We start from the raw sequence: 71,785 nt of genomic DNA, 5'->3' as shown, positions 1-71,785 counted from the left end.
CAAAGGAAAATATTTCCTACGGTCGCACAAAGGAAAAGTGTGATCCGCACTTTCTGCTTTGATGACACAACCTTGTCTACCATTCTTTCATCTAACACTCATCCCTATAGCACACTTCAAATCAAGTTAAAACCAACAAATAACATCTAACTTCAAAAAGAGAAAGGAAAAGAACTTGGGTTTCCTCCTAAGAAGCGCCTTATTTAACGTCGCGGCACAATGCAATGTCATATCATCCTCAGGTGAAGTAAATAACCGCCGCCATGTGGCTCTCTCCAACTTCCCATGAAGTGCTTCACCCGTTGACCATTGACTCGGAATATTTCATCGTTCTTGTTCTTCAATTCCAATGCACCGAAGGGTGTCACACCGACAATTTCAAACGGACCACTCTACTTGGACTTAAGCTTCCTGGGAAACATCCTCAACCTTGAGTTAAACAATAATACTAGATCACCGGCCTTGAACTCTTTGTTCCAAATGTACTTTTCATGAAGATATTTCATCTTTTCTTTGTACAAGGATGAACTCTCATAAGCATGGTCCAGGAACTCATCCAATTCATTCAAGTGTGCAACCCGCAAATTAGCGGCTACATCCCAATCAAGATTCAATTTCTTCAAGGCCCACATTGCCTTATGCTCTAGTTCAACCGGAAGATGACAAGCTTTCCCAAAACCTAATCGGTATGAGGTCATTCTGATAGGTGTTTTGTAAGCAGTCCTATGTGCCCATAATGCATCATCAAGCTTCTTGGACCAATCCGTCCGATTTGTATTCACCATTTTAGACAAGATACACTTTATCCCTCAGTTGGAGACTTCCACTTGACCACTAGCTTGTGGATGATAGGGATTCTTGACCTTGTGAGTAATACCATACATGCTAAGTAAAGTGTCAAAAGCCTTGTTGCAAAAATATGACCCCTCATCGCTTATCATTGCACGTGGAGTACCAAATCTTGTAAAAATATTCGTCTTCAAGAAAGCCACTACACTTCTAGCCTCGTTGTTGGGTAAGGCCTCAACCATTTGGACACATAATCCACCGCGGCCAAAGTGTAAGCTTTTCCACAAGAACACACAAAAGGGCCCATAAAGTCAATGCCCCCAAATATCAAAAATATCAATCTCCAAGATGGTTGTGAGACGCATCTCATCTTTCTTTGAAATTCCACTGGCCTGTTGACATTTATCACATCTTTTCACTAAGTCATTTGCATCTTTGTAAAGAGTAGGCCAATAGAAACCACAACTTAGAACTTTGGTCGTCGTTCTTGCTCAACCATAATAACCATCATATGGCAAAGAATGACAAGCTCCGAGAATGTCACCTTCTCTTCTTCCGATACACACCTTCTAATCACCCCATCCGTACAAATCCGGAAAAGGTATGGCTCATCCAATAGTAGTCTTGATTATATATTTTGAGCTTCTTACTTTGGTTTGAATAGAACTCATCCGAAATGATACCACTCATAAGAAAATTTGCCAAGTCCGTAAACCACGGTACCTCTTTCATTGATAGTGCCAAAAGTTGCTCGTCGGGGAAAGAGTCATTTGTTTCAAGGCCATCATGTGGCCTCCCCTCCTCCTCCAAACAAGACAAGTGGTCCGCTACTTGGTTTTCACTGCCCTTCTTGTCTTGAATGCCAATATAAAATTCTTGCAATAAGAGTACCCATCTCATCAACCGAGATTTAAATTCTTTTTTGCTCATAAGTTAGCGAAGCGCCGCATGATCTGTGTGAAAAATAACTTTGGCACCCATTAAGTACGAGCGGAACTTCTCAATTGCAAACACAATAGCAAGGAGTTATTTCTCTGTAAAGGAATAATTGACTTGGGCACTATTCATGGTCTTACTAGCATAGTAAAACGGATGTAAAACCTTGTTGATACGTTGCCCCAAAACAGCCCCAACCACTAAATCACTTGCATCACTCATGAGCTCAAATGTCAAACTACAATTTGGAGAGGTAATTATATGAGTAGTTGTCAACCTAAGCTTCAATTGTTCAAAAGCCCTCACACAATCATTATTAAAATAAAACTTGGCATCCTTCTCAAGGAGCTTACACAATGGGTTCACCACTTTAGAAAAATCTTTAATAAAGCACTGGTAGAAACCCACATGGCCTAAGAAACTCCGCACACTCTTCACTGTGGTTAAGGGTGGAAGCTTAGAAATAACTTCAATCTTCGCCTTGTCAACTTCAATACCATTCTTTGAGATCTTTTAGCCAAGGACAATGCCCTCCTCAACCATGAAATGACATTTCTCCCAATTGAGTACTAAATTAGTTTCTTCGCATCTAGCCAACAACCGAGAAGTCATCCATGAATACTTCAAGGTAGTCATCTACCATGTCCATGAAAATAGCCATCATACACCGTTGAAAAGTCACCGATGCATTGCACAAGCCAAATGGCATCCTCTTGAGAGAAAAAGTACCATAAGGACATGTAAAGATTGTTTTCTCTTGATCTTCTGGAGCAATAAGAATTTGGTTGTAGCCCAAGTACCCATCAAGAAAACAATAGAAAGCACATCCGGTCAATCTATCGAGCATTTGGTACATAAAAGGAAGTGGAAAGTGATCATTCCTTGTGACTTTGTTGAGCTTACGATAATCCATACAAACTCTCCAACCGGTCACTGTTCTTGTGGGAATCAACTCATTCTTCTCATTGGTAACAACCGTCATGTCCCCCCTTCTTTAGGACACATTGAACCGAAGAGACCCATGAACTATCGGGAAGTTTAGCACCATGCAAAATGCGGGGCTTATACCCTGAATATTAGCCAAAGTCCACCCAATAGCCTTCTTCCTCTTTTGCAACACCGCCAATGTGGAATCAACCTGCACGTTAGTCAAACAAGAGGAGAGAATAACCGGTAAAGTAGAACAAGGGCCAAGAATTCATACCGAAGATGTGGTAGCAATGGCTTCAACTCCAAAGTAGGTGGATCTTCAATAGAAGGCTTTGTAGGAGGAGTCTTCCTATTCTCAAGATCCAAAGACAATTTTTGGGGTGCGTAATTGTACGACCCCATTCCTTGCAAAGAGTTCACATATTCCATGAAACCATTTATCGCATCATAATCAAATTTGGGCAAAATGGCTTCCAACATATCACCCACATTGATTGTAGCACTTGTATCATCAACAATAACATCGGTCACCAAGTTCACAAAAGAACACACCACATTGCTATTTGGTTGCCGCATAGACTTGAACATATGGAATACCACTTTTTCATTACCAACCCAGAAAGTGAGTTCTCCGGCTTCCACATCACAAAGAGCCTTACCCGTAGCAAGGAAAGGTCTCCCAAGAATTATAGGCACTTTATAATCAACTTTATAATCTAGAATAATAAAGTCCGCCGGAAGAATGAACTTATCAACCCAGACCAAAACATCCTCAATCACTCCCAATTGCCTCTTCATGGTACGATTGGCCATTTGTAACCTCATAGATGTGGGTCTTGGTTTCCAAATTCCCAAAGTTTTAAATGCCGAATAGGGCATCAAATTGATACTCGCCCCAAGATCACAAAGAGCTTTAGCAAAATTGGCACTCCCAATAGTACAAGGAATCGTGAAAGCACTGGGATCCTCCAACTTAGGAACCATGGAATGAACAATTGCACTCACTTGATGAGTGACTTTGATAGTTTCAAAATTCATCAACCGCTTCTTGGTCACAAGATCTTTCATAAACATGGCAGAACTGGGCATTATTCCAAAGCTTCTACCAATGGAACATTAATAGAGAGACATTTCATCATTTGAGTGAACTTCTTGAATTGATTCTCACCATTTTGCTTGGCAAGTCTTTGAGGATATGGAGGTGGAGGCTTAGGCAAAGGTGCCTTAGTCTTTTGACTATCGGCTCCGGTATGTCAAAAATGTGATCCCTAGATGGGTTCACCTCCTCTTGGGTCTCCTCCACACTATCATCAATGTCAATCCGTACCTCCTCATTTGCTTGAACATCATTGTTTGGGATTTCCTCTTCTTGTATCATTTGGTCATCATCCACAAGTCACCTTTAATCTGAGGTGGGTGCATTCTCGCCTCTTTCACTCCTTGTAATAACCACCATCGCATGCCCCTATTGTTACCACCCTTTGGATTTACCATTGTATCACTTGGTAGCACATCCTTAGGACGAGTATTAAGAGTTTAAGAGATTTTCCCCATTTGAACTTCAAGATTATAAATTGATGTGCTATGTGCGGCAAGTTGGGCATCTGAATTGGCATTCTTCTCCATCATTTGCTTGAACATGTTCTCAATACGACCCATCTCATTGTTTAAAGAACTTGAACCATGAGAAGGATAAGGAGGCGGGTTGCTATGTTGTTGGTACATTGGGGGCCTTTGAAAACCCGATCCTCGATTTCCTTGATTGTTATTATTTTCGCAACTAGCTTGATTGTTGCCTCCTCAATTTTCTTGATTATTGTTGTTGTGCCAATTCCATTGATTGTTAGAACCCCAATTGCCTTGGTTATTTTTTGGTCGCCATTATTGTTGATCGGAGCCTTGGAAATTGTTCCTTTGCCCTTGGTAATTGTTCATAAATTGTACCACTTCCTCTTGCTCATGATAAGAATCATCTTGATCAAAAGTACCATCATCTTGTGCATAACTCTCCACTCAGGATTGAAATTGTGGACCCTTGGTCCTCTTCTTGTTAACCAAAACATTTATCCCTTCCATAGCATGAACTTTATTAGGAGCTTGAACTTGATTAAGTTGGGCCTTGGCGAGTTGGGTCATAGTTGTTGTCAATTTGGCAATGGCTTGTCCATTGTCTTGCAACTCTTTATAGAGATGAATCATGTTGGGATCACCTGGTGGAACATTATCTCGGGATCACCAAACCGAAGATATTTCTGCCATCTCATCAAGAATCACACATGCCTCCGCATAAGGCATTGTCATAAAGTTGCCTCCTGCCAATTGATTGGCCACACATTGGTTCATAGTATTAATACTACAGTAGAAAGTTTGTTGGATCCTGTTGTCGGTCATATCATTGTTCGGGCACTCCTTTACCATTGTCCAATACCGCTCCCAAATTTTATGCAACGACACATTGGGCTTTTGCTTGAAAGCCAATATTTTATACCTAAGAGTAGCCATGTGCCCCGAAGAGAAAAACTTAGCAATTGCCGTCAATTTATCCCAAGTATGGATCGAATGATTAGGCAAACATTCCAACCAATCTAAAGCTTTACCCCGTAGAGAGAAGGGAAAAAGCCTTAGCTTCAAAGCATCCTCCAAAACATTTGTTTGTTTGCTCCCCCAACACGTATCCACAAAACCCTTCAAATGTTTATAAGCATTTTGACTCGGCTCCCCGGTGAAAAAGCCTCATTTCTCAAGCAAAGTGAGCATCACATTGGTAATTTGAAAGTTTTCCGCCCTAATACGAGGGGGGACTATTGCACTTGCGTAACATTCATTGGGCAAAATCAGGTGTTTCACCGCTTGTGATTGTGGTGGTGGAGGAGAGGGAGGTGGGGGCACGTTGTCTTGTTGACCACTGATAACAAACTAGCCCTAAAAACTCTTTCCCGTCTATTTATAGTGCCCAAAAATTCACTAACAAAAATGCCCTTCAGGAGGTTCTGCAGTCGCAGAATTCCATGTGCGGACCGCTCTTTTCTTCTTCTCTTAAGTTAGGAGGAATTTTGCAGTCGCATAATTCCATCTGCGACTGCACTTGAGCTTCTGCGGCTGCACATTTTGACTGCGGACCACACTTTCATGAGGCTTCATACTTGGTCTTTTTGCACCTTCTCTGAACTTTTCAAATCTTGTCAATGCGACCAGCTTTTGCGGCCACATAATTTGGTGTGCGGACCGCGCTTCTTCAAACTCCTCTGAGGCTTCAGGGCTTCTTCTGCGGCCGCATATTTATTTCTGCGGACCGCACAATCTTCTGCGGGCCGCACTTTTGCCTACAGCTCTCCTTCTTGCCTTTTTGAGCTGGAATACTCCTTTTTGAGTTAGATTTCTTTGTTAAGCTCCAATCCTCCAACCTGCCTGCGATTCACACGATTTCATTAGTTTTGGGAACAAAAATTAATATTTTCGGACTAAAACTAAAGTATAAAGGTACTAATAAGTGGTTAAAATCTACACTTATAAATAAGCAACTTTAACCAATTTTCAATCACTTTTCCCTAAATTTTAACACATCAAATCCATGAATTTCAAGGTAAAAATTAGGGGTTTTGGATAGAATTTAGAAATTTTGTAAAATCGAGATTTAGATCTCAAATTAAGGTCGGGTTTTGAAATAAATCACATAATTGGGCTAGGGAATGAATGTGTACTCGGAATTTGATCTGAATCTCGAATTTCGACCAAGCGGACCCAGGGTTGACTTTTGTTGACTTTTTCAAATATGATCAAAATTGAACCTTTTTCATTTGTGTGCAGTTTCTAAAGAATGTTTGGAATTGTTTGACAATTAGCTTGATTTGGTTAGTTTGGAGGCTTGTTCGAAAGGAAAAAGTCATGGTTGACTGTTGATTTGTTTACGAAAAGAGGTAAGTGTCGTGGTTAACTTTGATTTAAGGGAATTAAGATACAATCGAGTCTTTTTGCTATGTGAACTATATGTTGGGGGCGGCGTATATGCAAGGTCATGAGTGCATATATTGGCCTTGGGATAAGCATACGGGTGGAAATTGTCTTAATTGTACCATGTTATTTACTATGCCTTACATGCCTTAAATAGATCGCTTATTCTTTGACTAGTCGCTTTCAAGTTATTTCTTATATTTAATTATTTTGATGTTGGGTGTTTAGATTGAACTTGTAATTTGTTGTTGGCTTTAATTGAGGAAAGATTCTCGTATGACAAGTGGAACTCAATACTATAGTTTAAATGTATATGTGAGGTGATGAGTGCATATATGTTGGCCATGGAATAAGCATGCGGGTGGAAATTGTCTTAATTGTACCATGTTATTTCATTTACTATGCCGTATATGCCTTAAATAGATCGCTTATTCTTTGACTAGTCACTTTGAAGTTATTTCTTATATTTAATTGTTGTGATGTTGGTGTTGAGAACGTGGAACTTGTAATTTGTTGTTGGATTTAATTGAGGAAAGATTCTCGTATGACAAGTATTACTCAATACTATAGTTGAAATGTATTTTCTTCCCACCTTGCTTGATATTTCTGTTGTTTTTGTTACTTGGCGAGGAAGAGTGAAGATCATGAAGGGTGTTGTCGTACCTCATTTTCACATTGACATCATTGATTGAGTGAATGTGAAGTTAAAGGCATGAAAGGTGATGCCATGCATATGCATTTTATTATGATTATGTGAGGATGAGAGTAAAAGAAGGGTGATGTCGTGCAATTTGTTGATTTTATTGCTTGACTTAATAATTGAAATGTGAACTTGACTCGATGGTTTCGGTGACTATTTTGGAAGAGGTTACTTGGTGATTCTTACATATTGTTTCCGCTTATTGTCCCTTTCCACATGCTCCTACCATGTTGTTACTTTTGATGCTTTAATTGTTATTTCGTTGATTTATGTATATTACTGTATAGGTCCTTAGTAGGTATCTTGTCTTAACCTCATCACTACCTCGTCGAGGATAGGCTCGACACTTAATGAGTATATTGGGTGGGTTGTAACCATACTACACTTTCGCACTTCCTGTGTAGATTTTGACATTGGTACCAGCGGAGTCCCTAGAGGTAATTACCAGATACCAGACAGTGATTCGAGGTAGAACTGCATCCCGCATGCAAGCCTTAGATGCACTTTCCTATTCTCATTCTATTGTTTCAATTTTATTTCAGACAGTGTTGTACTTCTTTCGGAACCTTGTATTTAGTTGCATTTAAAAGCTCATTTACTTGTGAGACCAAATCTTCGGGTGGTTCATGTTAGTTATTGGTTTTAGAACTTATTATGTTATCACATAGTTGCTTTACATTATGTTATTTGTTCAGCTGTCAGATATTTATTGCATTTCTTTTCGTATTATTTTGTTATGTTGGCTTTCCTATCGAGCGATATTAGGCGCCATCACGACCCCAATTGGTCGGGATTTTGGATCGTGACAAGTTGGTATTAGAGTATTAGGATACCTAGGTCTCACAAGTCATTAGCAAGCTTAGTAAAGTTTTGAGGATCGGTACTGAGACGTCTATACTTATCTTCTAGAGGCTATAAGGCTTTTGGAAATTTCACCTTCTTTTTTTCTCTATCATGGGACTTTATACTATCAATGAGTTTAAATCATTCTATTCTTGTTCTCTCATAGCTGGTAAGGACACGTATTACATCAGTAGTTGATCTGGAGTTGGAGCCCCAGGGTGCAACCACTACCAGGGTAGAGGCAGAGCTCAGCCTAGAGCAAGCACAACAGCACCTATTGCAGAGCCTCAAATCGAGAAGTATGAGGAGATCCTTATTCATGCCGCCCCAGTTAGACCAGCTCAGGTCCCAGAAGGGTTCATTGCTACCCTAATATTTCAGGACACCCTTGTCCGCCCATTTGGCCTTATGGAGAATATGGCCCAGGTCGGTGCATTTCCTATGGAACTAATCGTCTCTCAGGCTAGGGAAGGAGCCCAGACTCCCACTAATCACACTCTAGAGCTAATGGCTCATGGATATCAGACTCCGACAGCTTCATCAGTTGGAGCAGTTCAGCATGTTATTGCTACACAGTCTAGGGAGGGACCCGCGATATCGTCTGAGGGGCTAAAGAGGTTGGAAACGTTCACAAAGTTATTTCCCATTCGCTTTGGTGGTACACCTCTTAAGGACCCCCAGTATTTCTTGGATCGTTACCATGAGGTATTGCGCAATATAGGTATAGTGCAGTCTTATGGAGTTGACTTCGTAGTGTTTCAGATGCATGGCTCTGCCAAGAGGTGGCGGCAGGAGTATGTTCGGGGCAGACTAGCACGTTCACTACCTCTCACTTGGTCTTAGTTCTCACAGCTATTCTTGGAGAAGTTCATCCCCTTTACCTAGAGATAGGATTTCCGCAGTCAGTTTGAGATCCTCCAGCAGGGTAACATGACTGTTACCTAGTATGAGACCAGATTTATGGACTTATCACGCCATGCAGTTATCTTGATCCCTATAGAGAGGGAGATGGTACAGAGGTTTATAGATTGCCTTACTTACGGCATCAGGTTACAAATGGCCGGGGAGACCGAGGATGATGTTTCTTTTACTCGGGTTGTGGAGATTTCTCGGTGGATCGAGCGGATTCGTGCCAGGATAGATAGGCGACATCTGAGAAGAGGCCTCATCAGTTTGGTGGTTTTAGTGGTGCCTCATATGGAAGTAGGGGTTCGTTTGGTAGAGGCCATCCCATCAGGCTGGTTTAATCAGCGCTTCAGGTATCACATAGTTCATCAGGTGGCCACAGTGCTTAGGGATCTCATTCCGAGCAGCTAGCATCCAATGCACTTTCAGCTCCGATTAGCACACCTCTGATTCAGAGTTATCAGGGAGGTTATTCGGGTCGACAAGGCCAGTTCCAGGGTCAGCAGTCACATCAACCGAGGGTTTGTTATATGTGTAGGGACACAAGGCACATCGCAACATTTTGCCCAGGTCACAAAGCAGCATGCCACAATAGGGTACTCGTGCCATGGTTTCAGCACTAGCTGCTCCGCCACTTGACCAGCCAGCTAGGGGTAGCGATCAGGTAGCTAGAGGTGGAGGCCAGCCAGTGAGAGGTTGTTCGACAGGCAGAGGTCAAATTGTTGGGGATTAGCCATGTTTCTATGCATTTCCATCCAGACGTGAGGCGGAACCATCAGATGCGGTCATCACAGGTATTGTTCCAGTTTGTCATAGAGATGCATCAGTTTTATTTGATCCGAGCTCTAGATTTATTCGTATGTGTCATCCTATTTTGCTTCATATTTGGATATGTTTCATGATTCTTTGAGTACTCCTATTTGTGTCTACACTCGTTGGGGATTCTATTATGGTGGACGAGGTCTATCGTTATTCTTTGGTCACTACCGGGAGCTATGAGACTAGGTTTGACTTTCTGGTACTAAATATGATGGATTTTGATGTGATTTTGGGTATGGATTGGTTGTCGCCTTATCACGCTATCTTGGATTCCCATGCCAAAACTATGATATTAGTTATGTCGGGGTTGCCTCGATTGTAGTGGAGAGGTACTCCTGGTCACTCTACTAGCAAGGTCATTTCATATGTGAAGGCTCAGCGTATGGTCGAGAAGGGGTGACTGGTGTATTTGGCTTATATCCGTGATTCTAATGCCGAGGTGCCTTCCATGGATTCCATTCTGGCGGTGAGAGAGTTCCTAGAGGTGTTTCCCACAGACTTGTTGGGTATTCCACCCGATAGAGATATCGACTTTTGTATTGATTTGGTTTCGGGCACTCAGCCTATTTCCATTCTCCCGTACCGCATGGCCCAATTGAGTTGAAAATATTAAAGGAGTAGTTGCAGGATTTGCTTGACAATGGATTCCTTATACCTAGTGTCTCGCCTTGGGGTGCACCACTGTTGTTTGTAAAGAAGAAGGGCGGATCGATGAGGATGTGCATAGACTATCGGCAATTGAACAAGACCACTATCAAGAACAAATATCTGTTGCCGAGGATTGATGACTTATTTGACCGGTTTCATGGTTCCAAGATGTTTTTCAAGATTGATTTAAGGTCGGGCTACCATCAGGTGAATATTAGGTCATCGGATGTCCCTAAGTGTTGGGTCCAAATTCACACGTAAGAATATGCGGCCGACAAGTAATAAAGTAATAAGAAAGTATCGTTCCCACAAGAATTTATAATCAACTATTGTCCAATATAATCTATTTATAAATTTAATGCTCAAGTGAGTGTGAAGAATATGATTGTGGCTTTCATAACTAAATTACTACGAACTAATAAGCAAGCAAGAAAATAAGATCGCAAGTAGAGCAAACAAACACTTAGAGAGAATTCAATGAGATGGAGATATTCCAGGGTTATGGGATTGACGTCTCTCCTATTGCATTTTTCAGGTTGATGAAATCACTTTACTTATCTAATATGTTGATTAGAAGGGTTTATTATGCTCGCGAAGTTCTTTCGACGATGCGCTCGCCTATTCAAGCCAAACTAAGACTATATGTCTATGGAATCAAACTTAACAAGAATGCATGTATATTTGCTGGAAAAATAACCAAGTAAGGCAACTAGAATATGTCTATCCTAATCACGAATTTATTCTCTGATGCCTAGATTCAAGAACTTACTCTATTCAATCCTATATGCAATTTATAGTTCCCACTTTTGAGTTCAACTACAAATTCGTAGATAGTACTCTATTGTTAGCTACGCAATAGAATAATTAAGTGCAAGATTGAATAAACAAATTAATATGATAAAATCAAGAAAAACCATCAACCGTCAAATTACAATAGTCAAGAAGGACCCATAACCTAGGAATAATGAGGTTCTTAGCCACTCATGTTCATCGCAATAATCAAAATATCATTTTTAAACATAAAAGCTATGAATACTAAATGAACAATGGAAGAATCGATGAATTTCGTGATTCCGAGTGTTTCGTGCTTGTGTTTTCCTCTCAAAGTGGTTTCTCCCCCTCCAAAGTAGGTTTAGGTTTGCTTCTATATGAGTTGGGGCGTCTTGGGGTCGAAATAACCAAGTCCCGGGCGAAATAGGACAAGTTTCCACCACCAGCACCCAGGGTAGTGTGGGATGCTAGCCCTGCGCTGGAAATTTTGAGGGTCTGGAAATTGTGCCACATGTAGTGCCCCGCGCTACCTGTGGCGCTACTTTGTGACTTTTTCTCGTTTCTTCCCCTTTTCGCTTCAATTCACGCACCTTAGTCCCAAATTGCCTCTGAATGATTCATACACATAAAAATACCACAAATTAGCACAAATCATTACATTACACATCCGAAATCTACATAACATGAGTAAAATGCGAAGCAATATGCATATAAATATACATACTTTAAGCCGAATATCAATACCCCACACTTAAACTCTTGCTCGTTCTCGAGCAATGGAACTATAACTATACCCTATACATCAACATGGAAGGAGAAATTCAATTTTGCAATCATATACTCTACCTTTGATTATAATCGATACCGTCAATCAAGCATGAACATACGAAATTCATATTCTTCCCATTTTAAACATGCCCAAGTATACACAATACAATTCAACCAATTCAGACAACCTATCCACAACCACCCTACCTCAAGACCGACTCGTTACCACTAAGCACCCTCAACTCGCGCACTCACCCAACAAGAGAAGTTCACAACATTACCAATCTGTCATGAGATCATGTGTCCTCACTGTAAGGCCTCGTAAAATTTTGCAAAAGAAAATAATGTTTCATGGTGACGAATTGGTTTTACGTGTTGAGTATTATAGCAAATTCTTCGCGGCGATCTTGCGAGCCGCGGCTCGGACTTTTTGGGTTGAACAATGCATTGGAAAGTAAAGAAAACTATTTAACGGAAAAGTGTATTTCTGTGGTCCATTATGCGACAGCAGAATCACTCTACGGATCACATAATGGCCGCAGAGTGAGGCAGCTAATTGGACCAATTGGAAGCAATTATGCGGTCGACTATGCGACTGCATAACTGTTATGCGGTGCATTATGCGACCGTATAACGGTTATGCGGACCGCATAGTGACCGCATACACAGACAGTTCTTTTGGCTATTTTGTAACCAACTATGCGACCGATATGCGGTCTGCATATCGGTTATGTGATCGCATACCTTGTTCCGGAGCTCTATTTTTGGGTTTTTAAAACCTGACCCTATTTTGTTAAATACACTCCTTGGGTCATTTTGAGCTATTATCTAACATTTTAGAGTGAGAGAGGGTGCCCTAGAGTGAGAAGGTGTTCTCCAATATTTGCTCTTCAATTCTTGCACAAGTTTTGGAAGATTAAGAAGGCAAGCTCACTAGGTCTTCATCCTAGAGGTAAGATTCTACACCCTAAACCCTAATTTCGAAATCATCTGAACATGGGTAATTAGCAAGATAATGTTTGGGCATGAGAGTTGATTATTTTACATGCATGTGATATCAAGGGGTGTAGGAAGATGGTTGAACTAAGCATGGTAAAGATTGGGTTGTGGAATGATGGAATCCTCCATAAAAGGGACCTTAAAACCTTATGCACACCTTGTGTTTGATAAAATGCTCAAATGAGCTAGAAACATGATCATCTTCCTAATTGTGGTTCAATTTGTTAAATTTCTAAAATATATTGAAGTTGCTAAGAATTCTGGAATGTTTTAGAGTTTAAGGAAGCTCAATTGAGGTATGTTGGCTAAACTCTTCTTTAAGAGTTGGAATTCTCATTATCCTTGTAAGTTTCGAGATGTTGATTATAAATCGAGTATTCCGATAAGTTTTGTGATGAAGAGATATGTTCAATTCGTATTTCAAATGCTCTTATCATATTGCATTATAAATTGAGGATGTGTCCCAAACTATGGATTACGTATCCACATGTTATAATTTCTAGTCGTGATTTATGTGAAAGGTATTATACCAAGTTGTGTAGAGATTGTGATTGTGATACACCTCCACCCGCATACATTGGGGTGAGGCGGCATGACCTCTTTGTGTGGGGATTATGGCATAGAGATTGTGATTGTGATACACCTCCACCCGCATATATATTGGGGTGAGGCGGCATGACCGCTTTGTGTAGGGATTATGATATTGTGGGACTGCACCTCCACCCACTTACATTGGGGTGAGGCGGTACGACCGCTTTGTGTATGGTTTTGGTATTGTTGTGGCACCACCACCCGCATACATTGGGGTGAGGCGGCATAGCCGCTTTGTGTTGGTATTGGTATCGTTGATACATTTCCACTCGCATACATTGGGGTGAGGCGGCATAGCAGCTTTGTGTAGGTTCTTGGTACTGTGGTTATACATCCACCCGCATACATTGAGGTAAGGCGGCAGGGCCGCTTGATTAGAGTTGTAGTATTGTACGTACACCTCCACCTGCATACATCGGGTGAGCCGGCGGGGCCGCTTTGTGTGAAGATGGTTATATAGGATCTCATCTTAAATCCTATAAATGTAGTTGATATCTTTTAATAAGCTTGTTATGGTTGAGACGGTTATCTATATTATTCTATTGCCGCACTAGTTTATCATAATTATCTTGGATTTCTAAATTCTTAAATTGGTGTTTAGTTTTCATACTAGTACTATTCAACGGTACTAACGTCCCTTTTACCGGGGGAGCTGCATCTTTAAATGGATGTAGGTGGTTTCACAGCATGAGACATTAATTAGTGATAGCAGTACACCTTCTTTCAAGCTGACTTGGTGAGCTCCACTTCATCCCGGGGTCATGTATATTTTGATCTTTATGTATTATGGTTGAGGTATAGCTGGGGCCTTGTTGCCGGCATTATCATTGTACTCTTCTTTATCTATAGAGGCTCTGTAGACATAGTGTGGGTTGTGTATTGGTACTAGGAAAGACAAACTATGCTATGTTGTAGTTGTACTACTTGTCCATTTGAGACTTTAAAAATGGTGAAACTTATGGTAAGAAATTGGTAACTGCAGACACGACCACTTTATTTTTTAATTAAGGAAAACATATATTCTCTTTATTCATGAATGAGTTTGGGTAGAAGAAATCTAACAGGCTTGCTCAGTCGGGTTCACTCGGTTGAGCGCCGGTCGCGCTCCACGATTTTGGGGCGTGACACTCACCAAAAAACAAGAGAGTGAATATAGAAATAGTCTGCACATTCAAATATGACTTTGAACATAAATTAAGGACATCACACAATTGAACAAAAGTCGCTCACTCTCACAAAGAACTTCATGTGCATCCTGTGGTCGTACCATAAGCTTGTTCGTAGTGTACATATCTACTAATCTAAGCTAGCCAAGTCTAGGATCAACTAAGACTTTATGGGTTGTAAAATAGGCTATAGGACGGGTATGATACATTTAGGAATAGTGACTAACCCTCTTAAACACTTTTAATACACTACACTCAAGAATCGAGCATGATTTATTTCAACCAATTCACTCACCACAAACCATACAAAACATAGCCCTTTCTTCAATTAAGCACTTCTACATTCCCCACTAGCACGGATTAGTAAGACTAGGAGGTATGTGTTTTTCTTCTTTTTGACTATCAACATTAGTTGTCTATAGCGACTTCCCAAATCTATCACCTTACTTCTTTTAGCGACTAAGTGCCTTCGGAGGTAAAGGTTCAACAAGCTCAAAATAAGAACAAAATAAGGATACGGCTTGTAGTGTGGGTGCTAAAGAAAAGGTCTACAGGATCAAAAGGGCTAGCAACAGCAAAATTTTATTTGTAAGTGACAAGCACATCTATGATCAACTAGGAAACCCCTACTTCATCTCCTATACTAGCACAACTTAATGATTTCGCTTCGATTAATACACGGGACAAGTTCTAGACTACACAGGATAGCACAGAATAACACAAATCCTCACACACACGTTGCACATGACACAATCAAAACGGTTTTGTTCAACTCTTAAGTCAAACAAGCACATATAGTTGAGAATTTTTAAGCAATATTGCACTAGGTGACATACAAGTCAAGCAACTGAGAACATGCGTCACAGAGTAGGCTATTTATTTCACTTAGGCATCACATTTCAAATCAAATATAACAGGAATACAGAGCACATGTGATAGGCTAATGTGCCAGCACCAAACATGTCATAGATATCTAGAGCAACTCAGTTCTCTTCCTATCCTACTCCTAAAAAGATAAAAGTAAAATACCCGGTTCAGGATACACTCTTGGAAAAGAACCCGACGCCCAAAGAAAAACCAAGGGAATTACTACCTAAATTATCCTATGTAAGGCCCCGTAAAGGTTTTCCTAAAAACCCGGATTCTGTGATGCCAAAGTAGGCGTAGAGGTTAATAATAGTAGAAATTCTTCGTGATGAGCTTGCGAGCCACGGTTCGGACCTTTTGGATTGAATAATGCACTAGGAGTTGAAGGAAAATGTTGGGCAAAAGTACACATTTTTTCGGCCCATTCTGCGGCCGCAGAACCACTCTACGGACCGCAGACTGGTCGCAGAGTGGGGCAGTTTTCTGGGGCATTTTTAATGCCAATTTCACGGCCATTATGCGACTGCATAACCATTTCACGGGCCACATTCTTGTCGCATATCCCGCCTTGGGATGTTTCGGAGGGAGGCTATGTGGTGCACTATGCGACCGCAGAACAGGTCTGCGGGCCGCATAGTGACCGCACACCAGGTCAGTTTCTTTCCAGTTCTGGCACCCATTTTCGTGGTCATTTTGTGGACCACATAACCACTATGCGGTCGCATATGCGACCGCAGAACCCGTTCCGGAGCTTCAATTTTGTGGTTTATAAACCCGACCTTATTCCGTTAAAACACATCCCATGGACCATTTTGATCATATTTTCTGATATTTTTAGAGTGAGAGAGAGGGTCCTAGAGGGAGGAAGTGATCTTCATCAAGTTGTTCTTCAATTCTCACTTAAAACATTGAATATTATCAAGAGAGGCACCTAGGTCTTCCTCCTAAGAGGTAAGATTCTATCACCCAAACTCTTAATTTTAAAATGTAATTAGAATGGGCCATTAGTAAGGTAATTCATGGGGATGGGAGTTCTTACCTTGCATGCATGTGTTCCTATGGTATGTGGGAAGGTTGTGAGTTAATGATAGAAAATAATGGGGTATGGGTTGGTGGAGTCTTTCACAAAAAAGGCCTTAAAACATTGATGCATGCCTAATGTTTGATAATATGCTCAAATGAGCTAAAACCATGTTCATCTTCCTAATTTTTGGTTCAATTTTGTTATATTGCTTAAATAGATTAAAGTTGCTAATATGACGGAATATCTTAGAGTTTTAAGAAGCTCAATTGAGGTATGTTGGCTAAACCCCCTTCTTCTTAGAATAATTGGAGTAAGCTCTTGATCATTATAGAATTGGCGATTTCTAATGTGTTTGTATTAAAGGATGTAAGTTCAATATTTATTCTAAAGGCTTCATCATGTTATCTTGTTATTTGAGGATGTGTTCAAAAATGTGGAATATGTGTTAGAAATATTAAGACTTCATGTCAAGATTGAAATAAAGGTTGTTATGCCAAATTATATGAAAAGCCTCTATATGCCTAAGATTCTCAAATTGCTCATATGTGAATTTAATGTCTTGAATGGGAAGCCTTATTGTTGTTGATAATGATAATGATAATGATATTGAATGTGGAAAAGGGGTTTGGAACTATGAAATATGGCCAAGTGCCCAGAATGACTTGGTAATCGTAATCACTAGTGCCAATGAATCGAAAATATATGAAAGAAGTACGATGTGAGATGATTGACTGAAAAGGGTAATGTCTCAAATGAGATGGCCTAGCCGATCGGGCAGAGATCGGACTCTGTGTAAGAACACGGTGGTATTGTAGATGAAATTGTGAAAAGGGTTGATATCTCAAATGAGATGGCCTAGCCGATCGGGTCGTGATCGGACGCCATGCCGCACACATAGTGGTACTGTGTTGGAAAGTTATAATGAAATTGTGGTAATGTCTCAAATGAGATGGCCTAGCCGATCGGGCCGAGATCGGACTCCGTGTAAGAATACGGAGGTATTGTGAATTGTGGAATATCGGTACTAAAGATCACCCAACTTAATAATATGGAAATTGTCTTGAAAGCGTATATGATCCTTAACTTGTCATTTTACTATTATTTGAAGCCCTTATTGAATTCTTGACGGTTCCTTTTGTATTATTATTCATTCTATTGAGTTGGTGTTTAGGTTTACATACTAGTGCTATTCGACCGTACTAACGTCCCTTTTGCCGGGGGCGCTGCATCTTTAAATGGATGCAGGTGATTACATAGCAGACAATGTGGATCACAGATAGTGCTGCATCCTCTTCTCAGCAGACTCAGTGAGCCCCATTTCATTCCGGGATCAAGTATTGTACCTTTTTTTTATATTGTTGTCACATTATGAGGTATAGCCGGGGCCTTGTTGCCGGCACCATCTTTACTCTCTTTTTTTATCTTTAGAGGCTTCGTTGACACTATGTAGGTTGTATATGGGTGTTGGGAATGCTAAACAAGTTATGTTGTGTTTGATCACTTGTTCCACTTGAACTATAAGAAATGTGTATTTTGAGACTTAAAGGCGCAATGTCTAAAGAAACGATTTAGGATTGTATGAATGAGCTTCCTACTGTTTAATTAATGAAATCACGTCTTGTCTTGATCATGGGTGAATTGGGTAGAAAGTATCTAACAGGCTTGCTCGGTCAGGTTCACTCGATTGAGCACCGGTCGCGCTTTTCAAGGTTGGGGCGTGACATCCCAATAAAAGCAAACAAATTTTTTTTGGTATTTTTAATCGAACTTTAATCCCTCAAGAAAACTGTCTAAAAGATCCATCACGGGAAAAGTTCGAGCTTTTTCTGATTTGTTTTTTCTATTTTCGTTTTTTTTAAGAGTCTACTACTCTTAACTAGACTACTTCTAACTATGGGTTCTAAAATAAAACTAATAAAATAAAAAAAAATAGTTTTATACAATTACAGGTCAGAAAGTAGTTCCCTCACCCCACACTTATGATATGTGTAATCCTCGATGCATAATCACATAGAAAAATATTAAAATAAGGATGAGAAATACTCCCTAAGACCCTCTAGGGCCTAGCTAGCACATGATCCTCAATATTAAAGGTCACTACGACCCCACACTTAAGCTCAACATGCTCCTCAGCTTCAACTTCGAGTACTCAGACTTCCCCGAGTAAATAAAATACATGCTGGGTTGCCTCCCAAGAAGAGCCTTATCTATAGTCGTGGCATGACTCTGCGACTCTGCTCAGGCTGGGCACTTTCATTTCCTCCTCTTTCCATGTAGTTTTGACTTTTTGCGCACTCTAGGAGGATCTCCTCTTTCCTCTATGACCCTTTTCTCTTTTATCTTTACACCTTCAGCTCGCAACACCACTTCTTCTAACTCAATTTTCTTTTCCATGCCAATAGGCTCCATGTAAGTACCTTGCTCTATCAACTTTGATTCTACCATAGAGATCATGCACAAATCCTAATAATGCTTAGGAAGGTTAAGCGCCTTGTCCATATTAAATGTGATTTCTTCATCATGCACTCTCATCTTTAGTTTACCCTCCCTCGCATCAATAAGTGCTCTACTAGTATCCAGGAATGGTCTCCCCAAAATAAGTGGAACCTTCTCATCGGCCATGTAGTCAAGAATAATGAAATCGGCGGGAAAGATGAACTTCCCCACTCGCACCAGCACATCTTTAATAATTCATTCAGGCACCGCTAATGATTGATCCGTTAGTTGTAGAGTTATAGTAGTAGGCTTGGGGGCTCCAAGATCGAGATGTTTGAACATTGATAGTGGCATCAAACTAATGCGTATTCCCAGATCGTAAAAGGCTCTACCAACCTCGTGTTTTCCAATCGCCAAGGAAATTATAAAACAACCTGGATCCTTCAACTTAGGCGGGAGCTTGCTCTGTTCTCTAGCAATGCACTCCTCAGTAAGTGCAATCGTTTCAGACTCTGTCAACCTTCTTTTGTTGGCCACAATGTCTCTCACGTACTTGGCATATTTAGGTACTTCTTGCAGTACTTCTATCAAAGGTAGATTCACATGCACCTGGCTCAAGATATCTAAGAATTTTTTGTACTTGGACTCATCTTTTGACTTTTGCAACCTTTGAGGAAAAGGTGGTGGTGGATTTTCCTCTATCTCTTGCATGTGTTCATCATCCTTCTTTTCGGCTTTTTTTACTAGCTTAGGCACCAACTCTCTTTCGGATACATGCTTTTGGGAGGGAGGCTCCTCCAATTCTCTCCCACTTCTTAGATTAATTGCTTACACGTGTTTTATGGGATTTTTCTCGATATCACTTGGGAGTGATCCAGTAGGTCGGGTATTTTGTTGTGCAGCTAACTGCCCAATATGCCTTTCTAAATTTCAAAAATCAGTCCTTAACTACTGGTTGTCTTTTCGAAGCTGCTAGTTGTCAATTAGCAGCTTTTTAACATATCATTGGTGCTTTCTTCTATCTGTTGTGGTGGCCTTTGGGGTTGATTGTAGTTCCCTTGAGGTGTGCACTAATTTTGAGTGGCCTGGTTTCCACTCCATGAGAAATTTAGTCGATTCCTCCAGATGGGATTATAGGTGTTCTCGTATTGTGTATTTTGGTTTATTAGACCTCTACTCTAATGGCCCACATAATAAATAGATTCTAGATTCACAGGGCATTGATCACTCGTGTAACCTTCTCCACAAATTTCACAACATATGGCCATCCTCTGAACCTGCTGCATTTGATGCCCTTGACCCATTGCCATCTTTTCCATTTGGTTGGTAAGTTTAGATATTTCTGCCCGCATGGCAGACATCTCATCTAGCTCAAGTGTACCTACTACATTCTGTTTTATCATCCTTCTTGGTTAACCCTCACCTTGCCAGTTATGATCATTTGTAGTGAAATTGTTGAGCAGAGTTTGAATCTCACTATATGGCTTTTGCATGTAACTCCTTCCACAAGCTGAGTCTAGATTCAATTTGGAGGTCTCGTCCAACCCATCCACAAACGTATGTCCTATTACCTCACCTGTCTGACAATGATGTGGGCATTCTCTGAGGAGTTTCTTGTATCTTTCCCAAGCTTGACGAAGAGTCTCACCATCTTGTTGTTGAAACCCAAGAATCTGACTCCTCAGTGCCTTTGTCTTCTTAGTGGGAAAAAACTTGATTAAGAATTTTCGTACTAGATCATCCCAAGTGTAGATTGAGTTTGCGGGCTCTTTGTTTAACCATTCCTTTGCTTCCCTCATTAGAGAAAGGGAAACAAAGTTAGTCTGACATAGTCCTTAGAGACATTCGGATAGTTGTATATATCCGTAATCTCCAAGAAATTTTGGATATGCCTTTGGGGATATTCACTTGACAACCCCAAAAATAATCATGTGGATTGAATCAGTTGCACCATGTATTGTTTCAGCTCAAAGTGCCCAGTTATATCAGGCTTCACGATAGCCTGAGTCATGTTCGCGAGACTAGGCCTTGCGACCTCAATTACCGGTCTTTCTTCATTTTTTGCCATCTTGATTGGCTGTGATTGGATTACAATACCCAACTCTGTAATTCTTGCTCTTTCTTCTGCCTCCCTCTTTAACATGTGGAAGAGTCTTTCGGGTTCAGGATCAAGAGAAGGAAGGTTGTTCAAACTGTTGCTTCTTTTTAGAGTTCAAGGTGAACATCTATAGAGTCAGAAACAGTAAAACAGATTAACACTTGAACAAAAATAAAAGAGCTTATTTCAGACAAATAACTAATTTCCAAATCCCCAGCAACGGCGCCAAAAAATTGCTCGGTCCAAATGCACACGCAAGTATACGCGGTCGACAAGTAATAAAGTGATAAAAAGTATTGTTCCCACGAGAATTTATAATCAACTATTGTCCAATCTAAACTATTTATAAATTTAATTTTCAAGTGAGTGTGAAGAAGATGATTGTGATTTTTATAACTAAATTACTACGAACTAATAAGCAAGCAAAAAAAATAAGACTGCACGTAGTGCAAACAAATACTTAGAAAGAATTCAATGAGATAGAGATATTCCAGGGTTATGGGATTGACGTCTCTCCTAATGCACTTTTCAGGTTGATGAACTCACTTGCCTTATCTAATTTGTTGATTAGCAGGGTTTATTATGCTCGTGAAGTTCTTTCGACGTTTCGTTCACCTATTCAAGCCAATCGGAGACTATATGTCTATAGAATCAAACTTGATAAGAATGCATATATACTTACTGCAAAAATAACCAAGTAAGGTAACTAGAATATGTCTATCCTAATCACGAATCTATTCTTTGATGCCCGGATTAAAGAACTTACTCTATTCAAACCTATATGCAATTTATAGTTCCCACTTTTGAGTTCAACTATAAATTCGTCGATAGTACTCTATTGTTAGGTACGCAATAGAATAATGAAGTGCAAGATTGAATAAACAAATTAATATGATAAAATCAAGCAAAACCATCAACCGTCAAATTACAATAGCCAAGAATGACCCATAACCTCAGAATAATGAGGTTCTTAGCCACTCATGTTCATCACCATAATCAAAATATAATTTTAAACATAAAAGGTATGAATACTAGATGAAGAATGGAAGAATCGATGAATTCCATGCTCCCGAGTGTTCCGTGCTTGTGTTTTCCTCTCAAAGTGGTGTCACCCCCTCCAAAATAGGTTTAGTTTTGGTTGTATATGAGTTGGGGGCGTCTTGGGGTTGAAATATCCAAGTCCCTGGCGAAATAGGACAAGTTCCTGTCACTAGTGCCCAGTGTAGCGTGGGGCGCTAGCCTTGGTGCTGGAAATTTTAAGGGTCTGGAAACTGCGCCACAGGTAGCGCCCCACGCTACCTGTGGCGCTACTTTGTGATTTTTTCTCGTTTCTTCCCCTTTTCACTTCCATTCATGCACCTTCGTCCCAAATTTCCTCCAGATGATTCCTACACATAAAAATACCACAAATTAGCACAAATCATTATATTACACATCCTAAATCTATGAAACATGAGTAAAATGTGAGGCAATATGCATATAGATATACATATTTTAAGCCGAATATCACTACGACAACTTTTTAGACTCGGTATGGTCATTGGTGATGTCATTTGGCTTGACTAATGCCCCATCAGTCTTTATGGATTTGATGAACCGGGTATTTAAGCCTTACTTGGATTCCTTCATGATCGTCTTTATTGTTGATATTTTGGTTTACTCTCATAGAGAAGAGGAGCATCAGCAACACCTATAAATTGTACTTCAGACTCCGAAGGATCATCAGTTATATGCCAAGTTTTCAAAATGTGAGTTCTGGTTGGACTCGATTGCCTTTTTGGACATGTTGTATATTTTGAAGGCATCAAGGTGGATCCAAAGAAGATTGAGGAAGTTCAGAACTGGCCTAGACCTACTTCAGCTATAGAGATTCGAAGTTTCTTAGATTTGGCGGGTTATTATCGCATGTTCGTGCAGGGGTTTTCATCTATCTCAGCCCAATTAACCAAGTTGACCCAGAAGTGTGCTCTTTTTAGATGGTCCGGCAAGTGTGAGGTAAGATTTCATAATCTCAAGAATGCATTGACTACAGTCCCAATGTTAGTGTTGCCTGCAGATTCGGGATCTTACATTATGTATTATGATGCATTGCGTATTGGGCTTGGCGCGGTGTTGATGCATGATGCTAGGGTAATTGCCTATGCTTATCGTTAGTTGAAGGTTCACGAGAAGAATTACCTTGTGCATGATTTGGAGTTGGCAGCCATTGTTCACGCATTGAAGATTTGGAGGCACTATCTATACTATGTTCTATGTGAGGTCTATACCGACCATCAGAGTCTCCAATACCTGTTCAAGTAGAAGGACTTTAATTTACGGTAGCGGAGATGGTTATAGCTGTTAAAAGACTATGAAATCAACATACTATATCATCCGGGGAAGGCCAATGTAGTGGTCGATGCATTGAGTAGAAAGAAAGAGAGCATGGGCAGTTTGGCATATTTACCGGCAGTGGAGAGGCCACTAGCGATGGATGTTCAGGCCTTGGCCAATTGATTCGTGAGGTTGGATATTTCAGAGCCTAGCCGGGTTTTGCTTGTGTTGTGGCACAATCATCGTTGTTGGAGCATATCAAGGCTAGCCAATTGGATGATCCTCATTTGTTGGTGTTGAAGGACACGGTGCAACGGGGTGATGCTAAGGAGGTTGTGATTGGAGATGATGGTGTTATGCGGTTTCAAGGCCGTATTTGTGTTCCAAATGTCGGCGGGTTAAGAGAGTTGATCCTTGAGGAATCTCACAGTTCGCGCTATTCCATTCACCCATGTATAACGAAGATGTAACGTGACTTGAAACAACACTATTGGTGGCGAAAGATGAAGAAAGATATTGTCATTCATGTCTCTAGGTGTTTGAATTTTCAACAAGTGAAGTATGAACATCAGAAGCCGGGTGGGTTGACTCAAATATTAGAGATACCGAAGTGGAAGTGGGAGCGCATCACTATGGATTTTATGATAGACGTACTACAAACTTTGAGGAAATACGATGCAATCTGGGTTATTGTGGACTGGTTGACTAAGTCTGCACACTTCATTCCGGTTATAACTTCCTATTCTTCAAAGCGGTTGGCTTAGATTTACATACGGGAGATTATCCGCCTGCACGACGTGCCCATTTCCATCATTTCTGACCGGAGCATGAAGTTCAAATTGCATTTTTGAGAGCCATGCAGCTTGAGTTGGGCACATGGGTCGAGTTGAGTACTGTGTTTCATCCTCAGACGGACAACAAATCCGAGCACACTATTCAGATATTGGAGGACATGTTGCAGGCATGCCCTATAGATTTTGGGGGTCAATGGGGCCAATTTTTACATTTAGAGGAGTTTTCCTATAATAATAGCTATTAGTCGAGCATCTAAATGGCTTCGTATAAGGCCTTGTATCGGAGGTGATGTCATTCGCCGATTGGTTAGTTTGAGCCCGGTGAAGCTATATTGTTGGGCACTGATTTCGTCCGCAATGCTTTGAAAAAGGTTATGGTGATTCAGGAGCGACTTCGTACAACTCAGTCCAGGCAAAAGAGTTATACGAACCAGAAGGTTAGAGATGTGGCCTACATGGCGGGTAAGAAGGTTTTTCTCCGAGTGTCGCCTATGAAGGGCGTGATGAGGTTTGGGAAAAGGGCAAGTTGAGCCCGAGGTTTATTGGCCAGTTTAAAATCTTAGAGAGACTTGGGGAGGTTGCTTATAGGCTTGCACTGCCTCCTATCCTAGCAGGGGTACATCCGATATTTCATGTCTCCATGCTTCAGAAATACCATGAGGATAGATCAAATGTTTTGGACTTCAGCACGCTGCAGCTTGATGAGAATTTGACCTATGAGGAAGATCCGATGGCTATTCTAGACCGGCAGGTTAAAAAGTTAAGGTCTAAGAGTTTTCCTTCTGTGAAGGTGCAGCGGAGAGGTCAGTCGATTGAGGAGGCTACTGGGAGTCCCAGTATGATATTCGGAGTAGATACCCACACCTTTTTTCCAGTCCAGGTATATTTCTATGTCCGTTTGAGGACGAATATTTCTTTTAGAGGTGGAGAATGTAACGACCCGATAGGTCATTTTGAGTACTAGCCTTATTTTTTGTGTTCTGATACCTCTTATAGCTCCATTTGGTATTATATGACTTGCGTGCATGGTCCGTATCTTTTTTCGGAAAGCTTTTATGTGAAAATTTGAAGAAAATGTAATTTTTAACTTAAAATGAGGCTAGAGTTGACCACGGTCATTGTTATTGGTAAACGACCTCGAACCGGTGTTTTGACGATTCCGGTAGGTTCGTATGATATTTTTGGACTTTTACGCATGTTCGGTTGGAGTCCCGAGTGACCTGAGCGCATTTTGGCGCATTATGTGAAATGTTGGAAAAATGAGTTTCAAAGTTAAATTTTTGAGTTTTGATGATCGATTCTTGATAATTGAGGTTATTTTGATGATTTGAGTTAGCGAGCGAGTTCGTAAGATGTTATTATACTTGTGTGCATGTTCGGATTGAAGCCCGAGGGGCTCGGGTGAGTTTAGAAAGTGTTATGGTTGAGTTTGGAGATGTTGATACACAACAACTGGTGTATTCAGGTTGCAAGTCTCGCATTTGCGAAGACCTGATCGCAATTGCGAGCCTCGCATTGGTGGTGTCAGGCTGGCAAATGCGAATTTGGGACTGGGACTGAAGACATCGCAAATGCGAAGAAATGGTTATATTTGCAGACATGCAAGTGGTCGCATTTGCGACCTTGGAGTCACATTTGCGACTTGGAGCAGGGGGCAACCAGCTTCACAAATGCGAAGCTTAACTTGCATTTGCGATGGAGGACTCTTCGCGCTGGTCACTTTTGAATTGAGTTTTTATTAATTGCGACATCTGCAACTAGGTAAAAGTTGCAAAAAATGGGCCCGGGGTTCGGGGTGAATGGTTAATCGAGATTTGGTCTAAATCTTGGATTTCAACCAAGCGGGCCCGGGGTTGACTTTTTCAGATATGATCAAATTGAACCTTTTTTGTTTATGGGTAGTTTGTAAAGCTTGTTTTGAATTATTTGAACGATAATTGGCTAGATTCGGTTGGTTTGGAGGCTTGTTCGAAAGGAAAAAACTGTGGTTGACTATTGATTTGGTTGCGGAAAGAGGTAAGTGTCGTGGTTAACTTTGATTTAAGGGACTTTAGATAGAATCAAGTATATTTGTTATGTGAACTATGTCTTGGGGCGGCGTATATGCGAGGTGATGAATGCATATATGTTGGCCATGAGATAAGCATGCGGGTGGAAATTGTCTTAATTGTACCATGTTATTTCATTTATTATGCCTTCCATGCCTTAAATAGATCGCTTATTCTTTGACTAGTCGCTTTCAAGTTATTTCTTATATTGAATTGTTGCGATGTTGGGTATTGAGAACGTGAAACTTGTAATTGGTTGTTAGCTTTAATTGTGGAAAGATTATTGTATGATGAGTTGAACTTAATACTACAGTTGAAGTATATTTGCTTCCCACCTTGCTTGATATTTTTGTTGTTATTGTTGTTGTTTGGTAAGAAAGAGTGAAGAGCACGAAGGGTGTTGATATGCCTCATTTGCATATTGATATCATTGATTGAGTGAATGTGAGGTTAAAATCACGATGGATGATGCCATGCATAAACATTTTATAAGATTATTTGAGGATGAGAGTAAAAGCACGAAGGGTGATGTCGTGCACTTGCATTTATGATATATGGTGAGGATGAGAGTAAAAGCACGAAGGGTGATACCGTGCAATTTGTTGATTTTATTGCTTGACTTAATAATTGAAATGTGAACTTGACTCGATGATTTCCGTGCTTATTTTGGAAGAGGTTACTTGGTGATTGTTACTTATTATTTTTGTTTATTGTCCCTTTCCACATGCCCCTACCATGCTGTTACTTTTAATGCTTTAATTGTTATTCTGTTGCTTTATGTATATAATTGTACAGGTTTTTAGTAGGTGTCTTGTCTTAGCCTTGTCACTATTTCATCGGGGTTAGGCTCGACACTTATTGAGTACATTGAGTCAGTTGTACTCATACTACACTTCTGCACTTCATGTGCAAATTTTGACATTGGTACCAGCCAAGTCCCTAGAGGTACATAGTGGATACCAGACAATGATTCGAGGTAGAGCTGCATTCCGTTTGCAGATCTTAGAGTTACTTTCCTATTCTCGTTCTATTATTTCCATTTTGTGTCGGACAATGTTGTATTTCGTTCAGAACCTTGTATTTAGTTAGATTTAGAAGCTCATGTACTGGTGACACAAAATCTTGGGGTGGTTCACGTTAGTTATGGGTTTTAGAACTTATTTTGTTATCACATAGTTGCTTTACGTTATGTTATTTGTTCAGCTGTCAGATATTTATTGCCTTTCTTTTCGTATTATTTTATTTTGTTGGTTTGCCTAGCGAGCGGTGTTAGGCGTCATCACGATCCCGATTAGTTGGGTCGTGACAAAAGGTTATAAACCTAACTTGATTAATTTAAAAATATGGGGTGCCTTGCTAAAGTTCTTTTGCCTGAACCTAAAAAGAGAAAAATAGGTTCTAAAATTGATGATTGCATGCTTATCAGATTTTCTTAACATAGTGTTGCGTATAGATTTTTTATCTTAAAAAGTGATGTGCTTAATTGCAATACTATAACTGAGACAAAGAATGCTGAGTTCTTTGAATATATTTACCCATTGTCTGATAAAATTTCTCAAAAACCTATTGAAACAAATAATAAAATTACCTTTAATGAGGAACTGAGAAGGAGCAAAGGCTTAGGAAATAATATTTTTCTTATAGAAATAATTTTCAAACTTTTCTTGTTGATAATGAACCATCAAATTATTTTGAAGCTATATCTCCTTCTGATAATAAAAGTTGAAAGTGATTCTATATTAAAAAATAAAATATGTATTTTAACAGATTTACCTCCTGGTGTAAAACCTATTAGTTGTAAATAAATTTTCAAAAGAAAATTTAATCATGATGGATCCTTAGATATATATAAAGTTTGGTTAGTAGCAAAATATTTTTCTCAAAATAAAATATTAATTATTTTGATACATTTGCACCAACTACTAGAATTTCTTCTATTCGAGTTTTAATTACCTTTTCTTCAATCCATAAGCTTTTTATTCATCAAATGGATGTCTAAACAACTTTTTAAATGGTGATTTAGAATAAGAAATTTATATGGTTCAACCTGAAGGGTGTGTCATTCCTAGACAAGAAAATAAAGTTTGTAAATTAATTAAATCTCTTTATGGCCTTAAACAAGCTCCTAAGGAGTGGTATGAGAAATTTGAACAAGTCTTAATGAAATATAATTTTTCTTTAGTTGAGGTGGATAAATGTGTTTATTCTAAAGTGGTAAACAATAATTATGTGATAATATATCTATGTTGATGATATGCTTATATTTTGTACACGTTTAAATATTGTTCAAAGTACCAACTAATTTTTTTCTGCTAATTTTGATATGAAAGATTTGGATAAAGTAAATACGATATTGAGAATTAAAGTTATAAGGAGTAAATATGGCATAATGTTATCACAAGAACATTATGTTGAAAGACTTCCTAAGAAGTTTGAATATTTTAATGTCACACATGTGATCACTCCTTATGATACTAACTCTCAATTGAAAAAGAATAATGGTGATCCAGTTGCTCAGATTATTGAGAGTCTGGTGCATTTAACGAATTTTACAAGGCATGATGAAAAAGAATAATGGTGATCCAGTTGCTCAGATTATTGAGAGTCTGGTGCATTTAACGAATTTTACAAGGCATGATATAGCATATGTTGTGTGTAGACTAAGTAGATATATTCATAATCCTAACAGAGAGCATTAATCTGCATTAGTTATACTAATGAAATACTTGAGAGCAACCATGAATCATGGTATCATGTATATTGGATTTTCTTCTATTTTAGAAGAGTATAGTGATGCAAACTGGATCTCTGATTCTGATGAGCCAAAATTCACTAGTGATTATGTGTTCGCACTTGATGGTGGTGCAATATCATGAAAATCAACAAAAGCAGACAATTATTGCAAGATCGACTATGAAATCAGAGTTTGTACCTCTGGAGTTAGCTGGTTCTGAGGCTGAGTGGCTAAGAAACTTCTTAGCTAATATTCCTTTAACAAAGGACATGTTGCCTCCTGTATCTATGCATTGTGATTGTCAAGCAGCAATTGCTATTGCAAAGAATAAATCTTATAATTGTAAAAGTAGACACATGAAATTGAGACATGGTATCATAAAACAATTGTTAAGAGATGGAATAATTTTTATTGACTATGTGAAGACAGAGATGAATTTGGTCGATCCTCTGACTAAACCTGTGGGAAGAAAATTAACTCTTCAAACCTAAAGAGAGATGAGGTTAAGGCCGACATGTTGTCAATAGAGATGGTAACCCAACCTAAGTGATTGGAGATCCCATTAAATAAGTTCATATGGGTAATAACAAGTTGATATTGATACCGAAGTACTAAAAGAGAGTGCTTGATTGCTACTAATTGAGAGGTTGAGTTATAACTCTTAATGAATTCATATTCCTTATAGATGGTGTATTTGAAAACAGTATACACTTGATGAATTCACCTATATGAGATTAGAGTGGGGCTACTCCGATGAGATTTTAGCCTAGCCTTTAGAGCTCTCATGAACGCGCATGGCCTATTGGCGCAAAACAGCGTTGAACAACAAAATTAAGGGGGTCAAAATGTGATTGATAAGATTTATGTCTTACACTAAGAATTATTGGTTCATAAAAATATCATATTTCACCAGTAATTCTGTAAGCCAAGTTTTATTGATCTAAGTTTGGTTCATAGTCTAAAAGACACCAAATCTATTATATTTGGACCATACAAATCCAGCAAATTTATTTTTGAAAAGGTCTTTAAAATAGTGGGAGACTGTCAATACTTTAAAGTCTTTGTTGACAAGTGTCTTATAAAGAATAGCATGTAGTGCTAAGTGGCTAAAATCATGCAATATTATAACTAGTAGGCAATCCTTCGCATTAAATAAATGGCAAATTGCCTTGGTAAAGTGGCAAATTCCATGCACTTACAACTATAAATAACCATCAATAGTTCCTCATTTCTCGATTATCAGAAACCAAAAGCCTTTCCACTTTAAGCTTTCTTCTCTTTCTCGCCTAGCTTCTCTTTATCTCCAATTTTTTTTTTATAAATTTTGTTTGTTCTTTTTATTTATTCTCCTTCCAATCTTGTTGGATTATTGTAATATAAGTTTGCTGATTTTTGTATCCTCTAAGTATATAGGTAGGCTTAATTAATCCTGGAAAAGTATTTTATAATGCCGAAATAGCTTCTTAGGATAGTGCCTAACATAATTTAAACCAATACGTATATTTATTTATAATAATATTGCAATGTTATTTTGATTTTCTCGCTGTTACATTTTTATTTTTCTACAAGTTAATTTGAATAAAAAAATAATCTTACAAAGATGTCATGTGATTTTATCAATCTCCTATATTATTTTTAATTGCTATCTCACTTTCAAAGGATCATAAAAATGATTTCCCTAAATATTTTGTGTCTAATATAATTAGAGATAGCAATGGGGCGGGATGGGTACGGGGCGGTGTGGGATTGGCCTTGTGCGGGTGTGTGACGGGTTGAAATAGTTTTTTTTAAATCTAATGCGAGCATGGCGGGTTGGGGATTTCAGGAGTTTTACTTAAAATTTTGAATAAAAAATACGCTCAAAGTTAATACTACTAACTTAAACAGTTATGGTCTTGATTTTTTTTAAGCTAGCATTTCTTTTGTCTGAAACGCTTAATACTGGTTTATACTACTTCGGTCTTCGAAACAAATAAATCTGTAGGTTTTATCAAAGATGAAATAGAAAAATATTAGAAATGTATTTCTACTGTTTTGACGCTACCAATTTACAATAAGATCAAAATTACCACCTACTTAGAACCAAAACCAAGTAAAGAAAAATAAAATAAATAGCACATCTAAGACCCAGAATATAGTTAACAGGGTTGGATCTTGAATGTTTTTTTCTACGCTCTAACATTGATGGGTTTTGAATTTATAAAGTTTCCACACTCTAACTATCGGTTTCACATGTTATTATTATTCACTTTAAATTTAATAATTTTGTTTAACTACATTTACTTATGTTGTTTTAAAGATATCACTATCATTTTGGAGTTTTATTTTGATAGGAAAAGAGAAAAGAAGTGAACAAGTTCTTATTAAAACATTAACGTTATTTTAGAAATTGAACTGAAGATACAAGTAGCTAATACTAATCCTCAAATTTCAAAATTTAAACTTGTGTTTTTTAGCAAAAGTAACAAAATAATTGTTTTTTTGTGGGTGCGGGGGTGGGGCGGGTGCGGAGCAAGTTAAAAGCGGGAAAAATGCTACGCGAAGCAGGGTGAAGCTGGTTTAAATTTTTGCGCGTTAAGTCTCAACCCGCCCTGCATCCGCCTCGTCCTGCCCCGCCCCACTGCCATCCCTGAACATAATGTGCATTTTAGGAAAGCGAAAATTTTTCACTAAAAAACGATAGATATATTCAATCTAGTGAGAACCCAACGTAGCCTTATTATTTATTTTGATAAATAAAAAAGTATATTTTCTCTCCTTGTTTCGACTTTGATAAAAAAAATTCTATTTTGGGCTCTTTAAAGGCAGGAAAAAGTAAATGTTTTCCATATATCAACAGGGTAATAGGACATAATTAAAAGCAAGGGGCAAATATTGGACATAATTTAGAACTATGGGGACCAAATCGATATTTTCCCTTAATTTTGCCAGGGCTTTGGTAGGGTTTAAGAGAGAAATTTTAGGCCTTTCTTCTTCAGAAAAAGGGAAAGCAAATTAGCTCCCCGGAAGTCACAAAAATGTCAAGACCAGAACTTCTAGCACCGCCAGAAATTTTCTACAACGACGATGAAGCTCGAAAGTACACCTCATCTTCTCGAATTATCGACATACAGGTATGTAGCCTATTATTTTGTCTTTTTAATGGTATATTCATAGTGCTACAGCCCGAGGCGCATTTAGGATGTTTAGTCAATCTGTTGAAATAGCACAAAACGTAACGCTGTTTGATTGCCATTGAGTTTAAGAAAGAAATATAGACTTTTGAAACTTGCGGTTTAAAACAACCCATTGACATTTGTGTGATTATAATTATCTCATTAAGCGTAAAATGAAAATTGAAGTTAATTATTTCTAATTAAAAAAATATGTCATTTTTTTCGGGACAGACTAAAAAGAAAATTGTGTCACATGAAATGCGATATAGGGAGTATAACTTCCTAATAATGGGTGCTTATTTTGTAAAAGTATATATTTTTAAAAAATTTCAACTATATAAGAAAGCATATGATGAGAAGAAGAAGCCCCATGATAATTCCCATGATAATTTAGCAGAAGAAGATTTATTTGTTGATGAAGAATTGAAGAAGGGGAAGAAAGGTTTCAGACAAAAGCCCTAGGTTCTTCGGATTATACGATGTCAATGTCCTCATTTGTATGTTTTAATCTTACCATTTGGCATTGACACGTGTGAGCATCACAACCATCAGAAAAGTTGATCAAGAGCCGTTGATTTGAATATACAGGAAATAAGTAGGAAGCTTCCTACACGTGAATTGCACATGTTTATACATAGTAGGGAATAAAAGAATCTAAGTTAGTTACACGTAGGGATTGGTAATTGTACAGATGGCTAGAGTAGATTTATTTCTGCATTTTCTCTTTACATCAATTTTACATGTATAAATAGGCTATACACAGTAAATAAAATACACAGAGAAAAATTTCTGCATCATCTATCTCTCATTCTTTCAGCATAATGGATGCGCCCGCACTTGCTGCCAATAAAGTTATATGGCTTAGGATGCTTCTGACGTTTGTTTGTATTTTCTGAAAGACACAACTTTCGGAGAGAGCATTGGAGCTTCTTGCTTTGCCAGATGATGGCGTCCCAAGATTACTTCTTGATATTGGTATGTATATACTTTTACGAGTATTTAGCTGAAAAATTCTGTAAATGTAGTATAGGCGAATTTGATGGGCTAGATTTAGCATTGATTTGATATTTGTGAATGAAAGGAAACGGAATGGTTTTTTTTTTTTTTTTTTTTGATATATGAGCATAGTAAGGGTAGAGGAATAATTGAAGCATGTTTTACAGGTTATTCATTTGAATTTCTTATCTTAATTGCTAAGGCGTGAAATACTTGTAACGAGCATTCTGAGCTTCATGTTACACTTAAAGATAGTTTGTGGCTAGTCCCTTTCCTCTTATTAGTTGGATGTATTTTGGATCCCATAGTATTTTGGAATCTATAGGTCACGGGTTCGAGCCGTGGAAGCAGCCACTAATACTTGCATTAGAGTAGGCTGGCTATATCACACCCCTTGAGGTGCGGTCCTTGCGTGAATGCGGGATGCCTTGTGCACCGGGCTATCCTTTTTTTTTTATATTGATATTGTAGTAAATAGGAGAAGGTAGCCAAGCTGAGAAATCTCCTTATATCCTATACTTCTCCAAGCATGGTTGGTCCTTTTCGTGTATAGTAAAGCTTATTCAATGCTTATGAGTATAGTGATTAGGGAAGAAGAAGAAAGGAACAAATTTACAAGGTGTTCACTCATCCTATCTGGAGAAAATTTGAAGTTTTAATTTATATCGGAAAAACCCAAGTGTTTAGCCTTTTTAAATTGTTGAACAATCAGTCAATCACAATAAAACAACGTGCTGATTGGCCTTTTATACTGTAGAATGAGAAAGTGCCTTGATATTTGCTGGTGTAAATATATATCATAGTCAGGTTTGGTTTGTGTGCTTCTGAGTTCAGTTAGGTAGATTAGATCATCCTCAACACTTGAATGGCTGTAATATCTGGAATTGTTGTACTCATGGATCATTGGATCGTACAGCTTTATTTTCAAAAGAAAGATACTCCTTTTTGCATTTTCAATTGTTTAGTTTGAGATTTCATGCTTATTTCACCTTATTCAGTTATATAAAGTTCCAAGGAAAAAATGTGTGATCGTTCATTCTTTCTTGCTTCTCGAAGGTTGCGGATCAGGTCTAAGTGGGGAGACACTCACTGAGCATGGACACCAGTGGCTTGGTTGGGATATATCAGAATCAATGCTTGGTTCGTAAATTTCTTCTTATATGAGTAAATAACTTTGATCTTGCTATAACCGTTATTGGACTGCTAAATAATGGTTTTCATTTTCTAGATATTGCATTGGAGCGTGAGGTTGAGGGTGATCTACTTCTGGGTGACATGGGTCAGGTAGGTCACTTAGTTTCCTCTGAATGATTGCTTTATCCTACTCTCAATTGTGATTGTATGCACCTTGTTATTATTCTATATTCCTATTGCCAGGGCTGTAACTCCTTTAAAATTGCCAAGACAGGTACATGCTCCACCACCCAGAGTACATGTCTTATTGGTTGAGGAATCTCAAAGTGCAAAAAAAAAAAAAAAAGGAAAATACTGTGGTATAGTCTCGTGAAAACATTAAGCATGCTAATGAACCCATCGAAAAATGTTATAATTTACCAATTCATGGAAGCAAACCTTCAGCTCTACCCATAAGTCGCTAAGTATGATAGTCCATTTTGCGTGATGTATCTTTCTTCTCTGTTTCAAAGATATCAAGTGATGATGTTTAGCTTACAAGTTTACGAGTTGTAATGCTACTCTCGAATTGAGAACCGGATATCCACAATTTCATATGTCATATATATATTTTCCGGCAGGTCACCTATTTATTAGGTGGTGTTTTGCACCAATATCAGCCCATGTACATTTCTTCCCTCTTATATAATCTGAAAAAATAATCTGTCTATAACTATGGTGTATAATTGGGATTTTCAAGGCAAAGGGATTGTAGCCATATTCTTAGTCATTTGCATGATTTGTTTGCAAGGTCCTTTTTTTCGCTAAAAGACTGGATAAGATGAAAGATAGTGAAATGTGGCTGCCTATCTTGGTGATCGAGCATGCAATTGAGATTACTTATCAATTGAGTTGTACTAATCTTTGTTCTTTGAAATTTAGTACCTTGTAAAATAATTATTTTTCTCATTGCTCTTGATAAAACTTTTATGTTGATAAAGATGTTACAAGTTGTCAAAGAATGGATAAATCAAATTTGTGCCTGCTATTTTTCTTGCAACCTGTTCTTATATGGAATGGCATAAATGATTGATTGCATCTATCGTAGGGATTAGGGCTTCGACCTGGTGTTCTGGATGGTGCCATCAGTATCTCAGCTGTGCAGGTATCTTTTTCTCTTCTTTGTTGAGATCTTCAGTTTTACTGAGTTGATAATGGTGATAGTTCTTGACAATTTAGAAAATCATGTATGAAATGTTATTGTTTGTTTTCTCATAGTCAATTTTGTGCATTTGATATGAAATATTTAGCCTGTGCATTACTTTCAAGAGTCATGGCTTGCTGTTAACTTCGTTCTCATCATCTCCTTTGCATATGTTCTCTGGTTATGACTTCAATTCGGTTCCTGTATGAATCACCTTTAGATGTTTTTTGGTGAATTATCAGTACTGATTTTTTTCTCATAAAAAATCAGTATGTACCAATTTATATATCCTTGTAACGTATTAGTGCTTATCAGTTCTGATGTACATAATTTTCCCAAGCAGTGGTTGTGCAACGCTGACAAATCTTCTCATGAACCTCGGATAAGATTGAAGTGAGTAGAAAAATTTGTTCTTATTGTTAGTTGGTCAATTGTGCATATTAATCTGCTTAAGATCCATTTATGATGTCATTGTAGTAGAATAAATCATTTTCCATCTAGTTATCTAAGTAGTATGAATATTGCTCGTAACACCGCAGGGCATTCTTTGGTTCCTTGTATAGAAGTTTGGGTAGGGGAGCAAGAGCAGTACTCCAGATCTATCCAGAAAATCTTGCTCAGCGGGAGCTGATTCTGGGTTTTGCCATGCGAGCTGGATTTTCTGGAGGAATAGTTGTTGACTACCCACACAGGTCAGGAAGTGCTTATAAACTTGTTTTGTTGTCATTTTCGTTTTTCCAATTTCATTGTAATAGTTTTGAAATTAGCATTGGTTGACCTGAGTGCCAGCTCATTCCTCAATGGTTGACCAGGCATGTCTAAAGGGAAGTTTTATACGTCTAAGTTGCATTTTTTCCTTCTAGTTATAGCTTAATTTTGTTAGTATTCCTTTCTTAGTTGTTACCTTTCAATTTATCTGAAACGAGATAGTTTGGGCCATCTGCAAGCAGCAACAATCAAAGCAGATAAACACTTGTTAACCACACACTGGCTCTTGCGACCATCAGGTTTTCCTCCTCTGAACTTCCCAATACATCTCTCGTGCTCAGCATCCGTACCAATTGAATCTTACTAATCTCCCTCCAAACAATTTGCAAGGGGTGGGTTGGGTGCGTAAGGATTAAGTAACAGTTTAAGGTGCCTAAGATGAGGTGTAGGGGACCAACCTGGATATTGTAAAATTTCTTTTAATTTGGTCGATTCCATTAATATGATGAAACTAGGATGTGTTTGGCAAAGTGAAAGTTTAATGTGTCGAACACAAAAATGAAATGAATGAAGCAAAAGTAGCTGAAAAAAGGGGGCAAAAAGAGCAAAAAAGATTTATCCCTTTCTTGTATAGCTGCAAAAAGATACACGAGACTGGTTCTTTCTTCTACCCTTTTGGCAAATGAAGTTAATTCTTCTACCTTTTATCATTATATGACACTAAAGGTTTTGCTTTGGTACTTAGAAAAGATATTGCCTTAGAAATGAATTACCCTGTATCAATAAGGTTAAGCATTACAGTCAGAAAAGCAATATAGATGTCTGATATCAGACAGATGGTGAATCTTGGAGAAAGTACAGAGTTTCAGTTCATTGAAGAAGTTATTTATAGTTGGTTTTTCTTCCCATCCAGAAGTTAAATATTTTGACCCTGAAGACAAGTATCATCCTCTCCAACTCAGGATGGGTCCTTTCTGCCTTTACTCTCCTGTTCCACTTGAATATTCTACGAGCATCTCCTCTATTCTGACTTTTTTCCTTTGGTTGTTTTGGGGGGGGGGGAGGGGGGGGGGTTCAGACGTTAAGTATCTCTTCTTTTCTACTTAAGACCGTTTTGTTCACCAAGTGGCCATTATTTCTAGCTTAGGTGGATAGGCTTTGTATTCCTCAGAAGAAAAGTAGTTTTTTTCTTTATTTATAAAACAAAGTCATTCCTTTTCTGCAAAATAGAATTTGATTTTTACCAGATTGTATCTACATTTCATTTGACAGTTTCTAAATCTGAGTATGTTCTCTACTTCCTTTGTAACTACTTCTGAAACGTTGTATATCTTTTTAATTTTCTGTCGAATCTTAGACTAAGTGCAAGTTTTCTTCACTTGATCCAGATTTTCCGTGTGTTTTCTTACATTCTCTCAGGACTATATGGAATCATGGAAATTTTACGTAGAATAATTGAACAACTTCCCACAAAATTATGAATTTTTTTCCCCACAAAATGTAACCTTCCAAGTTTTCACCGAAGCTTTTTATCCTTTTGACGCCTAAGAGGGTTGTACGTGCAGCTCCACTCCTTAACCTCATAGTAGAACCGAACATGAATTTATTAGTGATTGAGATGTATGCTAGCTATACCCCAGGATATGACTACAATGCATTTTCAAGTGAAAGTTCAATTCTTTTTTATTTGGTTGCAGTCCTGACACAAGGTTAGATGTTCTTTCTTTGTCACAGTTCTAAAAGGAGGAAAGAGTACTTAGTTCTGACTTGTGGTCCGCCGTCGCTCAGCACCACTACTCCAGATGGAAAGGGTGAAGATGGAGAGAGTTGCTCTGATGAAGACAGCAGCGAGGATGAAGAAAACCAGACGGTAAGTAATTCAAGGGCAACTGACTAATAACTTGTTTGGCCAAGCTTTTTCACTTTTGGCCAAAAATTGAGGTGTTTGGCCAAACTTTTAGAATTAAAAAAAGTGCTTTTGAGGAGAAGCGTAAGCAGATTTTGAGAAGCAGAAAAATGTAGCTTCTCTCCGAAAGCACTTTGCTGAGAAGCACTTTTTAGAAAAATACACTTAGAAGCAATTTTCAAAAGCTTGGCCAAACACTAATTACTGCTCAAAAGTGCTTTTCAAATTAATTAGCCAAACACAAACCGATTCTCGCCAAAAGTACTTTTTTGAAAAGCAGCAACAACAACAACAACAACAACCCAGTTAAATCCCACAAGTGAGGTATGGGGAGGATAGAGTGTACGCACACGTTACCCCTACCCCAAAGGGTAGAGAGGTTGTTTCCGATTGACCCTCGGCTCAAGCATATGAAAAAGACAATATATCAGTACCAATAACAGAACAAAACACTTCTCAAAATAAGCAGATTTTAGAAGCTTGGCCAATCAGACAATAACGTTGCCGAAGCTAACCAATGGCTCTTCTCCTCCCTACCATCTGTTCTTTTTATTTACTCCTGTTACTATCTTTTCTTCTCTATCTTCTGTTACTGTCTTTGATCATCCCTTTTTTTCATTTCACCCTGCCCTGCAGGTTTGCATATCTGACCGGCGTAGACCTAGAAAAAAGCAAAAATTGAACAAGAAAGGCAAAGGGAGGGATTGGGTTCTGAAGAAGAAAGAACAGATGAGGAAAAAGGGGAACGCAGTTCCTCCAGATAGCAAATACACAGCACGTAAAAGAAAAGATCGGTTTTGATCCATTAGTAAGATATATCCAGATTGATTTATTTGTTTTGAACAGAACTTAAGCAGAAGGAGCTCTTTTTTTTATTTTTTTATTTGCGTGTATTATGTAAAGATTATGGGATAGTCTTGTGAGAGCTAAATATTATTTTTCAGCTGAATTCAAGAGTAAACAAGATAGTCTACAGTAAGAGTGTACATACGGGTTGATTCGGATTTTTTAATTATCAAACTAAATTAATTATATCGGGTTATTAAATCTAAAGACCAAACTAAATCAATAAAAATCGGGTTTTTAAATCTCGGTTTTTCTCGGGTTTTTCTGGTTTTCGGGTTGTTTTATTTTTTTTTCATAAAGTATTCATACCACAAAATATAAAATTTGTGCTCCAAATATTTCTTTAATCCTAATAAGACAGAACTATATAAGGTATTTTTTAATAAAATAATATAAATGTGAGATGATTCATGGCGTTGTACTAAAATATTCAACAATAAAGATGAGAAAATCGCATAAAATAAATATTATTAATAAACCATAATGAAAACAAACATAATTTAAAATTACTAATAAGTTGCTAAAATAAGTACGATTAATAAGTACTATTATTTACATGACTAAACACTAAAAGAAAAATAAGTTGTGCATTTTATCTAAACCATGAAAAAACAAAAAAATAGATATCCAACACTATTTTCATTCATAGTACAATTGAACTGAATGTGTTTTATTATCATTAATATTGATTTGATTTTGGTTTAGGATTTATTTGAGTTATTAACATTTATGGACTATAAAACTTATTGGAGCATCCAAAAATTATAAGTCCAAGATTGAAATAATACGTTAAAAGATAAAATTATAAAAAGGCTTAAGAAATATTAATAAACTACACTACAATAAATTTTTTCATGTATTAAATATATTTAAAATTTGTATACATATAATGTCGGGTTGGTTTGGTTTCGATTTGACTTTTTTTAGTTAAAATCAAACCAAATCAAATATCGTCGGGTTTTTTTCCTAACACCAAACCAATCAAACCAAACCATAATCGAGTTTTTTTTTCTCGGTTTGACTCGAATTATTGAGTTTGCGGTTTGTCGGTTTGATTTGTACTCCCCTAGTCTACAATTTTGAGGTTTTCCGGAGATTTGAAGCCTAGTTTGATCATGTAGTGTGTAGTTACCCCTATCCTGGAGTTACTTTTTCCCTTAAGCAGTAGAACCTGTGTTTATTTATCTTTCAAGTGGCGGGATTCATTGGCAGTTTGTTATCCCTTACAATGTGTCAACCATTTTCGTGCTTACAATGATTCCCCTATTTATAGTAGATGAATCTTAATTTATTTATAATAAAAATATATAGTGGAGAACCCATGATAAATTGTCTCTTCCTCAATTCCTACCAAAATTCTCTCCCCTAGTGCGGTTGCAACGATTCCTGTCTGCGAGCTCGATACTGGCTCGAGCTCGGTATTGGGTCGATCCCTCGGCCTTGGTTCGAGTTCGACATTCGGGTTGAGTGTCAATCGGTCTGTGCATCTCCGACAACCTTCACGTTACCTTGCGGTTCGATTTGGTCATGGGCTCGATAATGATACCGAGCCGATTCCTCGATCGGTCTTGGAGCTCGAAGCTTGTTTGTTCTATCCTCGGAACTCGTCTCGAGCTCTCACTTCAATCGCTTACCATTCGAACTCGATCAAACGTACGGAGGCCGAAATCTATTTCGACCGTATACATCTGGAATTAGTTTTGTAACATTCAAAGGGTAAAGTCAATGCAAAATACACATTTTAGTTTGATAAGATAAGACTACATTTTACCTCTGCGCTTTTCTTTTCCACAACTCCATAGGCAAAGACTTCCTCTTTAATGTACAACTTATATCATGAGATTATTATCGTAGGTACTTTTGGGTTGGAACTGACATTACAACTCCATATGTTTTGCGCACTCCCATTAGCCTTTTTAGTTTACATTAGGTATTTTTAATAGATTTCTTTTATGTACTTTTTGAACTAACTAAATTCCTTATTACAGCTAATGATGCTAAAAAGGATAACGTTATAAGTTCTCCTAAATCAAATCAATATGTAAATTTTAAGAAATTAAGGTCGACGAAACTAACTTATTTTTTCATTTTTCATCTATTATAGATTTGACTTTCATTTTTCATCTATTATAGATTTGACTTTCATTACTTTACTTACTTCAATGGCGTCTATTTCAAAAAGTTGGAGAGTTCTTGCCCCCACAAAAAAAGAAAAGAAAAAAGAATTCACTTAATTTATTAATTTATTTGCAAAGAAAACCTGCTATTCAGCCAAACACTAAGAAAAAAAAAGGTTTTCAATTTTTTCTTAATTTTTTACTTTGGCGTTTGGTTGAGAATAATTTTGTCAAAAACTGAAAAACTTTTTGTAACAAATGCCAAATAAAGAAAGTCCTTGTGATAAAGACAAAGTAGAGAGGACGTTAATGTAATTAAGCATTACCTACTTCTTTAGGTTAGGACACTGGCAAAGTATAAATACAAACTCCATATTCCTCTTAGTTCCTGTCATCGTACATTACGAACAAACGTTTGACACACACAGACCAAAGTTTCAGTCCTGTCGTCGGTCTCCTCCTCCCTTCCCCCGCCGACCCAGTACCCTAATGGGGAACAAAAATACCCAGAAAACAATAAAACGAAACAGAGACAGGTACTACTTTGTTAATTAAACACGTATTTTTGCATGCATAATTCTTGAAATTTATGCTGGTTTGATTTTGTAACTTCTATATATTCGTACTCAAATCTTAGTATGTACGTGAGTTTGTGTCGTTTATTGAACAAATTATGTAAAGACCCAAAAACAGAAAAGGTGAACTAGTTCGTTGCTTTTTTCTCTCTGTGCTTAATTATTCTATCGTTTGTTTCCCTTAATCATGAGAGGTTACAAAAATTGAAAGGACTGTTCCTTGACTTACAAAATCACACCAAGTCAGCTCCTCAAGTTAAATTATTGCTCTTTTTATGTAATTTTGGTTATGGGCTTACAATAAATATATAGCACGTTATAATGTTTGTGGTTGCAGAGGAAGATTCAGCATTTTAACTTTAAAATTCTTTGCACTGCACTTTTAAAATTATGGGTTTATAATCTACGTAGTATTTTTTGAAATTTTGTTGCTTTTCGCATGTATAACTATGTTCTGTGTCGAAAACACTGGGTTTTAGTTGAACCGGCAGCACTAAGGCTACATCCGCCACTGCGTGGTTGGATTTAAGCTACTTACATTTGCAGTGTTTCTTTTGCCTTTCTCTTTTTTGGTTGTTTTTATTTACTGAATGTGATTGTTTAATTGTAATTATCCAAATGTAGTGATTAAGGCTAACTTGAATGTTTTGCATATATTTGTTGTTGTTCTGTTTTTACTCTATGCAGTATGGAAGTGTTCATTGGGTTCTTCTCTTTTTCATTCATTATCCTGAAAAGTTAAGTCGGAAATTCGCTTGTAAAGTCTATCCTCCAATTTCTTTTCTTTCATTGTCTCCAATATACCGTTCAAGCTTCCAATAATTCTGTCTCCAGCTCCTGCTGGCATGACTTTTATTATTGAACTAGTAATATTTTTGTGGTAATTGCTTACAAACCTAATGCAATAGCTTAAGCTCTGATACCATGAAATTGAACATCTATCTCATTTCTTAGTTTCAGAATTAATTAACCTATGAAACCATAAAATTCGTCCAGTTTTCCTCTTCTATATCATTTTAACTTTAGTTGATCCTTGTTTCTCCTAAAATTGATCTGTGAGATCACAATCATATGTTGAATAAATCTTTGTTGCTGGTTTCTCGTTAGACATGTTTTTCTCTCTATCTGAAACTTCTCTTGCAACTGAGCGAGACAACCACTTTGACTAGCTTGGACTTGAAGGAAAGATTGTTCTGCTAATATGTTCTTTACTTCATGGTATACAACTGAGCGATATCTGATGTTCTACTAACATTCTTCCTATAGCCAGGAGATACATTTCTTCTACTGGAGATATCTCAAACACTGCTAGTGAATCGAGTAGCCGTGCTGAGAGGAAAAACTGTCGTAGTAACATACACATGCCACAAAAAAGTGATAAGTCCTTCGGGAAAGTGCCAAATAATTCAAATGCCTATGCAGCTAACAGTGCTGGAAACCTGAATAGTCACTCTGGGAAGGAAAACTATCAGCATATATGGCAAAGAATTCAGAAAAAGGACGCTAATGTAAGCAACTGTGACTTGAAAAACTCAGACTTCTCGCAGGTTCATGATGGGTTAAATGATGATATCTTCAAAACAAATCTTCCTATTTTTGTTGATGTTATTTTATCATCGAAATCAGCATTTACAGATCAGGAAAAACTCAAATTTCTGACGGACCTGAGTAGAAATAATAGTCCAGGTTCCCTACAGGAAAACAAAAGTAAGTATGGGAAAGGTTCTCCTGTCAATGGAGCTTGTTTGAATTGTACCATGCAGTCAAATGGTGCAGTGAATTCAGCTGGCCAAATAGGTGGGGCAAAAAGCTTGAGAAGTGCTGCAGATTCTCGTACTGAGACTAGTACTCTTAAGATTAGATATCAGAAAAAGAATGTTCAATATGTTTCTTCCCAACCATATTCAAATCCTTGTTCCTGTAACATGGAGGCAAGGGGAGATGTCCCAGTTCCAATTTCTGTTTCCAGTGTAGATAATAAAATGGTGGAGGATGGGTCGAACTTGTTATGTAGATCAGCGAACTTCCATAACCCAACGGAGCAACTAGCTTCTAAATGTCAACCTCCTAGTTCGTCTTCTCTGCACGTGGTAATAAATGCAGGTCAAAATTTAGAATCTTTACCAGGTGTTACTCAGTTTAAGAAGTTGAGAAATTGTAACACGTGTACTACTACAGAGGAGCACTACAAGAATGCTGCTTCTTCAAAGTTGTTGATTCCTGGAGATAAAGCCCGAATATTTTCTAGTCTTCAAAACGATTTCAGAAGCATTTGTTGGGCAGTGACTGAGGCCCATAGGGCACAACTATCCTCTGAAGCCATTGAGTTGGGTAAGGGCTATCCCGTTGCTGAGTTTGAGAAACTTCTTTATTTTGCCTCTCCAGTTGTATGTCCACATATCCGGACTTGTCAGGCTTGTGTCAGTGGTCAAGGTGCACCTCTATGCAGGCATGAGATACCAAATATCTCTTTGGGGAACTTGTGGCAGTGGTATGAGAAACATGGAAGCTATGGTTTAGAAGTAAAAGCGGAGGATCATAGAAGTTGTAGACAATGTGGGATTGATCGTCTTAAGTTCAGTGCATATTTTGTTCCACTTTTCTCAGGCGTTCAGCTCTTCAAGTACCATAGGACTCATACAAGCTATAAAGATAATGGAACTCCGGGGTCGATAGATGTGGTGGACTCTGGGATAAATAAAATATCTGAGGGTTCACCTATGGTAGACCTTCGCACAATATTTTCTGTACTTGTACCTCAACCTCGTGTTGAGGACTCAAGCTCTTTGCAAAAAAGGAATGTTGTCTCTGACTCCTGTTCATCTCAAGAGCGCAGCAATACAGATTTGCATCACCCACCAGTTGAATTTAAGTTGTCTGATGATAATGTGGAGCTTCTGTTTGAATATTTCGAACGTGAACAGCCTCAAAATCGTAAACCTTTATTTGAAAAGTATGTGGTACTTATGTTGTCTCTTATCATTTTAGTGCTGTTATTCTTAGCATTATAAGTAATGATCAATTTTTCTCTGTAAATTTTGCATACAAGTAGGTCAAAGTTAAAATATTTACTGGAGATGTCCTCCTATAATCAGTGATAAGTGATGTTTCATATAATCAGTATAATTTATCACTAATCTTGGTATCTTCGGAAAAATATGATGACCAGTCCATGGCCTCCTATACAACATTAGCCCGTCATTTGGATGATAGGCATATTGTTTGTGACAGGCACTTCAATTCATTGCTAAGATGACTTTCTCCTACTCTCTGTTTTAGGATTCAGGAACTTGTTGCTGGTAATTTGCCTTCAAGTTCTGGAGTTTATGGAGATCCATCCGTCCTACAGTCCTCTCGCTTATCTGACCTGCACCCTTATTCGTGGTTAGTATGGAAAAGGCTTCTAGTATGATTGTATTTAGTTTTTGAATGTGTGAAGCGCAATGCACGATTGTGGTCCTTTTTGGAAAAAGGAAATACAGGGAAAGAAGTATGTGAAAGTATAATCATCTTTAAGTTGTAGAGCAAAATTCTATGTAGATCTAATGGTACTTTTGTAATTGCAGGTTTTCTGTCGCATGGTACCCCATTTATAAGATACCAAACGGTAACTTGCGTTCTGCTTTTTTGACTTATCATTCACTTGGCCATTATGTTGGCAGAGGCCATACACTTGAAGCTCGACATTTGGATGCCTGCATAGTTTCTCCAGTTGTGGGCCTTCAGAGCTACAATGCTCAGGTTTGATATCAAAGTTTCTTATATAACATTAATATATATATATATATATATATATATACACACACACACACACACATATTCTGAGATCGCCAATGGGTCTTTGGCATGTTACTGCAGATAGTGGCTATGTCTATACATAATCAAAATTGTCGATGTACTAAGTTTGCATTTACACTGCTTTCTTTACCTTAATGACAGTTTCTCAGAACATGCTGAAGTAGTTTGCAAATGAAAATTGATCCCTTATCTGTCATAATAACAAATAAAAACATTATGCTTAGAATGATACTTACTAGAAATATATTTATAACAAAGCACCTGAATCTTGGGTGTACATAGAACTCAACAAAGACATAGGGAATTTTCAGCTGAGGCACAATTTGCACAGCTATGGGGATTCTTTTTATTGAAATCTGGCACAGTAAGTGTCTAAAGCTCTGCTAAGAAAGAAACATATTTTGCTAAATGCAGTCGATGGAAAACTAAGCGTTTGCTCACTTAGATCAAGCAACTGCAACTTTAGACTAAGGACTATGTATATAGCTAACTCAGCCTCAGTATACTCGGCACTGCATGCGGCCAAGTCTTTGCATTTTGCCTTTGATTGCGTTTAAGTTACAATTAATACTATTTATATAGATACTATAATACCTAACTCTTACTTCAATTCATGCATGTAGATATGAAATAAACAATGATGATATTGTATTTCTTTTTTTTTTTTTATGAATGGTGAAACTAGGGTGAATGCTGGTTTCAGCCAAGGCACTGTGCAGACCACCTGAAAGAAGTGACCTTGGATTCAGATCCTTGTTCAGTTCTACGAGATCGACTAAAAACATTAGAGCAGACTGCATCTCTTATGTCACGAGCTGTGAGAACGAGTGGTACAGAAACACTTGTAAACAGGCACCCGGATTATGAGTTTTTCCTGTCCAGGCAACGTGAATTGCCTTGATCTATCATGTTGCTCAACCATATATATATATTATATAATTCTCATCAAAGGTTTTTCGGATTGTTTCCAGCTTCCACCATAATCTGAGTCCCAACTATGAGAGGCTTACGTCCATCTCAATATTCTTAAATTTCTGGTTTGGAGATTCTTGTATTGCGTTGAAATTAGGCACTCTCTTTACGTAGTGTAGTAGCATGTTATAAGGATTATTTTTCTGGATAAAAATAGTATTCGCTGGTTTTGGCTTTAGTGCTAGTAAGTTCTGAGATAGCTGGTATTTTAGCTTGAGAGGTTTATTATTTATTTGTGCATATGATACACACTACTCTGCCTGTTGGAATCACATCCTGCAGCTAATACATGAGTCTTTTATTTTCTGACATACATGATACAGATGTAGCTACTTTATAGACCCCATTGAATTAATGGAGATGGGCACAAGCTGAGTTGGACATCAAAATTATAGAAAATATTTTTGTAAAGTAAAATCCGGAAGTAGGAATTTTAATTCTTTGAAAACTGTAAAATTTATGAAATATTAGATTCTTTTACTCTTCTAATTTTATTCAGCTGCATAATCGTTATTAATTTGTTGCCATCACTAATTGGTTCTATTTACCTTTGTATATTCCAATGATTTAAGTTATACCCGACTGAGTATAAAGAAATATAACACTGGCTATCAATGCAATTTAACTGACTTTAATAGGTGGTCACTTTATTTATCCGGCTTCCATATCAGTCTTGTTGTAAAAAGATATCCGTTGTTGTGGATCAATTTAACTCGATGGTATAAAAAATCAATACAGCCAATGTACAAAACCTATAAAAAAAATTCAGCCACAAGTACATTTTATTTCTTTCTATTTTCTATCTCTATGATGCTTTTTAAATACTTACCAAAAAAACAATAGATATCTATAATATGATCATTTAAACTAGAAAAATGGAAATATAATAATTAATGGAGATTTTTTGATGGATACATACATGTATAAATACCTACTCTCTACTCCAAAAGTATTCACAGTAAAATAAAATATTTCTAACGGAAGGAAACATGAGTTTTGCTAAGAAGGTGATGGTGATTTTTCTGCTTATGGTTATTCTGGCTATGTTGGAAGGTGCTCAGGCAGATGTGCCATCTTGTTGTTGGTGGGACCCTTACTGCTGTGAGACCTCCCTTCAAAAAGGATTACCGAGGCATAGCCATTGGCAAGTGGAATTTATTCAATCAGAGACATAGATAAAACTATATGGATATGGATCTTTTTGTTATGAATAGAACCATTATGAAATTAATAAAGTTTTTATAACTTCTTTGGTGTTTTTCTCCTATCCATTATCACAAACACTTATATTATGCTCATCAAGTCACCAACAATCTTTCAAGTATGTTCAAGCAATGAACTTCGTTAAGTTTAACGAGGAGCTTAATAAAATCATTACGACTCAATTTCATACAAGTTTGAGTGGGCTATATAAATTTCATTAATCATAGAGCTCGATTTAACCACATTGCAAATAAACAACAACAACAACAACAACCCAGTAAAATTCCACTAATGGGGTCTGGGGAGGGTAGTGTGTACGCAGACCTTACCCCTACCCCGAAGGAGTAGAGAGGCTGTTTCCGAAAGACCCTCGGCTCAAAAAAAAAATAAAAAGACAAAATGACAAAATGACAAAAAGGAAACAATATTAGTATCACAACAACAATCATAGGATAAATAGGAACACCATGAAATCCAGAAGAAAGATGCAAAGCAAAGGGAAATAATATTAGTAAATATTAGTATCACCACAACAATCATAAGAAAAATAGGAACACCATAAAATCTAGAAGAAAGATGCAAAGCAAAAGCGATAGCTAGTAAATAGGACATGCACTGAAAAGCGAAATAGTAAGCCACAACATTGCCAATAGCTATCTTAGACAAAAATCCTACATGGCTAGTCCCACAATGGTACGAAGTAAGGAATGACTCAACTATCTCCTAACCTACAACCCTAATACTCGACCTCCACATCTTCCTATCAAGTGTCATGTCCTCGGAAATCTGGAGCCTCGCCATATCCTGCCTGATCACCTCTCCCCAATACTTTTTAGGTCGCCCTCTACCTCTTCTCATGCCATTCACAACCAGTTGCTCACACCTCCGTACCGGAGCATCTGGGCTTCTCCTCTGAACATGTCCGAACCATCTAAGCCTCGCTTCCCGCATCTTGTCATCAATGGGAGCCACATGCACCTTCTCCCGGATATCATCATTCCTAATCTTATCTATCCTAGTGTGCCCGCACATCCACCGCAACATCCTCATTTCTGCTACTTTCATCTTCTGGATATGTGAGTTCTTAACGGGCCAACACTCAGCCCCATACATCATGGCCGGTCTAACCACCGCTTTATAAAACTTACCTTTGAGTATCGGTGGCACTCTCTTGTCACACAGGACTCCAGATGCTAATCTCTACTTCATCCATCCTACCCCAATACGGTGTATGACATCCTCGTCGATCTCCCCTCCCCCTGGATAACCGAACCAAGGTACTTGAAGCTGTCTCTACTCGGGATGACCTGCGAAACAAGCCTCACATCCATGCCCTCTTCCCCTGGCTCAGCGCTGAACTTACACTCCAGGTATTCCGTCTTCGTCCTGCTCAGCTTGAAACCCTTAGACTCAAGAGCCTGTCTCCAAACCTCCAGCCTCTCGTTAACACCGGCTCGCGACTCATCAATCAGAACTATGTCATCGGCGAATAGCATGCACCATGGCACATCCCCTTGAATATGGTGTATTAACGCGTCCATCACCAGGGAGAATAAGAACGGACTGAGCGCAGAACCTTGGTGTAACCCCATTACAATCGGAAAATGCTCAGAGTCGCCTCCTACTATCCTAACCCGAGTCTTAGCCCCATCATACATGTCCTTAATCGCTATAATGTAGGGAACCGACACACCTTTTGCCTCCAGGAATCTCCAGAGAATTTCTCTAGGAACCTTGTCATACGCTTTCTCTAGGTCAATAAACACCATGTGCAGATCCTTCTTCCTCTCTCTGTATAGTTCCACCAACCTTCTAACAAGGTATATAGCTTCTGTAGTCGAACGACCCGGCATGAACCCTAACTGGTTGTCGGATACAGACACTGTCATCCTCACCCTCGCTTCAACCACCCTCTCCCACACTTTCATGGTATGACTCAGTAATTTGATACCCCTATAATTGTTACAACTCTGGATATCACCTTTGTTCTTATACAATGGAATCACCGTACTCCACCTCCACTCATCCGGCATCCTCTTCCCCTTAAAAGTGATATTAAATAACCTAGTCAACTACTCCAAACCTGCTCTCCCCACACACTTCCAAAATTCCACCGGAATCTCGTCTGGCCCGGTCGCTCTGCCCCTACTCATCTTACGCATAGCTCCCACGACCTCCTCAACCTCGATACGCTTGCAGTACCCAAAGTCACGGTGACTCTCGGAATGCTCCAATTCGCCTAGCACAATATCCCGATCCCCTTTTTCATTCAGAAGTTTATGAAAGTAAGTCTGCCATCTCCTCTTAATCTGGGCATCTTCCATCAATACTCTACCATCTTCGTCCTTGATGCATATCACTTGGTCCAAATCCCGAGCCTTCCTCTCTCTCAACTTGGCCGGCCGGAATAACTTCTTTTCCCCACCTTTTTTCCCCAGTTCCTCGTACATACGATCATAAGCCGCAGTCTTAGCCTCTGTGACCGCCAACTTAGCCTCCTTCTTAGCTGCCTTATACATCTACATGCATACTCGCCTCTCCTCCTCACCTATGCTCCCCACTAACTTCAAGTACGCCGCCTTCTTTTCTTCCACTTTACCTTAGACCACTTCATTCCACCACCAGTCTCCTTTGTGCCCACCAGATACGCCCGTCGAGACCCCTAACACCTCTTTCGCAGCCTCCCTAATATAGTCTGCTGTCGCTGACCACATAGTGCTTGCGTCACCACTACTCTTCCAAGCTCCCATAGCCGACAATCGCCCCTCCAACGCTTGGGCTTTATCCTTAGTTAAGGCTCCCCACCTGATTCTTGGTCTTCCTCGGGTAGACCTTTTCCTCCTCTTTAACATAATACCAACGTCCATCACCAAGAGCCTATGCTGCGTCGCGAGTATCTCACTCGGAATCACCTTGCAATCCTTGCACAACCCTCTTTCACACCTCCTGAGGAGGAGATAGTCAATTTGGGTCTTCGCCACCGCATTTTGAAAAGTAACCAAATGCCCCTCCCTCTTCTGAAATCTAGAGTTCGCAATCCCCAACCCAAAAGCCTTAGCGAAGTCCAACAACGATGTACCTCCTCCGTTCCTCTCCCCAAAACCGAAGCCTCCATGCACCTCGCCATAAATACCTGCGGTCGACCCAATATGCCCATTGAAATCCCCTCCTATGAATAGCTTCTCAGCAGGCGGAACCTGGCGCACTATCTCATCTAACTCTTCCCAGAAGCACCGTTTAACCTCCTCATCTAGGCCCACATGCGGCGCATAGGCACTAACGATGTTTAGGGTGCACTCTCCAACTACCAACTTAATAATCATCAATCTATCATTTACTCGTCTAACCTCAACTACAGACTCTCTAAGTTCCCTATCCACCAAGATGCCCACTCCATTCTTACCTTTCTGGACTCCTGAGTACCAAAGTTTATACTCGTCCACGTCCCTCGCCCTCGACCCTACCCACCTTGTCTCCTGGACATACGCTATATTGACCCTCCTCTTCTGAAGGATCTTCACCAACTCTATAGATTTACCCGTCAATGTACCTACGTTCCATGATCCAATTCTCAACCTACAGACACCCTTGTTCCCTTTACCTCCCTTGCCTCCCGCCCCACCCCCTAAACCCTGCCCTACTTCCCGCCCCACCCCCCATTCCCCCGAGGACATGACCTCACTCGACCATCCCAGACCACAGCCACTATACCTACGGCAGAGTAAGGGGAATCACTATCACACAAGGCAACAGACCAAACCAGAAGAATACAAGTTGCAACAACAGGCACACTAATACGGTAAATAAGCTAGTACGAGGTAAGATGCCAGCAATTTAACTCACGCAACAAAGGAAAACTGGAAAACGGGAGGTACCAACTCCCGCGAGCAGAATAGAAAATTCAAAGCAAGAACAATAGAACCTGAAGTCACCACGAGTGCCGAGAAAGATGTTGTCCACAACAGCTATGTTTTGGAAGTTCCCGCCCGCTTTGCCCGCTTTGCTCGGGGCTCGCCGGAAAATTATCTCAGCCGCCACCGCCGCTAGGCTAGATCAGTACGCCAGAAAATAGGGGGACAGGGGTGGAAGAGACGAGGTATAGGGGAGAGAAACAAAGGAGAAGAAGAAAAGGGAAATATAAAAAAAGGGGAGGGGGCAGATCTGAAAAGCAAAAAAGGGGGAGAGGGGAGTAAGGGGGAAGAAGAAGAACGCAAGAGAGAAGAAAAGAAGACAGGGGTGTGGTGGGTGATGGTGGGCTGGGGTGGGGTGGGGGTCTTACCTGGTCAAAGCTTAGATTGCAGAAACCACAAAGGGAGTCAACTAGCAAATCTTAGGTAATTTGCATCAGCAGAGGTTTTTCTATACTAAAAATGCTATCTTTTGAACTGGGTATTACCAAAAAAACTGATCTTTTGAATTGGATACAGTAGAATTCTTGAAAATTAGTCTAGTACAAAAGCATATGGATTTAGTAGGGAAGATACAGATCTAAACAGTGAAAGAAAAAACTGTTTAAAAAAAAATAGTCTAACCACATTACAAATAAAATAAAAGCAAAAAAGTACTTGAAGTTCTCTGGCTTATAAATTTCTTACTGTGCTGTAGGACTTAAAGTAAACATACTAAGATGATGTTAAAACATAATCCTAATCAAATGGTATCGTCTATGATCTTTTTTTTTTTCAATGTCGCATATTGTCGCTAAATTTGCACAGATTCTGTGAGAAATCAATTCTTTCGAGATAACTTTATTCCATGTGATTTTAGATGTACTATGTTCCCTCAAACACTTTCATTCACATGATTTCACCTACAAATCGGTAGTATATGAAGGTCGATGCAAATCATGACAACAATTTCAAACGACCTTCCCTTATTTTATTCTTGATGTGTATTGCTACTAGTACTTTCTGTCAAATATGGTCATTTTTTATTTTTTCCAATCTTATATAACTGTATATCCATCATAGCACCGCATCTTACGATACTCATCTTGTTGATGTATTGAAGCCTAACATTCATTCTCATGCAACATTATTGATCTTATAACTATTTTATAGAATTTATCTTTTATTTTGATAGACATTCTTTTACCACGTAGCACCATGATGTCATTTCTCCATTTTAACCATCTTATTTTTGATTTTTTCTGTAAAAGTTTTTATCTATAAGACAAAGGCACCACTGATTTATTTTAGAAATTGCGGACCAATTCAACCAATATACTTGCACTAGGCGGACTTCAACTGCTAGCCTCGTGTTCAGATAATGTGCCATATGCAATAAGTTATTGTGCATGACATCTTGTGCCCTCTCAATAACATCTAGTGCACTTTTAACCTATATTGAGCGTCTTTGCATGTAATATCAAGCAAAAACTCATGAAAGTTTAAAGTTGTTGTGACATGGAGGCTAGAGCTGTTGTTTCTGGAAAATAATATCGAACGCAACGAAAATCTAACTTTCCTATACATGAAAGTACTGGTGTTACATAATGCCAGAAAATCCACCATCATTTATCGACTTGCATACCTAATCTTTACACCTCTAAGATGTTTCCTTTCCGAGTGTGAATGTGATTAAATTCTGAATTTTGGTGAAATAAGTAGGTTTATTTGACTGAGGTATGTCTTTAAATTAAGATCTCTCGTCAAGACTTGTCAAGTTCTCTGGAATTTTCAGTTAACCGCATACTTCAAGGCAACGATTTACGATAGAAGTATATGTAAATTTAATAAATGTCATACTTACCTTCGTTGCAAATCCTCCAACTTTCTACTTCATCTACAAATTATAATAATTAAATCTTAAAATTTAAAAGTCAACATAGTTGGAATTGTTAATACATTTTTACATTATCCATCATTATTGGGTTTCTATCTACATACCTTCAAACACATCGTCATTTTACCTTTGTCTGCTATTTTTCTTTTAGCGTAATATAATGTATGCAATTTTCGCCCTAAACAAAGAGCAAAGTAGCCAAAAAAGAAATCCTAATTATTGTATAGGAAGTTCTAATTTCATTAGCTTTCTATCACTCTAGCTAAGTTTCTTTTTTATCTATATAATAGAACTGTCCTAATCAACTTTCGCGCACCTCACTATAATTATTGCACAAAAGTACCACCTTATGTTTTTTGTTTTTTATTTTTTATTTTTTGAACTCAATTATATATAAATTCTTAATTAATAAAGTTGAGCAATGACAACAACTTTAAGACACCACATCCCGTGAAATTCCTAGTTTAGTTAAAAAAATTTAAATACCACAACATATATCACTTCTGCAACCAACTTCAATAAAATTAAATAAATTTGCATCAGAAATCAAAGGCTCAAGTAGACATATAAAGTAATTTCACTAACAATCCGAAGCACATTTAACATATGTATGTTAAATAAACTTAGGGACGTAATATAAACTTTTGGGAATAATAAATAAGCAATTACAAAGACAAAATAGGTTAAAAATGTATATTTAATTTACGGAAAAGAAGAAAAACAGAAGACAACTGCAGTGGATTAAAGAGACTGGCATAACAATCATATTTATCTCTTCTCGTAAGTCATGATCAGTTTTAACTTTTATAACTTTAAGAACAATAGTATATGATTTTATATTGCAACTCTGTACAGGTGATAAAAGTTCATACCATTATTACTCGAGGCATATTTAGGCCGTTTCTGCTTCCATATGCAATCGATATTTTCTTTGTGAGTTTCTTCTGTTCTTTCATATCAAATTGCCTAAAAACAGAATTTGATGTGAGAAGTTGTAGAGCCGTTTGAAGAAGAGACAGCAGTTCCTGACATAGGGCATATAGTGCGCCTCTATTTTGCTTTACATGGGGTTTTTGTATTTTAAAATCGTTTTAATTAAGTAATATTTTATTTTCATATTAGTCCCACAGAGAATTTTACCTACATTTTGTATCATTATCCTTGACGTTACTTTCGCCCAATTTTTCATCTTCTAGGCGAGTTCAATTCATTACTCTTTTCTGTTTGGTTGTTCATTTAGTTAGTTTATTTAGTTTATTTTGACAGACATAATAAGCTTGTATAATTAATGAAAAATGTCTACAATAGGTAACTTACTAATTCATAATTGTACTTGTTCTTTTTCTTCTGATTTACTGCCATGTTTGTAGTTTTTACATTTATTTAAGAAATTCAAAATAAAAGTTTTGGAATTGGCAGAAATTAATTACCATTTTTGAAGTTTCTATTCTATTTTTAAAGAGAAAAATGATTTCGAAATAACTGCCACCATTCATTTTTTTTTTTTTTTATATTTTTAAATAAATTTGAAACTCCGACGAAGTTGGAGAATTGTCCAAACAATTTACACATGTCAATTTAATGTTATGTCGCTTGTCATCATAACCTTTCTTTGCTTTACATGGGGTTTTTGTATTTTAAAATTATTTTAATTAAGTAATATTTTATTTTCATATTAGTCCAATAGAGAATTTTACCTATATTTCGTATCATTATCCTTGAAGTTACTTTCGCCCAATTTTTCATCTTCTAGGTGAGTTCAGTTTATTACTCTTTTCTGTTTGGTTGTTCATTTAGTTAGTTTATTTTGACAGACATTATAAGCTTGTATAATTAATGAAAAATGTCTACAATAGGTAAAGTTTTGATTTCAATACCATGTTGGCAGTAACTTACTAATTCATAATTGTACTTGTTCTTTTTCTTCTGATTTACTGCCATGTTTGTAGTTTTTACATTTATTTAAGAAATTCAAAATAAAAGTTTTGGAATTGGCATAAATTAATTACCAGTTTTGAAGTTTCTATTCTATTTTAAAAGAGAAAAAATATTTCGAAATAACTGTCATCATTAAAAATTTTATCCAAAAGATTTACACGTGTCAATTTAATGTTATGCCCCTTGTCATCGTAACCTTTCTCTCTCTCTCTCATATATATATATATATATATATATATATATATATATATATATATATATATATATATATATATATATATAGAGAGAGAGAGAGAGAGAGAGAGAGAGAGAGAGAGAGAGAGAGAGAGAGAGAGAGAGAGAGAGAGAGATTGTAACACCTAAAAAAATTTCTAAGTATTTTAAGACCATTAAGAAGATTGGCGGGTGCTAATTATATCAATTCGGGTATGAACAAGACTGGTAATTTTAATGATATCAATTGATCATGATAATATATGTATGGGGTACATTAAAAATGGTTTAGGGTCTAAGAAGAGCCCTAAGGGTAAGTCAAGCTGAAAATTATATGATGGGATAAAGTTTCAAATGAGTTTGCACAAGATCTAATTTCAAACGAGAATAACTCTCAAGATATGAAGAGTTATATAGTGTATAACCTATCAAATTAAAGCCGTTTGAGTCTAGTTTCCAACGTATCAAACCGTTCGTCATTTGAAGATTTCTACAAGAAGTTATGACCTTTTTACTAAAGGATAACAGAACAACTACGCGAGTCTTGCGTAGACTACGCACCATTGCGTAGGCAAAATCAGCATGGAAGTGAAGGGGAGGGTTTAAGCTGCGTAGCCATTCTGCGTAAGCTATGCAGCCAGCCTACGCAGCTCATTTTCTATAAAACAGGGGAGGTTCGGGGAGAGAGAAAAATATAATATTTTTTGGCTAAGTTTTGGGTTCTAGAGAGAAGGTGGAGCATCCTCAACCCAAATACACATCAAATGTGAGTTTTATGATATTTTTATAATGGATTAATACTAGTTAATGATAGTATTAACATCTACATGGATTGAAATTCATAAGGATTTCTCTAATCTTCAAGAATCATTCAAAAGGTTTCAAGTTAGGGTTTGAGCTACAAGAGGTAAATTCTCCACCCTACACTTAAATACAACCATAGATTAAGTATTTAAAATGTATTGTGAAGTAGAAAGTACCAATTGGTTGAAGAATTATACTAGTACTTGAAATGGGTATTGTGAGTTAGGGTTCTTGAATGGAGAAGAAGATGAATAGTGAATTTTTGAATCTTGTTAGGATGATTGGTGATTCTAGTGCTTCAATAGCTTAATAATGATTAATTATTGAATCATATAACCTAGATTGGGTCTTAAAGGCCAAGGATGAAATTTATTAAGGATAAAAGGGATATGTATGGGTGAATTGGGTTTGTTGAAGACTTTAATTGAAGATTTGAGGGTCAAGTTGATATCGGAATTTGGTGAAATTTATATGGTTGGACTCGTGGTTGGATGTGCGTTTATATTTTATAACTTTTGTCGGGTTCCGAGATGTGGGCCTTACGGGCGATTTTTAAGTAATTTCAGATTTTTATTGGAAAGAAAAATTTATATTTTCTTATGAAATTAATTACAATAATTGGTATTGACTGAATCGAATTAATTGTAGTTAGATACGAGGCTTTCGGAGATCAATTCTCGTGGCAAGGGCATAGCGGAATAAATAATTATACGGTTTAGGTAAGTAACAGTTTTAAATTTAGTCCTGAGGGTATGAAACCCCAGATCATGTGTTATGTGATTGGTTTTGAGGTGACGCACATGTTAGGTGACGGGCGTGTGGGCGTGCACCGTAGGAATTATGACTTGGTCAAATTTCATGGAACTATGTAGTTGAATTATCTGTTGATATCCGTACATTCTCTACGTCTTAGGAAAAATTGAGCTGAGACTCGTATTAAAAATCATGCTTAGACATATGCTGTTATTATCGGTACCCATTGAGGTCATTTCTGTGGTTGAATTATATGTTCAAATTGTAATTTCACACTCTATCATATTTATTCATTTTATATCATATCTCAATCTATGTTGCTATTTATTAAAACATCATATTATCAATTTTGGGCTGATTATCATGATTTCTGAGAGCCCGAGAGACTGGAGAGGTTGATGACTGAGTGAGGCTGAGAGCCTAATTATGAAGATATTTATGGATCGGGCTGCATGCTGCAACATATTTTATTGATTTATGCCATGATTGGCTTGATATAGCGCTTGGGCTGAAGGAGCCCTTCCGGAGTCTGTACACACCTCTAGTGAATGCATGTACCTACTGAGTGCGAGTGCCGAGTGCTGAGTGACTGTGAGGAAAGAGTGACTGTGAGGTTGGAGTGAATGGGAGGACTGAGTGATTGTTACTTTGAGATGATACATTGATTGCATTATTTGCTGCATTTCAGCTGTCATATTTCACTATTTTGGAAATTCGGAAAAACATTATTTTCTGTGTCAGTCAAATTTGATATGAAATTTCTGTGAAATATTAAATGTTGAACTTGAGAGCATGTACTACCCTTTTATGTTAGAAAGTACTGTATTTGGACTTAGCTAAGAAGCTCGTCACTACTTTCAGTTCCTTATTTATTATTGTTACTTGCTGAGTTGGTTGTACTCATACTATACCCTACACTTCGTATGTAGATCCAGTTGATCCCGGACACAGTGGGTGTTGAATCTTTCACACAGTTGATTTTTCGGAGATTCAGAGATAGCTGCTATGTTTCTCAGACCTTGTCTCTCCTTCCCTATCTTTTTGTTTATTGTATTTGGTCTTGGATTATTATAGATCGGGTTTCCCAGACTTGTAATGTATAGATGCTCATGTACTCAGTGACACTGGATTTTGGGAGTGTGTTTATTTCTAATGTTTGTGGGATTTATGTTTCAGTATTTAAAAGAAATTATGGGTTATTGATGTTGTCGGCTTGCCTAGTATCGATATAGGTGCCATCACGACGGGTGAGATTTTGGGTCGTGACATGTACCATTTATGTAGCACCCCAAAAAATTTTTGAAGTGCCTAAGCGCTATTAAGAAAGTTGATATATGCTAATTACATTATTTTGTGTGCAAATGAGGACTATTAATATGATGGATATTAATTGGATATAATAACAAGTGTACGAGGTGTATTTGAAGTGATATAGGGCCTAAGGAGAGCCCTTGGGACAAGTCAAGTTGAAAATTTCATGATAGACTAAAGTTCCAAATGAGTACGCGCAAGACCTAACTTTGGACGAGAATATATATATATATATATATATATATATATATATATATATATATATATATATATATATAGGAGTTATGTAATGGACAACTTATCAAATGAAAGATCTTCGAGGCTGGCAATGAAGTACTGCCATAGCGTCCGGTCCGTATCCGAGCTTAGAGGAGGAGTGAACTGGGGACGCGAAACGTCCGAAACACAGAAATTTTAGCCTATAAGTAGAGGGAGTATTTTGAGCGTTTGGGGTTAGGGTTCTTGAGGTCAAGAGACGATTTTAAGTTCAAATCAAGTCCAACCAACTAAGGTAAGTTGTTAATGATATTTTGGGTTGATTCTTACTCAATATACATGAGTTCTAATATCATTCTTGCATTCAAATACTAGATTTCATCATCAAATCCTCAAGAACACAGAAATCACAAAAGTTGTGATTTTTCAAGATTGATCTACTAGAGGTAATTCTAATGCTTCAAACTCGTTTATTATGAGTAGTTAGAAGTATTTGAAGCATTTGTTACAAGTTTTAATGGTTGAAAATTTAGATTATAAAACTCTAGTTCATGGGATGATTAGTACTTTTGAGAAAATCAGAAAGAAGATGAATAGTAATCTTGGCGATGAAATTGATGAATACAATGAACCTATGGAATTATTTATTAGCAAAAGTTGGAAGTGATCAGCTAAGTAATCACCCGAATTGTATATTTTACAAGTGTTGATTATGAAAGACGATGAATAGTAACTTAGTGGCATTAGACAATTGATGTAGTATCATTAATGACTTCGAATGGGTATTAAAATATAAGAATGAAGTTGAATGGTCTAGCATGTGAATCTATTCAGCGATTTGAGTTGTTGGAGTCTTGTGGTCAACTTATGAGACATAAATGAATATTGGTCAATATTTTAGGTCATATTTTGATGCAATTAAGATATCCAATTATAGATATCGACTTGTTGGTGATATTTGAATATTTTAATCAATATTGGAACGATGAAAGAGGATTGAAAGCTTGTGAATGTTAATAAAGCGAAATCAAAGTAAGTTGATTAAAACTTACTCTTCTTGAGGGATTTTTTCTAAAAGCATATTTTGAGTTAATGCGTAAGTTGTTTGCAAATGTGCTTTCATGCTTGTGGGGACAAATAAGTACGGATGTCTCCATGTACTAAAATATTATGTTGCATATGTAGTGTTATGTCGTTTTATAAAATTTTATTTTAAATCTTGTTGGCAAAATGATACTTAAGGTAAATGTTATAAGTTTTTATCAAAACTTACGTATTGATAAGAGAATACATATTGGAGTACTAAATATAAGTTTTCATGAAAAGTATTTCTGTTGAAAATTGATAAATAGAATAACACTTGTGGTATCTTTTAAAGATTGATGTTAAATTGCTAAAGGTTTTAACATGTAAAAGATTATTTATTTAAATTTTGTTTAAATGGTTTAGATTTTATATTAATGCTATTATTTGATAAAAGAAAATAGATCCTTTGAGGCTACTATGCTATGAATCTACTTTTGAAGTATCAAATATTTTGGGAGTTACTTGTGTTCACCGAGATTGACTTCGGATGTATTGTTTTCGTCATCATGAAACTACACGTGCCAGTGTAGGGGTTGATGGCCACTTTGTGTAATAGACTACAGCAAAGTGCTCTCCCTCGAGAGGGTACTATTTTGTGCTATTATTAGCATGACTGAGTCGATTCATACGACACTACGATGAGATGACTTGAGTAAGTAGGGTATATGATACTTGCCGCTAGGTACATAACCTAGTTGACCTTCTTATGTCGGTGATGGTATAGTAATCCCAGTGAAAGGTAAGGAAAATTTTCTTATGTTTAGGCCTAAGGAGCTGGAAGTGATTTCAATGACTTAAAGCAAATAGAATGATTTTGTATGATTTTATTCAAAATCTTGGATTGACATAAATGTTTTTAAAGTTTATATTGTGGGTTATATTTCACTTGTCTTTTATTTAAAATGATAAGGATCATGAATTGATAAAATTTTTTATCGTTTTATATCAAATATTGGTGCATTAGTTTTATAAAGTTTGTCCCAAGAACTTAAGTTAGAGAGAGTCTATGACACTTATTGAGTACCGTTGTGGTGTACTCAGCCCTTAGCTCCCCCCCTCCAGGGCCCCACTTACTTTACATGTTTCAGGATGATGTGTGATACGTGGCATACGGTCAGGGCTAGGATGACTCTCTTCCTGAGGTATGTGGTGAGGCACCATTCCTATTTCATGGTAGCTATCATGTTGTTTTCTTAATTTATTCTAGTCGGGATTGTACACGACATATATGAAAATATATTTATTTTACTTAGTCTCATTGTTATTATCATGAAAGGCGTCATGTGTGATTTCGAATTGGAAAATATTTTATCATTTAATTTGAAAATGTATATGATTTTCAAGGAGCTTCCGCAGTTAAATTGATTTTCATGCATATGATTTCAGTGCATCATATGGTTTGGTTCACTCGGGTTGGGTAGTGTGCCCGGTGCCGGTCACGTAATTTTGGGTTGTGGAAAACTTGGTATCAGAGAACTAGGTCCAAAGTCGAGTCCTAGGAAGTCTATGGAGCCGTGTCAAGTAGAGTCCCTCTTATCAGTGTGTTGCCGATCACACTTATATCGGGGAGGCTACAATGACATCTAGGGAGCTTCACTTTCATTTTACTTTAGATCGTGCATTTGTGCCTGAAGTGAGAGTACATATTCTCGATCGTATTAATTACCCGTTGTAGAAGATATAGAAGTGACGAGAATAAAGCTCAAGGTTCAAGTTATAATACAAGATGTTTGGGCTTATAGCCAGAAAGTGTCAGATTTGTTCAAAATGGAAAGATAAGTTGAGAATAGATTGAGACTGATATAGTCAACACGTATGACTTTGGTGAATAAGAATTATCAGTCGAATACTGAGAAATCATGGAAGAAAATAAGGCGATGATATCAACTAGTATTGTCAGGATGATGTCATGACTTATAAAGAATTTTACTAAAGGATGTGAATAAAGGCACCTATGGTAGACCCTATATTCCAATTCAAGATTGTTGGTCAAGATGTTGGGACGACTGTTTACTATGATAATCACCATTAACGAGTTTAACAAAGGTACAAAAAAGTACTGTAAATGAAGTGTATCTTAAATTATCATGACAAGATATATAGAGGTGATATGGATCTAATTAATAAGTGAATTTGAATCAGTCAAGTGTTTGGCGAACATAGTATGACTCATAAGAAGTATGGCATAGTGAAGACAGTGTCAATAATGACCAAAGACAACTTCCAAAAAGAAAGAAAGAAAAAAGACTTTCTTGATCATCCGAAAAGGGAATGTTACAAGACGTGAGAGATGACCCTTAATTATACTAGAGATCGGGTTTCCCCTGAGCATGATAAGTTATCATCATGATGGTGTCATATGTAATAGAAGTGACACACAAGAAATAAATTTTCACGTATAAGTACGAGTTGAGGATAGACGAAGCATGCCATATTGTAAGGCCCCATGAAAAACTTTCAAAAACAAAACCGGGGTTCCGTGATGCCGGGGTTAGAGGTTAATAATAGTCGAAATTCTTCGCGGCTCGCAAGCTCGCCGCGGTTCGGAATTTTTGAATTGAACAGTGTGCTGGGGAGTTGAAGAAAAATGTTGGGAAAAAATAGGCATTTCTGCGGCCCATTATGCAGCCGCAGAATCACTCTGCGGACCGTAGAATGGTCGCAGAGTGAGTCAGTTTTTCTGGGTCATTTGGATGTCATTTTCGCGGCCATTATGCGACCGCATAATCATTTCGTAGGCCTCACTCTTGTCGCATATCCCGCTTTGGGATTTTTTTGGAGGGAGGTTTTGCGGTGCATTATGCGACCGCTGAACAGGTCTGCGGGCCGCATAGTGATTTCAGACCCGGTCAGTTCCTTTCCAGTTTTAGCGCCCAAATTATGTGGCCGATATGCAGACCGCATAACCATTCTGCGGTCGCATATGCGACCGCATATCCTGTTCTGGGATTTCATTTTTGGGGTTTTTAAACCCTACCCTTCTTTGTTAAAACATATGTCATAGCCCATTTTGAGCACATTTCTGATATTTTAGAGTGAGAGAGAGAGAGTTCTTAGAGTGGGGGATCAACCTTCAACCTATTATCCATCAATTCTTGCTCAATCATTGAGGATTAACAAAGGAAGTCTTCACCCTAAAGGAAAGAATCTACGTCCTAGCTCTCAATTTCAGTAAGAATCTATGTCCTAGCTCTCAATTTCAAAAATTTACAAAGATGTGATAATTATAAAGACAATTATTGGGTGTGGGGATTGTTGTCTTGCATGCATGTATTCTTGAAGTATGTGGAAAGGTTGTGAGCTAAAAATGGTAGAGAATGGGCTGGGGAATGATGGAATCTTCTACAAAAAGGGTCTTAAAACATTGATGCATACCTAGTGTTTGATAATATGCTCAAATGAGCTAAAACCATGATCATCTTCCTAATTTTGGTCCAACTTGTTATATTTCTAAAATAGATTGAAGTTGCTAAGAATTCCAGATCGTTTTAGAGTTTAAGAAGCTCAATTGAAGTATGTTGGCTAAACCCCCTTCTTCTTAGAATCGAATCCCAAGGTGTTCTTGTAAGTAGTGTAAGTCCTTGATCATTATTGAATATGTGGTTGTGTTGAAGGATGTATATGCAATATTTATTCTAAATGCTTCATCATGTCATCTTGCCATTTGAGGATGTGTTCAAAATGTGGAATATGTGTTAGAAATGTTAAGACTTCATTTCAAGACCGAAATAAAGGTTGTTATGCCAAATTGTATGAAAAGCCTCTATGTGCCTAAGATTCACAAATTGCTCATATGTGAATTTAATGTCATGAATGGGAAGCCTTATTATTGTTGATAATGATAATGATATTTGAATGTGGAAAAGGGAACTGAAACTATGAAATATGGCCAAGTGCCAAGAATGACTTTGTAATCATAATTACTAGTGCCAATGAATCGAAAAGATATGAAAGAAGTATGATGTGAGATGATTGATTGAAAAAGGTAATGTCTCAGGTGAGGAAGCCTAGCCGATCGGGTCGTGATCGGATGCCATGCCGCACACATGGTGGTGACTGTGCTGAAAATAATAATTAAAACTGTGGTTATGGTTGATGTCTCAAGTGAGACGACCTAGCCGATCGGGTCGTGATTGGACTCCGTGTAAGAATACAGTGGCATTGTAAATTGTGGAATATCGGCACTAATGATCACCCAACCTAATAACATGGAAATTAACTTGAAAACTTATGTGACCCTTAACTTGATGTTTTAATATTATTTGAAGCTCTTATTGAATTATTGATTGTTCCCCCTTATATTATTATTCATTCTATTGAGATGGTGTTTATCTATACATACTAGTGCTATTCGACGGTACTAACGTCCCTTTTGCCGGGGGCGCTGCATCTTTAAATGGATGCAGGTGGGTACATAGCATGTAGTGTTGATCAACGATAGTGGCACATCCTCTTCCCAACAGATTTGGTGAGCCCCACTTCATCTCGGGGTCACGTACTGTATCTTTTGTTCATATTATTATCATGTCTCAAGGTATAGCCGGGGCCTTGTCGCCGGCACTATCATAGACTCTTTTGTATCTTTTAGAGGCTCTGTAGACACTATGTGGGTTGTACATGGGTGCTATAAAAGTCAAACAAATTATGTTGTGTATTTTGAGGCTTAATGGTGTAGTAACTAATGAAACGATTTAATATTGTATGTATGAATTTTCTACTATCTAATCAATGAAATCACGTTTTTTCTTGATCATGGGTGAGTTGGGTAGAAAGTATCTATCAGGCTTGCTCGATCAGATTCACTCGGTTGAGCGCCGGTCGCGCTTCCCGAGGTTGGGCGTGACACATATGTAAAATATGGGCATGAAAACCTTGAGTACCCCCATATGATGAATGTGGTACAACCAAAAAAGTTCAATCTCTAATGATGCATATCAAGGTATGCAAGGATAAAGTATGTGAACTTAAATGGGTAAGCGTGAAAATATTAAGGCATGAGATGCACACAAGGTGCAATATTGGAGGTAATAAGAAGCAATATAGGTTGTTAGAGAAGGAAAAAAATGAAGTGTAATGATAATCTTAAGTTTGTCTAGTCGAGGTATGTCTTATTTTATTATATTGAAATGATGAAAAATTGAGAATTTCCAAGAATGATCTCAAATCAACTCTATATATGCCCAAAAAACAAAGAGCAGTTAACTTGCGATTGAACGAATCCTTATGATTTAAGAAGAATAAATATTGAAATGGCACATGAGCTAAGTTAAAGATTTTGGAAAGTTATACATATAATGTGTACGACGTAAGGCTCAAAACAAAAATTGAAAACGGTTATGGTACGGATTTGGAGTTTGAGAAGTTACAAGAATTCTAAGGCTACATGATAATGTGTCATAAATCCCAAACATGATATGTATGGACGAGGTCAATGATACCACGAAGAATGAGAAAATATGCAAGTATATATTTATTATATGAAACATGCTGATGTAAATATGTAGTATTAGCTATAGCCAAAAGAGTTCGCATTATGTGAAGACATGAGGTACTAAAACCCTACAGACATGGCATCTTTATCAAAAGTATTAGCCTACTAGGTGGGATACCATCAAAATAAAGTTTTATGAAAGGACTTAAGAGCAAGAAATATAATTTCAGAGATATATACTACTATAACGACCCGACCGGTCGTTTTGAGCTCTAGCATGTCATTCGGCGGTTTGAGGCCATCTTGTACTGGGTGAGACGAGATTATTGGACCTGAAATCAGTACAATCAGATTTATATAAGGTATATTAAAGAGCAAATATCGTTATTCAGTTCAGAATAAGTAATGGTTCCTATCAGGAGGAGAGACTCTATGATTTGTTGATTCGACGGGTGGTTATGAGTTTGTACATATCTCTTCCGTCGTGGTAGTATTGCGATAGTTGGAACATGGCTTATATGCATTATGAGGTGTATTGCGGGCATCAAATTCATGAAATTCCAGCTATTGTGATCGGAGGATGTTATAATGGACACCGACTTATGTGGTGCATGGTGTGATTTCAGCATAGGTGCATGATCATGTTTTGGTACAGTGTGTAGTGATTGATACGGTGTTCGTATGTTAGAATCAGATCTTGTAGAGAAATTCAGAGGTTGGAATGGCTTATTGACCAAAAGGAAGGGATATTCAGTTCAGAATAAGGTAATGGTTCCTATCAGGAGGAGAGACTCTATGATTTGTTGATTCGACGGGTGGTTATGAGTTTGTACATATCTCTTCCGTCGTGGTAGTATTGCGACAGTTGGAACATGGCTTATATGCATTATGAGGTGTATTGCGGGCATCAAATTCATGAAATTCCAGCTATTGTGGTCGGAGGATGTTATAATGGACAACCGACTTATGTGGTGCATGGTGGGATTTCAGCATAGGTGCATGATCATGTTTTGGTACAGTGTGTAGTGATTGATACGGTGTTCGTATGTTAGAATCAGATCTTGTAGAGAAATTCAGAGGTTGGAATGGCTTATTGACCAAAAGGAAGGGAGAATCTTTAGTCTGGCTCGAGCTAATGTGCTCAATTGGGTAGTGGTGGCACAGGTAGGTGCATGAGGTGTCGAACAGTAATTTTGGACAACTCCGAAGCAGTTCTTAGCACGTTCGAGGACGAACGTATGTTTAAGTGGGGGAGAATGTAACGACCCGACCGGTCGTTTCGAGCTCTAGCGCGTCGTTTGGCGGTTTGAGGCCTTGAGTAGCTTCACTTCATGTATTACGACTTGTACGCGCAGTCAAAATTTAATTTCTGCAAGTTTGCAATTGATTTGGAAAGCAAATTCTAATTTCAGAAGCTTTAAGTTGGAAAAGTTGACTAAGGTTTGACTTTTGAGTAAACGGCCTCAGAATCGGGATTTGAAGGTTCCAATAGGTTCGTATGATGATTTCGAATTTGGGCATACGTTTGAGTTGAGTATCGGGTGGTCCGGGAGCATTTCAACGCTTATTATGGAAAGTTAACATGTTAAAAGTTTAAGAATTTCTTAAGTTTGATTTGAAGTGGACTTTGGTGTTATCGATGTCCGTTTGAGGTTTCGAGCCTTGGTATAGGTTTGTATTATGATTTATGGCTGGTGCGTAAAGTTTGGCGTCATTCCGAAAACTTTTAGTGTGATTCGGACGCGTTCGACGAAGTTCGAATGTTTGAAAGTTTAAAGAAAGGTTTCAATCGTCAATACGTAATTTTGATATTATTTGACATGGTTTGAGGCTTCGACTAAGTCCGTATTGTGTTTTGGGATGTGTTGGTATTCTTGGACGGAGTTCCGGGGGCCTCGTGTGCTAATTGGATTGTAAACAGATCGAGTTTGGGCTTGAAAAATATTCTGAGGCAGCGGAGATCTGGTGCAATCGCACCTGCGTGGAAAAGGCTGCAGGTGCGAGCTCACAGAAGCGGCCAACAGGGTCACAGAAGAGGAGGGGGAGTGAGGTTGGCTAGATTCGCAGGCACGAGAAAATCCACCGGACCTGCGAGCCTGCATGTGGCGGCTGTTGGATGCAAAAGCGAAATGGGGGAAGGGGAGGTTGTTCCGCAGAAGAGGAGGAACGGGCGCAGGTGCGCCTTCGCAGGTGCACCTTCATAGGTGTGAAAGCCTGCCCGCAGATGCGGAGGAGGAGAGGCCTAAAGGGAACAACAGAAGTAGAGTTTCTGGCCGAACCTGTGGAACCGCAGAAGCGGTCAAGTGACCGCAGGTGCGATGATCACTGGCAGAAGACTTGTTTAAGTACGTGAGTTTGGCTCATTTTCATTTCATTTCTTCTATGGGATCCATCCTTGGGGCGATTTTGGAGCGCCATTTTCATCGTCAATCATGAGGTAGGTAATATCTACAAGTTGTGAGTTAAATATATGAATTTGGGCTTGTAAATACATGAAAAATTATGGAAATTATGGATTTGGGAATAAATCATAAATTTGAGTTCGTAATATTATGGGTAAAGTTGATCTTCAAAAAATTTCGTAATCCGGACATGTGGGCCCGAGGGTTGACTTTATTGACTTTTCGAACGGAGTTGGTAATTATTATAAATTGTTAAATTGTAAGTATGGGAGTATATTTTGATTGATTTGAACATTGTTTGACTAGTTTCGGAACGTTTGGCTTGGAGTTGAGTGTTAGAGTGGCGTTAGAGCCGGTTATGGAACTTTGTAGCGAGGTAAGTCTCTTGTCTAACCTTGTGAGGGGGAAACTACCCCTAGGTGATGTAATTGCTATGTGATATTAGTTGTGGGGTGCTATGTATGCATGAGGTGACGAGAGTCTGTACTTAGCTAAATTATGTCTATGTCCGGGTAGACTTGGTAGCTTATCATGTAATATTTGAATTATTTAAACTCATTCTGCTGGTTTAATTGCTTGAACTTATAATTGAAATTGAGTTAGAAATAAATATTTGTATACTAGGCCGAGCCTTATCACCTTGAGTTGTTTGCTAGTTATTTGAGAAACGGCAAAGTTATATTCACCTTGTGCTCATGTACTGTATTGTAAGCACGTATCTCATGATTTGATAACTTTCTTCCTTTCTTATGGAGCGGGCCGAATGTCTCGACAGTATAATAGATGCATCTATGGTTCACGCCGCTCGACCCTCGGCAGTGTACATATTATTCTGGATGGGGCCGAACGACCTCGGCATAATCGTGCGTTATATCGCTGGTAGTCCGAACATTCACGAGATTATCCTTCCACTGATGCCCGACATTTTACATGGTACTTCTTACCCGTTTGTTACTGATACTTGATATATCTGAGCTGATGAGGTAGAATACAACATTGAGAAATTCGTAATTTAAAAGAAATATTTGGAAGATTAGGTAGCTTATAGATTTACCCCATTATGGTTGTGTGCTTCACATCTGCTTACAGTTTTATTATATTGCTTTGTTGGACCTGCAGTAAGTATCGATGTCGACTCCTCGTCACTACTTCTCCGGGGTTAGGCTAGATACTTATTGGGTACGCGTTGATTTATGTACTTATGCTGCACTTCTACACTAAATGTGCAGGATCTGACAGGTTCATTTGGTGATCATCTTGGCGCGTAGGTGCAACTGTTGAGGAGACTTTATGTGAGTTGCATTCCAGACTACACATCGCAGTGCACAGAGTCTCCATTGTACTAATTATTTTATCCTGTCTCATTTACATCCTAGACAGATGTTGTATTATTATTGTACTCCCTAGCAGATGCTCATGCACTTATGACACCGGGTTTGGGAATTTCCTACTGGATGTTCATTATTGTAGTTCACGTAATTATTATTTTCTACGAGTACTAGACTTTACATTACTTATTCAATGGGATTCATGATTTCGAAAGTAATAAAATAAGTAACTAAGTTGATTAATCACCGTTGGCTTGCCTGACGGCGGCGTTAGGCGCCATCACGACCTATAGTAGATTTTGGGTCGTGATATTGATGAAACTTTGGTATTATCGTTTGTGATATTATGGCACACGTGAGCTTGTTGTGTGGGTTGATTTCTTAGCATAAAAATAGATTGCGTATTTCTTACATTTAGTATTGTGAAGGAGGTATATGTTGTGAAAAGTTATATAATGATATGTGGACTTTGCCTAAGGGAGTTATACTTGTTCATCATATTTAAGCACGAAATGAGAGGCGCAAGGTAGTTGTACTTGCTAGAACTGTATTAAAGCATGGATTGAAGGGTGAAATATTAGAAGAGATTTCAACGGTACAGTGAACATAAAAGAGTGAAGTGCTAACTATAATGATTTCGCAAGGGCGGGAAATAATGGCACTTAGAAATATATGTTGCAGCTAGTAGCGACGTGATACTTGGATACCAAAATGAACAAAGAAAGTTTCTATGAGTATAACCAATCTATCCTATTGTCAGAATACTGAGCATATTAGCGTAATGATGAAATAAAATTCAAGGTACGATAAAAGATTGAAACGATAAACTAAAGATTTCTAGTTAGGGAATAAGGAGCCTATAGTAGTGGGTGGTTATGTAAATGGTCAACGGTAAGTTTTCAGTAAGATGGCAGTTTAATAAAGACTTCGAGTGACAGGTAAGAGTTTGAATTAGGTTTACTCTTAAGTGGGGGAGCATCGGAATAGGAAAAGTTCATCTTAAAGGCGATGGTTTTGGAAATAAGATGAAGAGGAAATTTTTGGTAACTTCATGATGAAATGTGTAAAAATATCATAAAGTATTTGTAGGGAATTAAAGACTCATTACAAGCAATAGTCAGAATATTCTGCATCAAGGATATTTAAAATATATGTCTGATATTTACATATTTAATGGGCACCTCAAATATATTCTTACAACTTAGAGGCATGTGTGATTTGAATTAAATTCAAGTGTTAGCAGGAACGAGGGAGTACTTTGAATTATACGTAAAATTTTATGGAATAAGGGAGTCCTTTTAATATGTGCACACTTTGCACGGAATAAAATAGAAAGGGGTAATGCAATACTTATTCTTAAATGAGAAATGACTCTTGTATACCAAAAATGAAGTATGCCAGTAAAAATCATGAGTTTAAGAAAGAGCACCAATCTTGAAAGGTGTAAGTGTCATCGTGATAGCATTGATATGCGAGTGTTGGAAGTTTATGGGCTATGGTTGTATATCTATGATCCACCCATAAGTAGATAAAATCTCAAATTTTTGTTAGAGAAACATCACAAGAAACTCAATAGAGTTAAGGAGTTAATTAAAGTTAAGAAATGAAAACTAAAACCCTAGTATTCGAGAATGGATGGCAGAGTAGTATCGTAAAATGTATGAAAATGGGATGAATAGTTTTCATATAGCAATTTGTGAGCGATAATAGTTATCAAGTTGGGATCTTCGGTAACTCTAAAGTCACGAGTAAAAGTAGGGGTATTAATTGTTATATGATAGATGAGTCTAGGACAAATATCTTATTAGTCTTTGGAAGGAAAAGCAGAATGTTCCAGAATAATTTTAATAGTTATAGGACATCAAGAGTCCTAAATGGAAAAAAATTATGTCCGGAAACAAGAATCGTGAAAGGCAACAAATTTATTTGAAAGTATTATTTATGGAAAAAGTTTAAGACTATGGGTTGGAATGAAAAAATTTTGCAGGTACCAAGTGGGCAATATAATTTCGATCTCATAAACTATGAGATATTGCTTTGAGCAAGATAAGAAATTAAGGGAGCATGATAATCAATTATTCTTTATCTCAAAAAAAAAATTATTAAGAAAGTCCAATCAGAGGGAGATTTTTGATTTATTTGAAGATACTTTTCCGGTACAACTTGACGTATGCATGATTAAAGGAAATGAAGGCACGTACAGTAGTAATATGAGAACTATTTAGTAGCTATTGTTGATATTGAATGGTATTCATGTATGTTACAAATTAAAAGTTTTAAAGATTTACATTTGATGCACTTATGGTATATGTACGGTCGAGTGGGGTCAATATGGTACATTATATTATATATTGTTGGTTGTTGAGCGATATTGTTGTTGATGCCCGTGTGGGGGATTATTCTGGACAGGTTGAAAGTTTGACAGTTCCAATTACAAGGGAAACTCTACCAAATTTTTTAAGAATTTGTAAAGATAGCCAAATTTTGAGGGCCATAAGTAAGTTGAGATTTTGGAAAGAAAGTATAAGACACATATAAGGTCATAAGTGCCTATGAATAATGGTTGGAGATAAAAGGATGGTAACTATATGCTTAGAAATAACTTTTAAAATATTTGAGGACGAATGATCTTAAGAAGGGCAGAATGTAGCACACCCAGAAAAATTTCAAAGTGCCTACACGCTATTAAGAAAGTTGATGTGTGCTAATTACATTATTTTGTATGCATACAAGGACTATTAATACGATGGATATTAATTGAATATAATAACAATTTTGCGAGGTGTATTTGAAGT

The 71,785-nt window shown here is 37.7% G+C and overlaps 2 protein-coding genes and 1 non-coding gene across 4 annotated transcripts; all 3 read left to right on the top strand.

The window, feature by feature from the left end:
* Positions 1 to 20,725: 20,725 nt before the first annotated feature.
* On the top strand, positions 20,726 to 20,832 carry LOC142175631 (small nucleolar RNA R71). Its single transcript, XR_012704727.1, has one exon. It is a non-coding gene; the product is annotated as a small nucleolar RNA R71 (small nucleolar RNA).
* Positions 20,833 to 32,087: 11,255 nt separating this feature from the next.
* LOC107786359 (18S rRNA (guanine-N(7))-methyltransferase RID2-like) lies at positions 32,088 to 39,162 on the top strand. The gene is made up of 9 exons (XM_016607825.2): positions 32,088 to 32,244; positions 33,186 to 33,261; positions 34,339 to 34,422; positions 34,511 to 34,566; positions 35,504 to 35,560; positions 35,943 to 35,992; positions 36,139 to 36,291; positions 38,042 to 38,177; positions 38,850 to 39,162. Exons 1-9 carry the CDS (start codon positions 32,149 to 32,151, stop codon positions 39,012 to 39,014), a joined length of 873 nt encoding a protein of 290 aa, XP_016463311.1. The 5' UTR covers positions 32,088 to 32,148; the 3' UTR covers positions 39,015 to 39,162.
* Positions 39,163 to 41,555: 2,393 nt separating this feature from the next.
* Positions 41,556 to 46,699, top strand: LOC107786360 (uncharacterized). 2 transcript variants are annotated; one of them, XM_075242406.1, is made up of 5 exons: positions 41,556 to 41,712; positions 43,022 to 44,704; positions 45,031 to 45,135; positions 45,318 to 45,492; positions 46,235 to 46,699. In XM_075242406.1, the coding sequence occupies exons 1-5, from the start codon at positions 41,666 to 41,668 to the stop codon at positions 46,448 to 46,450; spliced, it is 2,226 nt and encodes a 741-aa protein (XP_075098507.1). In that variant the 5' UTR covers positions 41,556 to 41,665; the 3' UTR covers positions 46,451 to 46,699. The 2 variants fall into 2 exon arrangements, with proteins under 2 accessions (XP_075098507.1, XP_016463312.1); XM_016607826.2 differs by having other exon boundaries at positions 41,563 to 41,712; positions 43,018 to 44,704.
* Positions 46,700 to 71,785: the final 25,086 nt, after the last annotated feature.

The sequence above is a fragment of the Nicotiana tabacum genome, chromosome 21 (assembly GCF_000715075.1).
Source record: "Nicotiana tabacum cultivar K326 chromosome 21, ASM71507v2, whole genome shotgun sequence".
NCBI classification, from domain to species: Eukaryota; Viridiplantae; Streptophyta; class Magnoliopsida; order Solanales; family Solanaceae; genus Nicotiana; species Nicotiana tabacum.
Note: the sequence above shows the minus strand (reverse complement) of the source record. Positions and strands in the feature narration are given on the sequence as shown.

Bases quoted from the DNA above. Each gene is read 5' to 3' on its own strand.
- LOC107786359 (XM_016607825.2), top strand. From the start codon at position 32,149: ATGTCAAGACCAGAACTTCTAGCACCGCCAGAAATTTTCTACAACGAC. The intron at 35,561-35,942 runs GTATCTTTTTCT...TTTCCCAAGCAG, and splicing joins TCAGTATCTCAGCTGTGCAG to TGGTTGTGCAACGCTGACAA. The intron at 35,993-36,138 runs GTGAGTAGAAAA...GTAACACCGCAG, and splicing joins GAACCTCGGATAAGATTGAA to GGCATTCTTTGGTTCCTTGT.
- LOC107786360 (XM_075242406.1), top strand. From the start codon at position 41,666: ATGGGGAACAAAAATACCCAGAAAACAATAAAACGAAACAGAGACAG. The intron at 41,713-43,021 runs GTACTACTTTGT...TCCTATAGCCAG, and splicing joins ATAAAACGAAACAGAGACAG to GAGATACATTTCTTCTACTG. The intron at 44,705-45,030 runs GTATGTGGTACT...TCTCTGTTTTAG, and splicing joins CGTAAACCTTTATTTGAAAA to GATTCAGGAACTTGTTGCTG.